The sequence below is a fragment of the Talpa occidentalis genome, unplaced genomic scaffold (genome assembly GCF_014898055.3).
Source record: "Talpa occidentalis isolate TD23 unplaced genomic scaffold, MPIMG_talOcc4v2.1 talOcc4.11, whole genome shotgun sequence".
NCBI classification, from domain to species: Eukaryota; Metazoa; Chordata; class Mammalia; order Eulipotyphla; family Talpidae; genus Talpa; species Talpa occidentalis.
Genome location: NW_023601104.1, coordinates 95,774,749 through 95,846,656, shown reverse-complemented (window position 1 = coordinate 95,846,656; position 71,908 = coordinate 95,774,749). Strand labels below are relative to the sequence as shown.

The 71,908-nt window shown below is 47.4% G+C and overlaps 2 long non-coding RNA genes across 5 annotated transcripts; one reads left to right on the top strand and one right to left on the bottom strand.

Annotated features, from left to right (window-relative positions):
* Positions 1-13,039: 13,039 nt before the first annotated feature.
* On the top strand, positions 13,040-17,117 carry LOC119238340 (uncharacterized). Of its 2 annotated transcripts, none has more exons than XR_005123550.2 (3): positions 13,040-13,118; positions 16,192-16,363; positions 16,786-17,117. It is a non-coding gene; the product is annotated as an uncharacterized LOC119238340 (long non-coding RNA). The 2 variants fall into 2 exon arrangements; XR_008550802.1 differs by having other exon boundaries at positions 13,040-13,444.
* Positions 17,118-26,847: 9,730 nt separating this feature from the next.
* LOC119239408 (uncharacterized) lies at positions 26,848-63,539 on the bottom strand. Of its 3 annotated transcripts, XR_008550803.1 has the most exons (5): positions 63,261-63,539; positions 55,187-55,351; positions 43,437-43,691; positions 30,476-30,616; positions 26,848-26,904 (listed from the first exon to the last, which is right to left on the bottom strand). It is a non-coding gene; the product is annotated as an uncharacterized LOC119239408 (long non-coding RNA). The 3 variants fall into 3 exon arrangements; XR_005123850.2 differs by lacking the exon at positions 55,187-55,351; XR_008550804.1 differs by lacking the exons at positions 26,848-26,904; positions 30,476-30,616 and adding an exon at positions 39,114-39,386 and having other exon boundaries at positions 43,278-43,691.
* Between the last annotated feature and the right edge of the window lie 8,369 nt (positions 63,540-71,908).

Here is a 71,908-nt window from a genome sequence, read left to right as displayed (position 1 = left end):
GAGCTCAGAGTCTGCGCAAAAGTCTTACTGAATGCAGCCTTTATCAGGGAGCACCCTAGTTTTAGTCACAGGGTCCACATTCTTATATATATATATATATATATATATATATATATACACATATAAAAGGATTAGCGTGCGTGTGAGATACAGTGTGCTTCTCTTTTTGAATTGTATTATTTTTTATTGAGGTCATGTTGGTTCACAACACTGCATGCGATTTAGAGGCATGGGTTCACACCTTGTCAGATGTACATCACCACACCAGGCCACCGTTGAAATGCTCGTTGTCCTCCATTATAGTCCATGGGCCCCCTTCCACCTTTCTTCTCACCCCCACTTCCCCGTGTGGTAGCAAGTGAGCCAGACAATGTTCATATGCACGCAGGGAGCCCCAAGTCTCATGAACTCACCATCCATAATGACCCAGACAGGAGAAGGAAGCCATTAACTTTAAGATCAATGTGTCAACAACCTCTAATCAGATTCTATTTTATTTTATTTTTTAGTATATGTGCTGCCAAATAAACACTATTTTATTTCTTTTTTAATTTTTAATAGATTTTGTTTATTTATGCATATAAGAATTAGGATGTAGGCCAGAGGTGAGGGGGGTGAGAGGACTGCACAGAGACAGAGTGGAGAGCAGAACAGGAAGATCCACTGAAATATACTGCTGAGGGGAGCAGCAGGGAGACAGGAGAGGTCTGCTGCACCATGTGAGTATCTCCCTGGCCGGGAATCGAACTCAAGCCATAGTAGCTGGCGATAGCTTGATAGTGCAGAGACTTTAACCTCTGAGCCACTAGGGAGGCTCCAGATTCTATTTTAAAACAGAAATATAAGTGAGTCTTTCCTTGTAATCTACCAGGGTCATATGAGATATTGTAACCTGAGGGTAATGTTTGCTTCCAAATAAGGAACTATACCCCCCACAGGCAATGGTCAGACCCCATTTTTCTTGCCAAGTTTTGTAAACTCTTGTATTAGTCAGCTTTGCTGTATAACAAATAGGCCCCGTCCCTCAGTGGGATACAACAGCAACAAAAGTTATTTTTGCTCACATTATACTATATCTACAAAGTGTCACATGTTGGCTCAGGTCTTCTCCACATGTCTTCATCATGTTAGGTTCCAGACAGAGGAGCTGCCGCTCCTGGGACATGCTGCTCGGATGGCAGGGAGAAAGGGCCAGAGGTCTGGTGAACACCCACAGCAGTTGTCACAGTTTCTGCTTGACTGTGGTAAATAATATCTGCTCCTATGCCACTGACCAAGCAAATTGCAAGGCTAAGCTCTGTGGTAATGGGGTAAGAAGTTAGTACCAGGAGGGGCAGCCAGGTGTGATTCAGGGAAGAGCAGAGAGTCATTGAGAGCTGAGAACGAATCAATTCACCATGCAAATTAAAGTTTGACAGTGTGGCTATATGCTAGGCAAGCTATTGAACTGTCAAACTACTCTGAGATGCCAAGTTTCTTTTTCTAGAAAAGCAGATTATGTCCTCTAACAGGGGCTGAACACACCGGTCAAAAGATAGTTGAACCCCAATCTATTCTTCTATTCTTTCTAGATAAGTTGCCATGTCACCAGTATTATTCATTTTCTCATTCTCATCCTCTCTCACTCTCACAATTTCTCTCTCTCTCTCCAAAACTAAGTTATACAGTGGAAAATAAGTCACATTTTATTGCCACAGAATTTGCTGAATAACTTTCTCCTTCTTTAAATTTTATACTGAATGACTTGAGTTAATTTGAATGACTAATAAACTATCTAGTGACAGATATTACTGCCACCATCAAATCTAACTCATTATCAATCATAAGAAGTGTCATTGTTTTATGTACCACTAAGAAAAAAAAAGATGCCAATTAAACTAAGATATGCCATTAATTATAAAATGCATCCCAATTTCAGAGATGTTAAAATATGAAAAAATGTGTCCTAGACTCAATGAAATATGATATCTATTTTTATATTTCTTCATATCCAATTGTGTTTCAGATAAGACCTATGAATCTTCCTGAACTAATCATAATTTAAAATCAGCTTATATACAACATAACATCAAAAATGCAAACATTGAAAAATAAGTCAGAATTAAAACACTCTGAAGTGTTCACAGTCATTGTTCTATCTGCACATTAAAACTAAGTATTGTATTATTATACTTTTCTGTTATTTTCTATTTTTAATAAGTGATTGTGAATATCATGGTAAATATTATTTGTATTTTAATTGCATACAATATTGCATATGCCACATGACTAAATTAAAAAAAAAGAAAACAAAAATTAGCAGCTAGAAAGATACCAAAGATTAAATGGTGTTTATTCCTGGAGTGGACATGACAGCTATTTTGCTTTCTTCTCTCCACTTGTTCATTTTTTGTCCTGAAATTTTAAAAAAAAGAACATTTTGGGCCTCCCCTGGTGGCACAGCGGTTGAGCGCTGGGCTGCAAGGCTGCCCACAGCCTCTGCAGTGCTGGTTCGTTTCCTGGCCTCTGGCGAGGGTCCCACAAAAAAAAGAAGGAACATTTTTTTTTTTTCTAGCAAAGCAGGCCATGTCCTCTCAAAGAGGCCTGAACATACTAGTCAAATAAACAATTAACAATTGTCTATCAAATGTCACATTTATTCTAGGTAGCAAAGTGTTGAGCTGAAGACTCATTTCTTGTCAACCTCTCCTCCTTAGAGTGTGGCTTTATTAATATTACCACAAGTGAGGTAGAAGTGAAAATGTCCAATGGGACTTCCAGTAAGTCTGAAAAGCAAGGCAGTTATCTTCTTGGCTTTCCTTTCTTCCTTCTTGGAATACATCACAATGGCTGGAGCTTCAACAGCCTTTTTGGGCCTTGGATTAACTTGTGAAAGGCAGTCAGTGCAAAGTATGCTGGGGCCAGAACTATCGGATAGCCTGGGAATCTGATAAGGATGGAGCTACCATACCATGTCCAGACTGCTTCCCTTTGGACCTCCTGTACAAGAATAAAATAATGACTCTTTAACTTATATGAGTCTTTATCATTTAAACATTATTCGTAATTCATACAAAGAGTGCAAACAAAATCACAGTTCAAAAGTTGTCCTTCCTCTGCTTTTGCATTCTATATATGATCATGAATGTGGACAAGACACAAAATACAATGTATTCCCTATTCAATTAAAATAGACAGTTCTGAGTCGTCAAATTTTAACTTCAATTCACCTGTGTTCCACATCAGTGTCTAGGATAGCAGGGAATTCTGAGGTCTTTCGGCAACACCTGGCTAGGCTCAAGACTTGGTAGTATGGGTCCAAACTCTGTGCTTGTATCTGTTTAAAGATGAAAAAAAAGGAATGACTATGAGACTATGTACACTGATTGGGTTGCAACATTGTTAATTTATGGTGTGTGGTTATATTTAACTTGGATTTTCATTTCATTTTATTTTTCCAGTTTCTTAGTGTGGAAGCTGAGGTCACTAATTTGATAGTTTCTTCTTTTCTAATATAGACATTTTAAAACCACAAATTCCCCCTCTAAGTACTGCTTTAGCTATATCTCACAAATTTTGATATGTCAGACTCTAATTTTCATTCAGTTCCAATATCCTCTAATCTCTCATATTTTGGGTTCCTTCTAATTTCTAGGTTTTTATTCCCTTTCTATTTGGAGTTCATCAACAATCATGGGTATTTTCAGTTAAAGTTTTCATTAAGCTTTTAAAAATTCAGTTGTTAGTTTTGAAATATTTTTCTGTTCTCTCCGAGTCAAAGGACTCCAATTACATGAATTTAGGTCATTGAAAGCTGACCTTAGGTCACCAATACTGCTCATTTTTTTTTCAATATATTTTCTCACTATATTTCCTTTGAATGTCTGGTAATGTTTTATTCAATGCCAGAGATTGTGAATTTCTCCTTCTTGAGTATTATATATTTTGGATTCCTACAAAAAGCATTGTCTTATTCTGGGATATAGTAAGTTACTTGGAAATAAGTCTTACTCTTTTGGATTTTACTTTTAAGCTTTATTAGGCAAGACCAGAACAATAGTTAAACTATATCAAATTTTGCCTGTGACTGAGGGAGCACAGTTCTTATAACTCTACTTCATGTCCCACGATATATTAGGATTTCCACTCCATTTTTCAGGAGTAGGCATTTTTCCTGCCCTATGTGATCTCCAGGAATTATTTCCTCTGATCCTTTCAGATGTTTCCCTCCCAGCCTTTTGTAGTGTTCTCACATGCCTGTACTGATCAGTCTTCAGGTGAAGAATTGAGGGAAACCTACTCCATATCTTTGAATTAATTTTCTATGCAGCACTCTCCTCTCTGATACCCCATCCATCTTGGCCTCCCAGAAATATTCTCTCAGCTCAGGGACACTGCATGCTCCACCAGCTCCCTTCTCCCTTTGCCATGGCCTGGAAACTTTCTAAGCCACAGACTAGAATAACTTGGGGTTCCAACTCATTTGATTCCCCTCACTGCCTTTCATTGCCGCACGTCCAAGTTTTGAAAACTGTTGCTTCGTTGAGTTTAATACTGTTTTATTTGCTTCATTTGTAAGGACACATCTGGTTTCTGTTACTTCCTCTGGTGATAAGTCAAAGTTGGATCTAATTTTCTATTGTAAAGATGACTCATATATTAGAATCTTTGAGAAGAATCTGGAGAGCAATTCTGTGCTGAAAAATAATCTTGATAGTCTTGTGAGACTGTGGTCAGTTATTTCCTTAGCCTTGGAGGCATGTCTTTTTGTAGAAAGTCCCTACCTCCTGGGCCTCCCTGGTGGCCTAAGGGATAAGTCTAGGGCTTTCACTACTACGGCCGAGTTCGATCCCCAGCCAAGGAGCTAACACACATATGGTGCAGCAGACCTCTCCTGTTTTCCTGCTGCTCCCCTCAGCAGTGTATTTAAGTCCATCTGCCTGTTGTGCTCCGCACTCTGTCTCTGGTGAATCCTCTCACCCTCTGCACCTCTAGCCTGTACCCTGGTATTTCTATACAAAAAAAGGGAAAGAAATAGCCTACCTCTCCTTCTCAGGCTAGTTTCAGACTTTTTGCCAGCTAAGTGATCTTAGACCTGAACTCCCTTACTTCAGTATTTTAATATGTAAAATGGAATACTATTTTCCACCTACTGGACTTACAATTGTTAAATTTAAAAGCATTTAAAAATGCCTTTCACATAGAAAATTCCTGGAAAGTACTCACCTCACTAAAGTAATTAAAAGCTGTACACTTTAAAATAAATGGGTTTGTTCATTGTCAATTTAGTTATATATATTTATCCATCTATCTATCAATCTATCAATCTATCGATCTATTGATCTATCGATCTATCTATCTTTGCTCCAAGGAAGGTCTGTAAAATGCTCTCCTTTGTGAAATGAACTCAAATTTTACATTTTTTTGTAAAATTTAATTAAAAAATCTAATAAAAACTATTTCCTAAAATATGCAGGAAAGAGCTTTTTTTTTGCAACTTGGTTTTTTTCAACTTGATTTTCATTTGGGAACCTGTTGAAACTTGATGGAAGACTCAGTATTAACAAAGTTGGCATTTCTTTTAACTACTTCAGGGTCCCATGGGCCACAGATACAGAGTTGCCCAAGACCCCTTGACATATTCTGAGAGAGAGAACATTATAGATACAGTCAAGTGCACTGTCCTCACATTCTACCATGGTGTTCTTCATGTGAAGAATGGGTATTTATGGGTATTTCAGCTTCCAGAAGTTTCCAGTGGCTTGCAGATGATAATATCAGTATATAGCCATATAGTCCCTTTCTCGCCATTCTAAATTCTTCAATTTTACAATAAATTACAACAGAAACCAAATTATTTCTTTTTGTCTGTGTAATGCTAGGCAAAAGAAGGAAGAACATTTTTTCTATCTATTTTCTTCAGAATGAAAATAAAATCCTTAAACTTACATGTACTAGACACACTTTGATTGAAATCAGTGTCTTCCTTAGCCACAATGGTGACTCCTGAGAATCCGTATTTGTAAATGATCCCAGTGCTTTGGGTCAGGTGTACACAGCTGGCAAATGCCTTACCAACCAAATCTGGACTAAAAAAATATCAGTTGTATTTCATACTGAGTTAACAACACCAAAGAAGCTATTTTACAAACACAGGGCTATGATTGAGATATCTTCCACCAGAGAGATAGTATAAGCAGGTAAGACTATCTGTGGACATAAGACGAGGAGTTAGATTGAACAAGTAGACAACTTTTCAGAAGGGCCATCTCCTAAGCATCACGGATGATGGTCCATGACACGTCCCAGAACTGGCCACCTTCCCAGCCTGAGGTTCATAGTGGCAGGACTGTGTCCTGAAACTACATACCCACATGTCATTTCCACTTGTGTTGGTTTGTTCTGCTTGCAAGCAAAGTGTTCTAACTAATAGCATGGCGAAGTGAAATGGAGTAAAGAGCAATTGGCCTGTGACTAAAGGCAGAGAAGCCACCTAGAAATGACTGAGCACAAACGTCAGCCAACAACTCTGGTCTGAACAGATTCCTAAAATCTGAAAATCAGCTCATGGGAGGAAGATGTAGCAGGTCCATTTTACAGATGAATAAACTGAGTTTAATTCAAGTGATTCAGTTTGTTCAAGTTATTTGTCCAAGCTCATAAAAATAGCGACAGATGTTGGAATCCAAGTTTGCAGTGAGGTCAGCTGAATTGAAAGTGTAGAATTATCACACGAGGAGCCATACAGCCTGTTTCAGAATAACGGGGGTGATATCTGAATTCCTGAATTCCTTGATCCCAAGTTGGGTTTGGCTTATCGATCATAGGAACTTACTCATCAAATTAACTTACACAGGAAGTCATTCAAAACTTGTCCTATAGTGACAGGGACCAGCAGTCCTATTATTATCCTCCAGGTATAATAAGCAATTAGGTAAGGTTCTTGTTAATTCAATCAGAGAAGCAGAGAAATATTGCAACTCTTTGGATTAAGGTCTGAAATCAAATTTTTTTTACACGGTTGACCTTTGTCAGTTTCATGTAAGAGGAACTGATGATGAGTCACTGAACTAGCAAATTAGCTTTGCAGAGCTGTTGACAGGGTCAGGAAGACATGACACCCATTTTAACAAAGATGAGGTATATGACTCAGTTTGGGAGGCTTCAGCCATAAAGATCTTCAGCGGTGCTTTGGAAGTAGACTCTTAAAATGAGTGTGTGTGTTTTTTGTTTTTTTTGTTTTTTTTTTTTTTTTAGTTTTTCCTTGAGACATTTAACCCCTTTGCTCATCTTTCAGAATCAGTTAGAAGGTGTGAAGCTTGCTCACCAAAACTTCAAGAAGGCAGAGCTTGTTTTCAACTGTTTAAAGCCTAATGGAAAAGTTGGGTGTCCAGTCTGCACCAGTGTGTGGCTGCAGTGGAGCATTTTACACACGTCAGAAACACAGAGAGCTATTTCCAATTTGCAAAAGAAAAATGCAAGCACAGGAAGGGTGTGTAAACTTCTGTACTCTCTTTCCCCCACATCTACATTGAAATTCAAGATCATGGCAGAGGATGCTGTGTGCAAGAGATAAGGCAGACTAATAGACTGCTGGTCCTGCTGTTTGTTCCCTCAGGTACCAGCATCACCTTCTGTCCAGACTGAGGTAGTTGTCATCATGTGATGGGGTTGTAGCCAACTGACTGTAAAAGGAAGCTATTGGTAGCAATTGCTTCCTGGGGCATCAAATATAACCATGGGAAACTGTCCTTGTGCTTGCTCCTTGTGATGAGTCGATAGAAGCACAGCAATTTTGGAAACTATGTTCAAGTTGGGGGATCCAGAGACGGAAGGTGTCTGCCTCTGAATCACCATTTAGAGGAAGGCCATGCCCCAATTTATTTTAGACCATTTATCTTGGACTTTATTATGCCCAAAAATCAACTGTGATGCACTCCAGTCATCAAGACATGTGGGAGTTTGACCCTACAACTAGAGTAAAGGGCAAAGAGGCATGAAAGTGATGTGAGGCTTGGAGGAAGGACTTGCAATGGTACTAAAATGTGATGGCTGATCTCATGGACCCGCCAGTGCCCAGCTGCTTGATGGAACACTAGCAGTAGATGCAGCATTAAAGCCAGTTTTCTAGATGTGATTGCCATTTGTAATTCACTGATTTTAAAGAAAGCAGAATACTCTTCATCATGTCAGTGGAGCTCATCCAGCCCATTGAGGGAATTGACCAAGGTTGAAGAACAAAGACCAAGGCTTCCCTAACAGGGAATTCTGCTTCCAGACTGTGGCGTCAAAATTCTGCCCAAGTTTCTAGTCTTTAACCTGAAAATTGCAGCATCAGCTCTTATTCAAATGCTTGTCTGCTGGCTGGTCATACATCGCTCAGGTCTGTCAGCCTCCCCAATCACATGAGCCAATTCCTCAAAATAAAGTTCTCTCCTTCCATATATCTGCACAGTCATTCGTCCTTCTGGCTCGAGAGCCCGTGGTTCAGGTGCTCCAGATTTTCCTGACCAATATGGATGGAAACAGTGGGAAGAGCTGGAAGGAGCAGGGCTGAGAGGTGGGGGGCAGGAAGATGCTGCTGCTGATTTACATCCTCTCATCACTGAAAAATTGCAGGAAGAGAGATGAGGGTGAAGCAGGCCTCTGGCCCATGACTCCAGTTAGGCCATTTAGCCTGTTCTGACCAGTGAGCAGGAAGGAAGGGGCTAATGGCATGCTAGGTGGAAGTCTTATTCATTCCAAATGATATTTATTGAGGCTGAGGAGGTTTACATCTTTGTATCTTCTCTGGGGGTCTCAGGTTGAAACTCTGCACATGTCTCTTTCACAGCCTGCCCGCAACAGTGCGCGCACTATCCTCCACCGTGTTTCACAAGTCAGCATAGGATGTGTCTCTTTTCCTTCTGCCACAAGGCCGGTGATATATAGAGGCTTCATGACCTTTCTGAGTCCCAGAAACAGGGCATCTGGAACCTTCTGTAAACACACAGAATGAGCAGAAATGAATTTCTGTATCAAAGGTCTTTTAATGTGGTGTGCTTGTTAATGTATCCCGACTCATCTCGATTTATGTTCCTCTAGATACAGACTCCCCCATGCACATCCTGGCTGCCTTCACTTCCTAGCTGTGTGTCTTTGGACAAGTTACTTAACCTCTCTGTTGTTCAATTGTCTCCATTTGACAGAAGAAAACAGAGGACTTGTGGGAAAGCGTTGTTGTGAAGTGAACTGAGTTGGCTAACACAAGTCATGCTCTTATTTGTCATAAGCCCATAAAAATTTGTTAAATATCACCCATGATTATAGTGTGCCTTTTAAGTAAAATTTTATTGACTGACCTTTGTCCTATAACATACACCTCACAACACCCATCACCAAAGTCCTGGTGTCGTTCATCCTATCAATTGACTCTTCTACCCATTCCTTCATTCCATCTCCTTTCCCCTTGGGTAACCACCATTTCTAAAAGTGAGTGTGCTTTTAACCACCTTTCACACAGTGACCAGGAAGCCATGACAATTAGGATGGACAATACAAGTCTTATAAGTGATTCGCAATCAGTACTTTAGAGTATCAGTCAATTCATCCACTGTCTCTAGAACCTAGATAGTGCATACATTAGGCTTTGCCTTCATCGACTGCCCCATAATCTCAACCTCTCTATATCTCCATCTATCTATCAACTATCTATCTATCTATCTATCTATCTATCTATCTATCTATCTATCTATCATCTATCAATCATCTGTCCACCTTATATCTATTTCTATCTGCATTTCTATCTATCATCTACCTATCTCACCTGTCTTTTCTCTGTTTTTACTTTAAATAATGAAAAATATAAATAAAGTTCTTAAATGAGGGCCCAAGGTTTTGCTACTGGGCATGCTTTGCCATCCTCTGGTCTATTCAACCATATGGCATTAATTTCTTTCGATTTTTCTTATACAAAATCATTATTTAACCTCTATTCTGCATGGAGCCAGTGACCACCCCTTATGCAGTAGCATTCTCCCCCAGGCACACTTCATGCATGCATTCACCAGTCAGACACTCTCCCTAAATCTGACCGAGTCATCAGCTGCCCTCTGAGCTGCTTTTGCTTCAAGAACAAGGAAAGAGATAATCTGATTGGCTCATCCCTCCCCAGTGCGATGGACATACCCTTTCTGGAGGCTTTGAAGTACAGCTAGTAGAATAGAAGTGATCATTAAAAGGGAAACAAATCCTTTATTTACATGAACAAATATCGATGAGCCACATTGCCGAGCAACAAAAGACTTCTGGTGCAGTGTTTAGCTTGGCGTGCTTGGTGGGAACAGCACATGGTGGGCACAAGATCTGGCTCACCTTTGGGGTGGATCTCAGTGGTCCATGGATGTTAAGAATGAGCGGTGAGGGTTGTGACCAACACTTGGATGAAACCGATGCTCAGGTTTCTCATGGAAACTTGCGTGTAAGGTGAATCTTCAAGATCGGCCCCTCTTTCTAATACCTGATGCAGGATCCCGTGCCTCCAAGCTCCACTAGTAGACAACACATGTGACAAACAGGGACATCCATTTCCAGAAGAAAGTTGCAGTGTGGCCCGTGTTGCTTCTCAACAGGTAGGCCCTATGAAGGAGCACACACTGGCTGGATCTGACTATTTTGCAATCTTTCCTCGCAATGTTGTCCAACTCAGCTATTGCCTTTTCTCGTCCTTGGCGTTGCTTTGTAATTCTGTTTGTCCATCTGTTATTTGTCCTTCTGGCAATGTTGCCTGCCCATTTTTATATTTTTCTGTTTTTTGTTTTTCCCCAGTAATTTTCCAACAGCAGTCTATGTTAGATGTTCTCTCTTGCCCCCCTTCTGAAGACATGTTGCAAGAAACTCTAGACCTGAAGGGAGGTGTGGGGCCTGATTTCTTTGAGGACTTGTGTCTTAAGCTGCATCTATGGTATATGCTGTGTGTTTCCAGTTATTTTATACGAGGAGCACAAATTCTTTTATTTTACTGAATATGGATCTGCCATAGAAAGGGTCCAACAGTTTTTGTTACTTTGCAGTAAATATATCAATATTGCTGAGTTTTTTTTTTTTTTTTTTTCTGGAGGTGGGTATCTGCTTCAAGTTCTCTCCCCTGCTTTTAAAGAAATTCAATAGAAAAACCTAAGACACATTAATTAAGCAATAGAATTGGGGAGATGTATTCCTTAACACACCCCGTGCTCTAGGCCCCATCTCCTCTAACCCTCCTCACACGTGAGGCCCAGGGACTCTTTTTTTTTTTTTAAATACATTTTGTATTTTTTAAAGATTTACTTATGTATACAAGAGCTGGGGTACAGGCCAGAGGTGCGGTAGGGTGAGAGGATTCACCAGAGAGAGAGAGCAGGGAGAAGAACAGGAAGAGGGACCAAAGACACTGCTGAAGGGAGCAGCGGGCCAGACAGGAGAGGTCTGCCGTGCCATGTGGGTATCTCCCTGGCTGGCAGGGAATCAAACCCATGCTGCAGAGGCTGCGGACAGCTCCACAGCATTGTGCTCAACCCATTGCACCATGGGGGAGGCCCATCCAGGGTCTCTTACCCTTTGCTAAGTCAAGGTTGAAAGATCTAAACTGAGGGAACCTATGATAAAGGCATCACGTTATAGTGGTTCTGCTAAGGTCACACCTTTAGAAGAGGCAACCTTACACTGAGTCTGTTCTCTCATACAGAAGGAGATATTCCTGCATGATGCTGGGACATGAGTTTGTCCATAAAATTCTATCCCTGAGGACCTCAGAATGTGACCATATTTGGATATAGGATCTCTGAAGGGGAAACTGAGTTAAATGAAGTCACAGTAGGGGAAGGAAACGTGTCCTCATAAGGGACAAGTAGGGGAGGGACTTATCCTCATAAGAAGAGAGTGTTAGGGCACAGACACACACAGGTGAAGACGATGTGAAGACACGGAGACAGACCACAGCCAATGTGTTGATCTTGGACTTTTAGCACCCAGAATTGTGAGGAAGTAAATATCTTTTGTTTAAGCAACATCTAACTCTCTCTTTCTTGATCAATCACCCATCAGTCTATCAATCATCTATCAGCTATCTATTATTTAGTTTTGATTCATCTCATCTATTAATCAACCATCATTTATCATCTGTATACTCATATACAGCAGACATAGACAAACAATGAATTCAGCATAAAATAGTGTAAAGGCAATAGGCTTAGCCAGTCACCCCTATATCCACTATCCTAAGACAACATCTGTTTTAATGTCAACACAAAGTATCCTAATCCTTTCCCTCCCAAGCCTAACTGTGTGCTCGTAGCATTTCCACTCACTCAATCATAGTGTCCACAGGTGAGAATACCCAGTAGTTCATCTGATCGTTATCACTTAACTATCTATCAAAATACATAATATTATTAACCCTGCTAAAATGCAAAATATTTCTTTGTAATTATGTGCTGAGACATTATTGTATATTTAACTATTATTTTCCTGTGTTAATAACACTGATACAGATGCGCTCTGTATGCTGAGTAGAATATAGTCTACAGTAACACCACCCCCCCGCAGAGGTGTGATGCTTCTCTGTCAGTATTTTCTTTCCACATTTGCATGGACACTCACATCGATACCTCTAAACTTTGCTGGTTATCTCTGAGGCAAATATTTTCTGAATTTGTGTGTTGCTACTTTACCTGTAGAAATTTTAATCTCTGTATATGCCAACCAATTGAATAGTGTGAGAGTCTTCCTGTCATTTCAGCGCTCTAGGATTACGTCTGTGTCCTGAGATCACACACATACTCACCTAGACATTACCTGGAATTACTAATTTTATCTAATGACTTAATCTTGCTGGGATCTATTTTGCTAGAGTATTATATGAAAATCTCTTTGAATGTTTCCCAAGTAGCAAATAAGCTGTCCTAAGAGTGTTCAAAATTTCCCTCTCCCTCCCCACTACATTTGTTTCTGTCTGTGTTACAAACACCACAAACACAGTGACTTCGGACAGTGCCCAGCTGTGAGTTCACAGACCTGCCAGACAAAGCCCCAGCACAGCAGGGCTTGGTGCCCTGCTTGGAGTCTCACCTGGCTGCCGACTTGATGGCAATACTGTGTCCTCGGGTGGTGGCTTGACTAGGGTAAGGTTTGCAACCTGCTTCCTCAAGTTGTTGGCAGAATTCATGGCCTTGCCTTTGTGACAGGGGGAACCTGATTCCTTACTCACTGTTCGGGCCAGCGGGGGCCACGCTCAGCTCCAGGAGGCTGTCCTCAGGGCCAAGTCACATGGCCCTTCACACCTGGCCTCTTTCAAGGTCTCACCTGATGAAGTCAGAGCCGTCCAGAGTAATCTCTTTTATTAACTCAGAGTCCACTGGTTAGGGTCCCTAATTGCATTTGTGAAAGTCCTTCCCCTTCGTCATAGAAGTTAACGAACTGGGGAGACGTGTGAAATTCACATTCACCGGTGAGTCCTCTCAATGGGAGGGGGTTGCGGGGGGTGTGGACATCAGGGGCTGTGACTCATGGAACCAGAAAGAAACCTGCCCAACCAAGCCGGCGTGCTTATGCCGCCTTTATCACATATTATCATCTTTCACTTTTGTGCCATATTCTATAGCCTCCTCTTGTCCTGTTCCTCTTTTCCCTGAGTCTGCGCTGCCTGACTCTGGCTGCTACAGGATTAGAAAGTATTTTTCTTGATCATCAGTCTTGGTGCCTTCCCTTTTCATCTTCCTTCCAAAATACTTGCCTGCATTCTATTTGTTATTTATTCTCACAAATGAACTCTAGCACCATTTATCAAGCTTCCAGGCCCAGTCCGGAGGCTGTCTCCTTTGAATGTTGGATTTTGAGCTAGTGAAACCTGTGCATTCTATCGAGGAGCATTTCTCCCTGGAAAAATGTAGTCTTTCCATGGAGACCATGTCTTTCTCATTGAATGAAATAAGTGTGTGTTGACTGTCTGCTCTGCACCAACATGGAAATAAACAAAAAGACTCGTGCTCCTGGAGCTCTGCTTTACAGGAGGAGATGGACAATAGATAAGTAAACACATGCACAGGGTGGTGGTGAGTAGCGCTCGGGCCTGTGGAGCACCAGAGTGAAGCAATTAAAAAATATATGCCCAGGACGTGGTGGGCAACTAGGTAAGGAAGTCGGTGATAAGTACCCAGTGAGATATTTAATCTGAGACATGAATACGCTCTCAACTATGGAAAAATTAGAGGGAAAAGCCCTTTGGTCCCAGGAAAGGCCAGGAGAGGCCACTCAACAGGTGGGTCAGGGCCAAGGGTCTCACCTGTGCCGTTCACACCTCTGAGCAGTCAGTTTCCACAGCAGCCCCTGCAGGCATCACACCTGCAGTTTAGGGACAGACTATTTCTTTTTTTAACTTCTAGAGAGAATGAATTAATTTTCCATGATACTGTCTAAATGATTGCTACTGATAGGCGAGCTAATGATTTTTAGAGTATTTCCTTCAAAGCAGTCACATCACTCAACTGTGATTAATTCTGCAAGTTCTTCAGTTTATATACTTGCATTTTGGAGGAAGATTCTCCTAACAATGATAGCAATTCTGCGGTGAAATCAATATTGCATCTACTTTTTCAAAGGTCGTGACACCTTTGATTTCTGTTGCATAACTAAACAAAGGTTTTATTTTTATAGATCTCAGTGAGATTAATTCCCCTGTTTTATAATAAGCTACAAATGGGTTAAAATGGAAGGTGTGATTCTCCTTTTTATTTTTTTTCCTGATATTTTCATGTTGGATATAGATGCTCTTCCTAATTTGGATCTGTTATAAATAAAACCAGTTTAGGGTGGTTGTTTCAGGTTTCTCCTCACACTTATTTGCTTTAAATACATTAAGCAGTACAGGGTGTATTGGTTATAAAGAATCGCTGGGTTACTAGTGAGGCCAATGGACCGGGGAGAGAGTTTCCAGCTGCTGGCTGCAGCTCTGTCCAGGAGTTCACTTTAGAATTATTACTTTGATTGGGCCTCCCCGGTGGCGCAGCGGTTGAGCGCTGGGTTGCAAAGCTGCCCGCAGCCTCTGCAGCGCCGGTTCCATCCCCGGCTGCTCCCCGGCCACCAGAGGAGGGTCCCACATGGCGAGCAGACCTCTCCTGCCGCCCGCTGCTCCCCTCAGCAGTGTACTTTGGTCCTTCTGCCTGTTCTGCTCCCCGCTCTGGCTCTGGTGAATTCTCTCACCCTCCTGCACTTCTGGCTGTACCCAGTGCTTGTATAAATAAATAAATATTAAAAAAAAAGAATTATTACTTTGATTGACTTGGGAGGAAAGTGACGCTTTGTTAGAAAAGCAGGGAAGGGAGGGAGAGAGAGTGAGGCACACTGGGGCATCTGAGAACACAGGAGTCTGTGCCACTCCCATTTTTTTAACCTCTAAAACTCATGATTTTTTTTTAATTTTAATGAATCATTTTATTTATTATTTTTTAAAACATCCATGTTTATTTTTTCACAGTACACGATGTCTCCCCTCAGGTGCAGTCACAATAGTATTCCCATCACCAAAGTGCCCACAGTCTGAGACCCTGGGGTGGGGGGCAGCAGGAATGGGGAGACGAGAGCAGTGGGGAGCAGAGCTCAGTGGAGTGGGGTGGGGGACTATGGCCACCCCCATTTTTGCAGATGGCTCCTGGCCATAAAATTTTCCTTTCCCTGCAGACACAGAGTGACCACGAGTCCAGGCACTGCCCTTGATTTGCTGTGCAGCCCTGGCCAAGCCTGTTACCTCCTCTGAGCCTCTTTTTCTTCTGAAAGACTAACCTGAAGCTTGTTATTAGGATTAAATAAGGAACCGTATTTGAAAATGCCAACCATCTTACTATGCACAGAATTGAGGCATCAGAATGTTTTTCCCTCTATTTTTCTTCCAAGGCAAAGGAAGCTTCTGGCTGCTCTGGGGTCTGCAGACATTCCTGAGGTTTTTTTTTTTTTAAGATTTATTTATTTATGCATATAAGAGCTGGGGTACAGGCCAGAGGTCGGGGGGTGGAGAGGACTCACCAGAGACAGAGTGGGGAACAGAACAGGCAGACTGAAATCCACTGCTGAGGGGAGCAGTGGGGAGACAGGAGAGGTCTGCTGTGCCATGTGGGTCAGCAACCTGGCTGGGGATTGAACTCATGCTGCAGTGCCTGCGGATAGCTCCATAGTGCTGACACTGAACCCCTGCACCACCAGGTAGGCCTCTACATTCCTGTTCGATGTAGCCGGTGGAACAGGCCCTCGGTGACTGGGAGCTTCGAGGCAGGGCCTTTGTACGGCCAGTGCTGCCGCTTCCTTCCTCGTGGTGGGCATCAGCAGCAGCATCACCCCCTCAATGGAGATGCCCTGAAGTCATTGGGGATACCTGGTGAGTAGGATTTTTTTAGTCCCCAGGCCCATCACATATCTTGCAATGTTAAAGCGAGAAGGCAGTTATTTGCGAGGGAGGCCTGACATTCCGTTCCCTGCAAACCCGGGCTGACTTACTGACAAAGCGCCCGCTCCCTGCCTGGCGCTGGGCATCCCCTGCTTCTCGGCCTCTGCCGCCTCTGCCGCGTCCCTGCTCTGACCGAACACACACTTGTGGCGGCAAAGCTGCCTGTGTTTTCACAACTGCCCCTGTGTGTCCCGAGACTAGATGGCTGGCCCCTCCTCTGCTCCCCGCTTTCACAAGCCAGGTTTCTCACGCAAAGTTTATCAATCGGTGTCCAAACTCTGCTGAAATCTGTAACCATCCATTTGGGAGTCGCTGCTCTAGAATTGATTATTTCCTCTTCCCTGTCATTTCAGAGCATGAGCTATATACGAGTGAAGTGGAAAACCAATGGAGCCAGGGAGGAAAAGCCAAGCCGGTGCCCCTGAACCTGCAGAATGTGGAGACCCCGAACCGGCGGCCCTCGGCGGCCACGGCCCTCGGCTTGTCCTCCCCACACTGGCAGCCGGGCCGGCAACCGGGCCGCTCTCCCTGGGACCGAATGCTGATCAGTGCCCGGGAGTGACAAAATCGTACTGGAGACTGAGAGATGACCAGCTTTAACGCTCCCCCCTGCGCACAGAGAGAACACCCCCAAACTCAGTTCTCACGCCTGGGAAATGTGGTCAACAGTTACAAAATAGACATATTTGAGGGTGTCACTGAAATCACTTTTTTTTCTCTAGAATGTCTTGCACTTTATAACTTTTAATAAGCTGTGACTACCACGGGCTTACTGTTACTTCTTGACCCTTCTGCCCGGGATCAGCTGAAGGTCTATGGCTCCTTTGCTCTGTGGCCTCAAGGACAAAGCCCTCACCACCACGTGCGATGCCATGTCCCTCTCAGACCTGAAATTCAGCTCTCTCTTCAGTGAGCTGACCCGGTGAGCCAAACTTCACTGCCTTGGGTCAACCAACCCATTTGGTCCCTCTCGTCGCCCGACTCTGCCGGAAGGGCACCTGCTCTCTTTAAGTCCAAGGCCACAGTGCTTGAGGAATGAGGCCTGGGCAGGCTCAGCGCAGCCTCTGCAGGTGCAGCAGGGCCTGGCGGTGCCCACCGCCCCCACCACATCCAGGCGCATCAGGGGTCGATGCAGGTCCCAGCAGCCAGGCAAGCCCAGGACAGCGGCTTAGGCTCCAGCATTGCCTCGCTCACAATCTAGAGCCTGATGCCAAGAAGCAGAACCCAAAACGGACTTGCTTGAGCAAGTGACTTATTGAGAAAGCTGAAAGAGAGGGAAGGAGACAGGAGAGGGGCAGGTGGACGAGCACATTCTGGATTTGGGGGCTGGGGCACTTCCCACAGCCAAGGGGCTGACCATGGCCGGGGTCCTCAGAGGCTCAGGATTGGAGGGGCTGGGGCAACAGAGAACCTGGGGGACAGCATTGCTAATACTCGGCGACCAATGCGAGCCCTTCCCTGAGGCTGGGGGTAGGGTCAATGACTCCGAAATCTTAGGGCTGAGAATGTGGGGTGGTTCCCCCAAACAACGCCAGTGCTATTTCCAGAGCAAGGTCAAGCGGAGGGAAGAGAGTGAGAACTGCCAAATTGGCTACTCTCACCTTCTCTGCACCACGCCCTGCCTGTGCCATCTCCAACCCCCCATTCTGTGCCCGGACCACCCCCTTGGGAGCCCCATTGTGTTGGCGCTTCTCTGCCCACACATCACACCTGACTCACCCACACACGCTTCCCCCCAGCTATTGGACTGTACATTTGGGGTAGCAGAAAACCTTGGTTATTTTTGTGCCGCCCCCAACAGTGTTGCCAAAAGGGAGGAGCGGTTTTGTTCCGGGAGGAAGCCGTGGGTGAGTGAGGTGGCCTGGCCTTCCACGGGCACCAACTGAAAGAAATGCCCATTTCCTACACCCCAGGGGAACCAGGACCCAGGCGAGATGTTATTTCCCCAGACCAAATTGATGGAGGCTCCTGTTTGGAAAATAAGCAATGCTGCATGTGGGGAAGGAACTGATTGAACCCCATGAGAAAGAATCGGGACTGCAGACATAGCCAATGAGCGGAGTTCATTATGATTTCAATACTGAGCCTGAAGGGCTTGTTCAGTCTCAAATGCTGAAGCGAATTCCAAACTGAAGACCCTGGATAACCAGAAAAAGAGGGCCGGTGGCCGGTGGCATCCTGCCAAATGGCTCACCCGCTTTCTCAGGAGACCCTGCACCCTGGGGCTGACATTCCAGAGACAGGTGTGAGTGTGTGGCTGCACAGGGGGCGGTAGGCAGAGACCTGACCGAGCCGCGCTCAGGGCTGCCTGTGGAGGGAACGCCTCCACATGGAGAAACTGATCAGGGACTGCTGAAACACAGGTCCGCATCCAGACAGAAATCAGGGTGGGGGAGCAGCCTGGCCTGTGGGCTCTGCACAGGGTGGAGGGTAGCAGGGCCTCTACAGAGCTCATGGTGGTGGCCAGTGTCTGGGCGCTCTTGCTGTCAGCCCCCTACCAACCAGCCAGCCAGAAGGGCTCGGCCTTGTCCATTTTATTTATTTACTTTCAATATTTATTTTTATTTATTTATGCATATAAGAACTGGGTATAGGTGAAAAATTGGGGGCGGCATGAGAGGATTCACCAGAGACAGAGTGGGGAACATAACAGGCAGATCTAATGAAATACACTGCTGAGGGGAGCAGCAGCAAGACAGGAGAGGTCTGCTGCGCCACGTGGGTCAGCTCCCTGGCCGGGGATCGAACTCATGCTGCAGTGACTGGTGATTACTTGATAGCACTGAGGCTTTAACCCCTGAGCCACCAAGGAGTCTCAGAGAAAATGGAGTAGTAACCCTGAGTGGTAACAGGCCTGGTGCAGACTATCTGTGCACCTCTGACTCCTTCTGTGCTTTCCACACAACTTTTCCACCCCCTCTGACGTCACATGCGAGCAGAATTCCAGGAACACGTGAGTTTTTCCAAAGAACAGTTCTGTGCAGAAGACACCACACATGGCCCGTGGCTCTGCCAGGGGTGCACATGTGTGTGCCTGCGTGTCTGTGTGCCTCTGTGCAGGTACAGACTGTGCATTTATCTGTCTGCTAAAAAATAAAACAAACCAAAAACACCCCCTGGAAGTCAAAAAAGAGAATGATTTTCCAGCAGGTTCCTGCAGAGCCCTTCTCTTTATTCCTGAGAGGTTCAATTAACGGATGCAAGCCATAAAACAGTGCATTTTCTCCCTGCTATGATGCATCGTTTTTAATCTCACTGCCTTGTATTATATCACATTCCTATAATTCTTCCGACAGGAAAAGGCTTGTTTCATAAAAATATAGTCCCCGGCATTTGAAATATAAGTTCACATACAGGCAACATATATATCACCGAGCCGGCAAACTAACTCACTTACTTAATCCACTAAACTTCAGATGCTTCCTATATTATGGGAAATGGCTTGAAACAGGCGGAGCTGCCAGCGCCCATCAGGGCTCCTCGGCTCCAGAGAGACAGCGAGAGGGGAGGCGGGGGGGCGGGAAGCCCCTCGGTGGAAGCCACAAAAACATGTCTTTCATTATCACCCGGTGTCAGGACACCGGGTAATGTTCATTGTGCATGCACAATAAATTACTATTTACCTGGCAGCGCCTTTGATAAGCTCGTCTCCTCTCGCTCTTTCTGTCCACGCAGCGCCGAGCGGCGAAGCCCCTTCGCCTATAATTCTTATTAAGGTGATACCTTTTCTGAATAAGAAAGTACACACTTGCAAAGCCGGCATCTCTGGGGTTTTTGAGGGACATTGTTTTTATTGGTTCCCTTTTATTTCTCCCACCCCGCTGTGTTTTAATGCTATAGTGACTTCTGTGTATACAACTCTCATATTGAAATGTCGGCGGCTGCAGATATATGCAATATTAAAGAGTGCTTATGAATTTTTGACATCTAATTAGTCGCTACCCAGTTAACATGTCAGGACTCAGAGGGATTAGGGAGGCAGCCCTTTCTGAATAAGTTACAGCGAGGCCCCTGTCCTTTTCATGTATTATTCTTTAATGTAGGTGGTGATTATTTGGCTGTGATTAATTGATGAAGCTCATTGGTCTGGCAAGTGGTACCGAATTCGCCATTCCTCACTTTTATTTCTCTCAGTGGGGCTCTGCCTCTTCATCGGAAGGACTCAGCTGCGCTGCACGCGGCTCTGGAGGGGGGTGGCAGGAAGGACCCACGTCTGGTCTCGGTCTTGACCTTGCAGGCTCTGCAGACTCACAGGTCCGGGGGGTCTTTGCAGCCTCTTTGAGGAAGTCCGGCTTGCGGCAGCCTGGCCCAGACGCGCCTGACACCCAGTGGGACTCCCCCGAGGGAAGCTTCCACTTGCTCCCGGTCTCCTGTCCCAGCTTCCCAGCCTCGCTCCCACCCTGAGGCCGGAACACCTGTAGTGCCCCTTGGTTCAGTTTACGCTGGGGCTCCTGCCTGCCAAGACACCAGGTGACACGCGGGGCTCTCCCGGGCCACTCCTGCCATTGTCTGCAGCTGCAGGTCCCCCAGAAACCAGAGGGGCGGTGACGCACAGCCTGATAGTGCCGCCTCTGCCCCTCGGGGTAAGGGACAGGCTCTGGGAGAGGCAGGCATGCCACAGCCGGGGTCACGGGCTCAGGTGTGAGGAGGGAATGGGGAGCAGGCGTCCAGCCCCCTTCAGAGACACTCTAGGTGCACACAGTGCTCCGGAAGCCTGGGGCCAGGTTCCCACAGGCCAAACAGCAGCCACCCTGATCTCGCTTGTCAGCTTGGGACTTGGGAAAGTTGGATCTGATTATCTTGGAGTTGAAGATGACCAAGATTTTTGACTTTTGAGATAAAGCAAGCAGGGAAATGGTTTGTAATCCAGGGCGACTCTATTTACATGGGGGATGGAGTGGAATATCAATCCACGAGTCCCCCTTAACACACCCGTGTGCACACACTGGCACATACACGCTAGGTACACACAGTCACCCATCCCCTCAGGCATGCACACACTTGCACACACAACACCCTGACCAGACACACGTGTACACACAAATATGGCCCTGTGTACACACTCATGTGCACCCAGAGATACACACACATGCATAACCAGAGGCACACCCATGCACACACCCAAGCATAGAGGCACACCCATGCACACGCAGACACACATTTTCTCCCCCTTGGCTTTCCAAACAAAGGCTCTGCCATCACGCTTTCCTGCTCAGCCTCCTGGTTTTATGGGCAAATGATTACTTTTTTGCAAAGGAGAATCACCCCCATTACGGACCCCCACTATTGAAAGCTATAATTGGGGCGATAACAGAGCTGGCCCATGCTTCTTTTTAAATGCACTTCTTCTGGACAAACCGTCCTAAAAATGTATAATTATAAATAAACCTTCACCTACATCAGCTGGCCGGGTTTTTAATTACTGCTCTTTGTGTCAATCAAGGCCAGGGCCAGGGTACACATTAGGGGCAATTTCAGAGAAATTTCCTGGACATAAGCTGTTCCCCTAATTCTATTATCTGTATTTGAAAGGGGGGGGGGGATGAAGCCTCGGCCAGGAGGGGAGAGGGAAATAGTGACTTGCAGAAAGGAAATGGGGGGAGACGGCTTCACCCCAGAGCAGTGTCCTGCCAGGGAGGGTGCCAGGCCTCCACCGCCCACCCCCCCAGGGAGACCAGCTGGGCACGGGGCGCGGGGCAGGGATCTGCTGGTGGAAGGGGGTAGAGGAGACTGGCAGCCCGAGCGGACATGCCTGGTGGGGGCTGGACGAGGCAGGTGGGGGCAGCCGGGACAGCGAGAACAGGCGCTAAAATGAAAAATCGTGGACTGAGGCGTATTCACTTTCTCCTCCACGGCAGATTCTATCCGAAGGAAACACTGAACTTTGTAGTGTTCGCAGCAGCTGAAATTTAGAATTATTGTTTCCTTCTAACAGAAGACTCATTTTCCACGGCCGCATTTGCACCATAATAAGCTTTTTGTTATTTTTTCAATTAGAGTCAATTGACCTAACAAAATGCTTGGCAATTAAGTGATTTTTGTAATGGTCTGGGGGTAATTTAGTCGAGCTTGTCAGCTGTGTTTCATGAAGCCGAGATGTCTTTTTTTTTTCCACTGCCTCTCTCTCTCCCTCTCTCACTCCCTCTCTCTCTCTCTCTGGAGCATAATGGCTCATAATTTCGAAATCTTTTCCTTCTGTTTCCCTCACAATAATTCGCAATTACAGGAAGTTGTTGGAGGTGATTTTTTTTTTCTACCTTGCCTTTTGAGTCAGTAATTTTAAATAAAATGTACATACTTATCAAAAGGCAGCTATTACTGAAATCACTTTTTGTGTAAACTCAATTATTTTATGAATAGTGACACCAGCTTAGACTGGGTCCCGCTCCTCAAGGCTGAGGTGTTATTATCTCTGGGGTAAAAGGCCTGGAGGGTGCAGAACTCGCTCCCCATCAAACCAGCCTTCCAGAAAGGACAGGGGAGCAGGCCTGGGACCTGGTCAGGGAAAACAGCAGCGGGGGCCACGCGGCCTGGGCCTCCGGACCCCCCGCTCGCCCTCGCGGGGACTGGCCAGGCTTCTCATCCACTGATTTATGAGGGAATTCCTCATTTGCCTAATTGATTCATTTTCTTAAGACAACATCTGGAGTTCCATTTCCTTTTTAAAAGGCTGCCTTTAGAGCTGATGGCTGGATCAGCTGTTCCTTCATTGTATTCCTCTCTGTTTATAACCGATATTAAAATAAAACAATATTCAGTGCGGCGCAGCAGCGTGCGTGCAGACCGAAGCAGCCAGGGGAGCCAGACTCTGCTTTTTCAGACAAATCCTCCTAAGGGGTGACGCGAGTGGCAGTGAGGACGTGCGTGACCGAGCTCCCCCTCCAGCTTCAGGGGGCGTCTGGGTGCCTCTGCGCCTCTGTTCCTGTTGGAGACCACCTCTGGCTTCTACCCCCGAGCTGGAATCTCAGTGGACTTCAGGTTGCCCCTTTGTGAATAAACAACTCAGAATGGACCCACTTTGCTCCTGGGCAGGGAGCTCGCCAGTAGGGGGCAGTAGAAGAGCAAGCCAGCCGATCCCCTTAGGGCTTCCAGCCCCGCAAAGACCACCAGGCCTGGGAAACCCATCCCCTCCTGGCTCACATGTGGACACAGTGCTGGAAAGATCCATTAGTACAGATCACTGGTTTTGAATGGGTCTCCCAGTTCTGTCTGGATAATGTCTAATCAAATGTTCCTCCTCTTTTTTAGGGTTTCTCTACTTCCAAAGAGGTGCATTGAAAGATGTGACTTGTCAGCTGGGTGCCAGGAGCCCCGGGCAGCGCGGGGGAGGGAGGAGGGAGGTTTCTGGGATCCTGGGGCTTCTGACAAGACCTAGAAGAGAAACGCCCAGCCCCTTGCACTGGTCTGATCTACCTGATACCTGGCTTGGCCCCGTTTTCTTCTCTTGAATCTCAACATCCCCAACTGTAAGCTGAGGAGATCGGGCAGTGCCATCTGCACACCAACCACACATTCATTCCTGGCACGTGCGGTCTGTCTTTTCTAGACACATGTTTATGGGCAGAAGACATATTCTGGGTGTTAACTGGGTCATCACAGTCTTGGGTTTGACTTGATCTTTTTCTAAAACACAGGATCTTGGTTCAAGTCCCCCAAGTGGTTTTCTTTCTCCATCATGATGATTTTCAGAGCTGCAATTTGTCCTCAACCTAAGCGTAAAGAGATTTTGAAGACTTCAGCTTATTTCATTGTTTGAATGAGGTTTCTGTGCTTTCCACGGTGACATTTTACTTGGATTTTGAGATATTTGGAAATCTCTGCCCATTTCCCCGGTGGGCACGCTGCCCTGGCTTGGGTGTGGGCTAGGTTCCAGGATGCTGTGGTTTGGCCTGGGCTGGGGCTGGCCCTGCCTCTCCAGCCGCTGATTAATCCGCAGCACCTCGCATTTTCTGACTGTAAAAGGAGAAGCTACAGTTCTGAATAAGCATCTTGCAGAAGAAAGACACCAAAGCAGAAAGTATTAAACTTTCATCCAACACCATAGGAGAGATGTAGTTATTAAATTTCAGCTGCTTATCAAACTGATATGAAAGTCATTTTGCATGATTGCTTTGCATCCTCAAATCTTCTGCTTTTATTTGCAATGCATCTCCGTGCCTTCTTATTAGAAAAATACTCAAAGGATAAAAAAGCTGATAATATTATTCAGTTTTGACAATTAGGTAGAAAAAACATTCAAAGAAGTGCTTTTTTATTGCAGCTGGTAATAATATCAGGGTCCTCTTGATAGCAAGCTGGGCTGACACCACCCACATTGACATGGGTTTTAGCTTCTAATTGCCAGGGACTGGTTACCCTGAGTTATTGGGTATATACTGGGTCCAGGCAGGGGAAACAATTTCCAGTTTTTGTATAAGTGTGGTTTGGGTGACATACAGACGGCGAGTGAATCTCTTGCTTCGGCTCCCTCTTGGCTTTGTTGCTTGTGTATTATGCCACAGGAGCCTAGACAGGGGCCCTTTTCATCAGCAGCCCTTTGTCGAAAATGACTGTATACTGGGAAATGCGTTGGGGCCTGGGATTGAAGATCCAGGCAGCCATCCAGCTATGACTGAGTTTCATTTCCTCTTTTATTAAATTGTCATAGTTTGCTTTTAAATCATATACATACGTAAAATTATAAATTATGCATGTATTTACACACAGGTAGAGCTCTGCTTTTTTCTTCACTTCACTGTCTCTCTGGGGTCCGTAGAAATGCCAATAGGATTCATTTTTATCTGTGAGCGGGTTCTGCATGCTTTAGCCGCTGAAGAGCGGAATGAGATGGGGACGCGTTTTCTCATTTGACAGATGTGGGGACTGAAGATCAGAGAGGTGAAGTGACTTGCTCAAGGTCACACAGCTGACACCACAGCTGTGTGATTCAGGCCAGGGCTGCCGACTGTGGCGAGCAGTATGGTGTCCCAGCCTGTTGCTGCAGCCCCTCAGCCTCCACCTCAGTCTCCATCACCTTTTCTTTCCAAGAGTTCAGCACGGCCAGCACTGCCCACAGTGAGCGCCTGGCCTTCCTGAGCAGAGAAGAGCAAGTGCAAGGTGCTCTTTCCAAGGGCAGTGAGCCCCCTCCCTTCAGACCCTCCATCTCTCTGGCTGCTGTTGTGTAGACGGAAGGGCCTGACTTGTACCTTCAGGGGCGGGTGCTGATGCTGTGAGGTCAGCAGGTGAGGCCAGTCCTGGAATGCTCCAGGGCCTTCGGCAGAGGAGGGGAGCGGGAGCATGCCCCAGAGAACCAGCTCTTACTGAAGTCAGGGCAGATCATAATGAATTCACCAGAATCGATGGAGCACCCAGGACGAGCCAGACCTGGTTCTTGGTGCTTAGAAGGATGAAGCAAGCAAACAAAGACAGAGATGCTTTATCCTGTGCTTCAGCCCAGGGTGATGGTTTACAGCAGCAGGGACACCCTGGCGGGGAGCAGAGTGTGGCACACACAGTGATGGTGGGCGGGGATCCCCCATCTTTGTGATGGCCCCTGAGCACGGACAGGGTCGGCCGGGTCTGAGTGTCAGCGCCACGTTTCTGTCCCGCCTTGTCTGACCTGTGTCCATACATCTCGAGGCAGAAGCAGTTGAGCAGGCACAGTTGTAGCTGGAGAAACTGGGGAAAGAAGACAATAAAGAATGTTTAAGGTACTGGGGCCAGGATTTCGGCAGAGCCAGTTTCATCAATAGGGCGAGCAAAATGAGCAAACAGTTAACCCAGGTGACCAGAAAGCCTGCCCTGGAGCATTTCCTCATGAAGCTTCCTGCATGGTGGCGCCTGGGGTGGGGGTAGAGGTTGCGACCCTTAGCCTGGTGGCCCTGGAACATCAGCACCACCAGCGCTTCTGCCCTTTTGCTCCAGTTGGGCATGTCCTGCTTGTGCCAACGGATTGTCTGTGAACCGCACAGAAACCTTCGCTTGCTCATCATAGCTCTTACAAAACTGAAATTGTACTACTCTAAGAAATAAAAATGAGGCAGAGGCAGAAGGTGGAGAGCCCACACCGCATGAATATTCACCTGTGAAGGCTGGAGTGACCCCTTCCCCTGGGGCTAGGGGGTGGGGGCGTTCACCCTTCCTACCACCATCCTTCTGCTCTGACCTGTGTTTATAGGATTTATTCCCACCTGCTATGCCCTCTATTTCATTTATATATATATATATATATATATATATATATATATGCATGTATGTGTGCATATATACACACACACACACATTGACTCTTCTCCCTCCACTAGGATGAAGCTCAAGAAAACCAGAACTTCAAGTTGCTACATTGCTTTGTGCCTTCACCACTACGTAGCGTGAGACCAGGAGTGAGGCCCCATCAGCTCACTCTTCAGGTGGACTGTCACCAAACTTGCCTTGTTATTCTCTACCTTCTGTTCCTCTAGCCCAGCAAGCTGGCATCAATCACCATGGTATACCTAGTTGGTAGAAAAAAAGGAACTTCAAAAGAGGAAGACAACATAATATAAGGAGACAGAAAAGACTAGTAGAAATTGGGTGTCAAGGTATTGAATTTAACCTTCTCCTCTATACGTTATAGTTGATGCCCGCAGATGCCATAGATCATATAATTTGATTTTTTAGTTTGGGAGAATCCATGTTACAGGCAGAACAGGACTTTAATGGCAAGAGGCAATTTACAGATTAGCTTGCAAAATTGCCAATTTCCGATATATTACAGGAAAATAGACAAGGCTGAAATATATTTGCAAGGAGTCAAATATAGACTTTATTTTTGAAAACATACTTTGATTAATTTCAGGTACCTAATTATCTCCTCATTTTAACAACTATTTCTGTTTAAATGACAGCTTTTTAAATATTTGACTCTAGGAAACCTCCCCTGAAAACCTGTTATGCTATTAATTTGATAATTTTTTTTTAATGGAACGCTCATTTGGTGAAGAAAATCCAGCACTTATCTTAAAAAGTCAATTCCTTACAAGAATGCGGTTCCGCATAATATTTTAATACCTCATCACCAAAGTGACCCTCCTGAGTGTCCAGCCCCCACCAGCCCCCACTCCCAGGTGAAGTCTGAGCCTGGGGATGGGATGACCACCCGGATGAAGACCGTACAAAGTCCCCAAGTCACGTGGCTCCACCAGTCACATGGCTCCTCAGCAGTTCAATTTCAACCATTCTCCACTTGTTCTTCGTGACAGTGACAGAGATGTCTGCGATATATAGCTGATCTCCCTTCCCCTCCCTCATCACTCATTCACCAGCAACAGGAGCAGCTTAAGGAAGAAGGATACTAGGCCTCCATGGCTTCCCTCTTTCTAGAGCCTGGTGTAGAACTTTGGTCTGGGAGTCACACGTCTGCAGTGCTTAGCCTCCGCCCCCAATTATGTCTACGTTTCTGCATTGAGAAGTTATGATCAGTATTAATGATCTATCGGCTTACAAAGGTCAAAAGCATGGCTTTGACTGTTGGAAATTCAAGTCAGCAAATATCCAGGGGATGTTTCATGTAGGCCAGTAGGACCATCCTCTGGGGAGTAGGATTTAATGTGTACATTCATGGATGCAAGTGTATACCCCCCACACACACACACACATGCAATGGTGGCTCCCACAGGAGGATTATAAGCTTTGGGATCCTTTCACTTGCGGAGACAGTATCATATTCAGGAATATAGAAGTGGGTCTCCTGGATTCCTTCTCAGTCCCTTTGCCTAGTGTCCCTGTGATTGTGGGTAAATTGCTTCATCTACATGACCTGCTCTATTCTCATCTTGATACAGGGCAGCAATGGGGCACTAAACTGGCCAAAGGTACTGCCCAAATAGTTTATCAGTTACTGTCTGAGTTCTTTGCCCACACGTACAATTGCAAGACTACTTTGGTTCAGAGAACAACAATAATGAGACTTATTTAACAAGCCAGGGAAAAACATAGAGTTACTAAGGGCAAAAATGGTCGTTTACCTCACCAAAAGCAGTGTCCAGTGTTTTAAAGTCCTAAACAAAAAGCATTTAAGACGGTGTCTTCCCACCACCGAGGACCTGGAGCGCATGGCAGCCAGACTATAGGCCAAGATTCAACTCATGAAGTCAGCAGAAGACACAACAGGAGATGCTCATGGAGCTGCTGAGATGCCCCAGCACAGCACCAGACAAGCGACACTCAAAACAGCAGCTGCAGCTGCCGAACCACCCGACAATGGCCACAGTCACCGCTCAGCAACATCTCTGCCTTCCCTGCCAGGCTGTAACAGCAGCAAAACCGGGGGCAGTTTCAGTCGCTCAGCTTCTTGCAAAGCCTCCAAACTTTTCCTCCCCGAGGTTGACTGCTGGAAGCCTCTTCACGTTCTTCAGGGGTCCACAACAGCTTTCTGGAAAATCAGTATGGTGGGGTGGGGGCAGAAATCACTGACCCTGGACTAGCCGAAGATCTGAAAATGCTGAGATCCCAAACGCTGACTCCTGAACACTGAATCCTTGAACGCTCCATCCTGAACACTGAATCCTGGGGGTTGCCTCTGCAGCCCCTTGTATTCTTATCAGAGCCCCCACCCCCACTCACACTTTGTTCGCATTTTCCCTGGGGCTAGTCACCCTCCTCAGCACCCGCTCCAGGGGGCACCAGCTGTGATATCTTTGGTTTCAGCCACTGGCTACAATCTGAAGGATGTCCCTACAGATAAATGCACCATGGGGTAGTTAGAGGGGAAGGTAGTCTATGATAATAATTTCAGAACGGGGCCCAGCACACAGTAGGTGCTTGGTGAAGATAAGGACAAGGATGACAACAGGGATAGAAGGTTCCAGTTGTATCATCTCATAAATAGGTTTCCTGGGACAATACAAAATTTCAGCTTCGAAGCTGAAAGTCAGGGACCTGAGGGGATGAGTCACCACTTAGCTTCGTGCCTGTCAGTTCATTTTTGAGCATCCACAGAAATAGAAATGTTCTATCAGACCAACTTGGATTGCCATCTGGCCCACACATTTTCCTGGCACGGCCCGAAGGCCAGTATTGCTATTCTCCCCTCCAAGCAAAACCCCAAGTTTAGCAGAGCGAAATCTGGTGCTAAAACGCATCGAGCACAGCATCCGTTCATTACCATGGCGAGCAGATTAGTAGTCGTTATAAGACAATTAATAGGCATGATAATTAAGTCCTGGTTACAGTAGTTATCAGAAGTACTAGTTATAGTAATAAAAACACAAGGACTCTATTTAGTAAAAGCAGCCACGGTCTTCAGATTCTCTTCAAATGCCCTTCACACCCCTCGGCTCATGGAGCCCCCTCCTTGGCTACCATGTTATCCTGAGTTTCCTTTTGGGGAAACAGAGGTCTGGAAGAGTTGAGCTTTCCCCAGGTCATGAGCTAATCTGCAGAAAATCTGAAATTAGAATGTCTCGCCATGGGTGTGCCAGCCCTGCAGAGTGGGTAGTGAGAAAAGAGAAATTCACCAAATAAAACCTTTTCTGGCTCCACTGTGAGTATGACACGCCAGGCCGGACACACCTTGCCATGTGTCAGATGCTATCAGTGCTTTCCTTATACAAATGGGGAAACTGAGGCCCTGAGAGGTTAAATTATTTATCTCCAAGGAGGAGAGCCATGATGCAGAGCCCACATTTAATTTTACTTCACACTTGCTTTCTGAGGTCCCAATCGCAAGCCCTGAAAGAGATCTCCAAATTTTCTGTGAGCTGAAAACCAAATAATGAAGTTTGTTAAAGGTGACTTTCGCTCAGCACCTTGGTTGCCTCTTCCCCAGGGCTGCCTGTGCCAGCGTGGCCTATTCAGCTCTGACTCAGTCATAGTATCATAGCTGCTATGGAAAATGGGGCTCCTTGGTCAATTACATTGGAAATATTCTGGGTTAACATGTCATTTCAAGAGTTTTATTTTAAAGGTTATTGCTGACCTTTTTGTTTTTTTTTTTTTTAACTTAAGAAGGCAAATACTATGCTGTGCCCCATCCCATCTTTGACCTTGAAGTCCTTTGCTCTCAGAAAGGCATTTGAAACTCACATTTAAAGGTCACAGTTTGGGGAACCAAGGGCAGCGGTGTTGCCTACAGGGTTTCCCTGGCTGTGGAGCAGGTATTCCTGGGAGATGACAGCCTGCTGGGTTTACCTCTGTGGCTGGTTGATAGAGGGTGGAATGAAGACCCTGAGAAAGGAAGCGGCAGATATGAGGAAGGCTTGACAACTTGAACTGCAATGATTTTTAGAAGCTACTAAATCCACACAACATGAGACAATTGCAGACCTCCTTCTCAGCCCCAAACTCCCCATCAGGGACATGCACTAATCGCTGTTTACTAAGTGCCGGTGAAGTGCCAATTTTCACACAATCCCTTGCTATTTTAGGTTCCTACTTCTGGATCCCAACTTCCTGTGAGGAGGCACCTGGGAAGAAAGCCGGCCCAGAGGGGTGAGTATTTATAGGGGCTGTGGAATTAGGCGATTGTACGGGAGCAAATATTGTTGATGATATTCACAATCCCTGAGTGTGATCACATAGTCAGGGATGGAAGCAACCGTTTCTTTTCCATGTCCTGGTTATTCCAGCTCCAGGGAGTGGGGGGATCAAAACAATGAGAGACTTCTATAAATAAATATTCTTAATGAGGAAAATTAAGAATAACCAGGAAGAAATGATAAAAGTTAAGGAGATTTGGTCAAAAGCATGATGACATGAGCTGCTCTCGGAGGCAGTTGGCTTTACCATTAACCCTAGAAATACAGAAGTTTCAAGAAGGCAGAGTGAGTTCCTACTGATTTAAAGCTTGGCCTCAATTGTGTCCTGGAAATCTGAAGACTTGTTTGTATTTTCATAATTTTTTTAGGGAAAATATGTTAACTTTGAAAATTGCATGAGAATCAGCAGATACAGGATAGCTTGGGGTGTGATCCTTTTGATTTGAATTCAAAACAATTCCTTCTGCATTTTCAATCCAGCCTAGAAGTTCATTGTTGCTCTGCTTGGGTGGGGGAGAGAGATAACCAAAGTATTGAGGTTGAAAAGTGTCCAGTGAACTGTAACTTTCAAAGACCTACACATGGATTTTTTAGTTTGCTCTTAAGACCACACTTACAAAGGCTTCCTCTCCTAGCCTCCTCTTTGAATATGTAAAACTCTGCATGCATCTAATCATTCCTTCAATTGTCCACTTGCACCTTCAAATTATGGGACAAGTGGCCAATTGGGCCTGCAATTGGCTAATTGTCAGTGCAATTAGCCAATTGTCGGTATAATTAGCCATGCGTAGAATTAAGCATATGCACAGAGTGGACGGCCACTCTTTGGAAACGTCGACCTAAATGTGTTCTAGATGCACATCTGTCCCCGGACGCAAGGGGACACAGGCGAGGATCCTGGGCGAATCACGCTTAAGAGACTCATCAAAGCAAAAGTGGCGCTGGGTTAAAAAGCCCACAAGATTAAATCCTCAATATCTACTGCATTTGCCCTCTCTACCCGCAGTTCCTTGTGGACAAGGCTAAGAAGATCTCGGCATTGAAAAGGAATTCTTCAACCTGAAGTCCTCAGCAATTGCCTCTTGGCTCTTGATAGCTTCCAAATTTATTTATTTATTTTTTAAAGATTTATTTATTTATGTATTCAAAATTTTTATGTATTCAAAATGGGGTACAGGCCAGAGGTGCAGGCAGTGAGAGGATTCACCAGAGACAGAGTAGGGAAAAGAACAGGCAGACTGACTGAAGTGCACTGCTGAGGGGAGCAGTGGGCAAGGCAGGAGAGGTCTGCTGCGCCATGTGGGTAGCTCCCTGACTGGGGATCGAACTCATGTTGCAGTGGCTGTGGACATCTTCATAGGTTGCGTCTTAACCCCCTGTGCCACCAGGGAGAGTAGCCTCCAAATTTATATTTTCAGTCAACTCTTTGGATTTGTGGCGTAGCCTGTGAGACACATCAGGCCGATTCTGCCGCGAGCGTCCTCATTGAGGCATGTGCTCCGGTGTGGACTGGCATATATTTTGCCCCAGGAAGGAGGTGGCCATCTTGTTCATTTCTAACACCCTTGTTTCTAAGTGGGGGTGTGCTCCTTCTGGGGGTCTGGGAAGGGGAGAGGGCAAACCCATGACAAACATAGTGCATGTCTCCAAAGCAGTTTTATTTTACTATAAGCAATGTGGCATCTATTTAAATTTTAGAGTAAGCAACAGACTATTGTGAAGTTGTTTTGAATTATAGTTCAAGTTGTAGTCTAAAATCCCTCTATGGGTTCATTTAGCTAATTCCCTACAACCTGATTTTACCATCTAACAGGATAAACTAATGTGAACTGATGATAATACAGAGGTCATTTATAATTATGTAATGAAATATCATTGAGAACATGGAGCGAAAGATAGGAAGAGAGATGATAGATTCATAGATGATAGATAGATATAGATGATAGATAGATAGATAGATGGATATAGATAGATAGAACAAGATCACCACATTAAAAGCTCTGAATAATTTTTGTTTATCTCAGTTTTTTACCAAACAAAAATGACCACAGACCGGCCTTTTCCTATCATGTCTATCAGTTGCTGCTGGTAACATTACTCTACATCAAAAGCAGTCATGGATGTTCATGGACTCCAGGCGGATATCAAGGGATTTCTTTTTTAATTTGAAATTTATCATTTTTTTTTAAAGTCAAAAGATATTTTGCTATTGGGGCCTCCCCGGTGGTGCAGCGGTTAAGTGCTGGGCTGCGAAGCTGCCCACAGCCTCTGCAGTGCCAGTTCGATCCCCGGCCACAGGCGAGGGTCCCACATGGCGAGCAGACCTCTCTGACATGCCCGCTGCTCCCCTCAGCAATGTACTTCATCAGTCTGCCTGTTCTGCTCCCTGCTCTGGCTCTGGTGAATTCTCTCACCCTCCCGTGCTTCTGACTATACCCAGTGCTTGTATAAATAAATAAATAAATCTTTAAAAAAAGATTTTGCTATTTATTCTTAAACAAAACTTTTAAGATTGTACAATTTCAAGAATAACAAAACATAAAGAATTACATATTATAGAACAGACACACTGAACAAGTAAATGAAATATTGCATTTTTACAGATTCATTAATTTAAAATATCCTAACCTCAAATTCACATTGCAAATCAAGGTATTTTGCTGGCTTCCATCTGTTAACAAAGTGTCCAAACTTCTCTGCTTGAATCTTCCACTTATGGAAGAACCTTTAGAAATCCACCATTACTGCAGGTAGCTCTCTCCACTAAATTTGTCCCTTTGCTATCCATCTATGTTTAAAATGACCATTTTGATTTGGGAAAAAAAGGGACCATGTGGAATGAATGGAGACATAGCCAAAGACTGAGGTGTTGAAGGAGAGAGCCGAACTCCAAAGAATCACTTCCTAAAATAGAGACACACTTTTTTGTTAAGTAGTTGTAGATATTTTTTCTTCCTAAATTCTGAAGTTTGAATTTTTTTACTGTAAATGCATATAGTACATATATGCATTTGTACAATAGACACATATATGCATTGTAAATATTGTAAATAAATAAATATTGTAAATAAAAAGCATATGAATATGCATATGAACTACCCATGTGGCATGCATATTTATAGAAAGAAGGAAGAAGGGAGGGTGAGAAATGCTTTCTTTTATGTCAACAACTTTCACAGTTGTTATCTCATTTGATCTCCAAAATGATAACACCAAATGTGAATAATAATTGACACATTTGGGGGATGAGACTATTGAAGCTCAGAGAAGTTAAGGTCCCAAGGTTATGCAGCGGCAAGCAATCAAGAGCCAGGGTTTAAGTTATCTTCCTTATAACTCAAGTTTTGAATGAACTCTATAAACAAACTAGTGTAGACACAGGAGGAAATATGATCACTGTATCTAATGCTCAAATGTATATCAACAGTCCATCCAAGAGCTCTGCCTGAATGCAAAAGTCTTTGTGGTTTTCTAAATAATTATTAACTTGTATTCAGAAAGTCTATAAAGTATAATGCAGATGCTGAGAGAGGTAAGCTTCTCTCTTTTCTTCCAATCTAATTGAGCCTAAACTATGGATTTACAGGTCAATGTCTTAAATTCCTGAAGGAACTCTAAGCAAGGTCCCCAGTCTCTCTGTCATTGCAGAGACTGATCTCAGTGACAATGGTGGAAACTCTGTTCCGTGGTCCAAGTTGACCGGTGCCTTATTTACTGGCAACATTCTTGACATGCCACCAAATATATTGTCAACATTTAAACCAACTTACCCTTCATGCCACAACCCTTGACCCACACTTCAAATGTTACCTCTCTAAGAAATTTCCCTTGAACCATCAGGAGGGCTATAAAGACATTTTAGTGCTCTCATAGTTCCTTGTAAAATGTGTCTATGTTGTTTTTCTTTGTATGTGTCAGCTATTTCTATAAGGATGTTGCGTAACAAATAACTCCCTGCTATTAATCATCCCACATCACATCAGCCAAGAGTAGTTGAAGCTTCGCAGCTCTGTGTCCTGAGGCTCTGCCCCAGGCTCCTGGTGAGAGTGGATCTTCTCCCTGGGTCTTCTCATTCTGGAGCCTACATTAAAGGAACGGCCATTGCCTGTTTCCTGTGGGAGGAAGTCATGCCAGAGAGATGGGGATGCAAGCTCTAGTTTCAGGATGATAAAAGTGGAGAGAAAATGAGTATCTATGAATAGAGAACTAAATTTACTATTATTTACTTATTACTCCCTTCCACATTGATCAGTTGGGGGCCCAAATACAACACACATTTGTCTTCCTACCTCTTTTCTAGCAAAGCATAGGTATCCAGAGAAGGCTTATTTCACTTAAGTACATCATCAGTTTCATTCATTGCAAAAATGTAATGATACTTTCTGCAATGGTCAAACCACATCAAGACCTACTTTTTCTAACTTCCCTCTTTCACACACACACTCACATTCACACACATGTTACTTTAATAGTATCATTTTAGAGGAGAGGAAGCCAAGACTTAAAGATAGAAGACTTCATCCAATATCTTAAAGCTGACAAGTAACAAGACGATGAACCTACACAGGTTTATCTGACCAAGGGTTTATGAGCTTAACCCTTGAGCTACACTGACCTCATCTTCTTGTCCTTTGCAATACTTGGTGAAGGAAAGGCACACATGTGTACATCTTGATTCTGTGGAGAACACTCAGATGATGTGCCCCCATATTAGAATCAGGAATAGCTATTTCATAGGATTATTCTCTTGCTGGAAGAGGCAAATATGACAATGTAGCATGGAAAGGCATCCTTACTACAGAGGAAAGTGTGTCTAGAAAAACTTGCCAAATTTTTTTATACCATGGCCCTATAGGAAATGATTTTATTTGAGTGACATAGTATGAAAAGCAGTAGGAAATCAGTAGAAAGTTCTAGCTGGAGGTCTCTAGCTCCCACAGACCCCCCTGAGCCACTTGAAGGCACTGGGATGCTCAGCTAAGGACAAATCTATGGGAAGCTCTTCAGAAGCACACATGCTTACTCTAGTCAGAATTATGTGACCAGAGCTAGAAGAGCAGACTCACCCCAATCACAGGCCATGGGATGAAATGCCTCACAGGAACTATTTCTCAAGGGTTGACCAAGCACTTGTAAATATTGGTACATTCAGTTTTCCAACTCCACTGAAAGACATCAGTATTGGCATAAATTTTCATATAATAATCTGGTTTGTGCATCAACCGATATTACAATACAGAGGACCTTGACCATCATTATCCTAATTCCTCACTGCAGAGCCTGAATACCCACATCTGTGTCACTTGTCAGAGTCTGTCACATTCCACAGCACAGTCAAGACACTGAAAGGGCTTATCAGGAGCCAAGGCCTTGCTTCATGTGGGACAGCTTAGCCCTACACCATGCTCTCAATTCAGGATCAATAAATCCAATAGTAATCATTCGGCTTTAAGCTCTCTTAAAAGGATAGATAGCATAAGTAGCTCCCCAAAGAATTCTTACTCAGAAACTGAGCTGTTCACAGATAAATGAGGAAGTGAAAGACAACAAAGCATTGACTTTAAAAATCAGGAAAGAAGAGAAAAAGGAATTGCAGGGGCCTTGGCTATCAGGGCCAATGTCCTTACACTGTCGCAATGTCTCAAGGCCATGGTGATTTCCATAAGTGGCATGTGCCTTATATAAAGTGAGTGTTGAAGAATAAGCAGGTTGTTCTGAACTTATATTACAAAGATTTCTCTTCCTATTTCAAATAAAAGAAACAAAAAAAAATCAACGCAAGACAATCAGAACAAATTTTCCTTCAGAGGTTGAAGGAGAAGGAAGTCACCCTCCTGAAATCCACCAGATGGCTGAGACGTGCTGCGTGCTATTGTTCTAATCACCATAGCAGCCTTGCAGGTCTGTTTCATCGAGGGGGAGACTGAGGTTTAAGGAAGACGGTCTTGCTTACAGTCACATGGGTGAGTTGCAAACCCAGGGGTGCTCTTTTGCAAAACCCTCTGGTGAGATGCTGGACAGTCCTTTCTGCTGAAGCAAGGCAAGTCGGGGGCCAGAACTTTGTAGGTGTTGTGCACACCACCACGACCATCCAGGGTGCTTCCCCACACCTAGCCACTCTGAGCCACCTCCTCTAAAGGGAAACTGGACAGGAAGCAGAGGCTGGGATTCACGCTCCAGCCCATGAGAGTGAGTGGTAGCAGGCAGGCTTGGTACATGAGCTAAATACTGCTTTGTTTTTGTATTGTAAATAAAAACAGCACCTTGCCACAGTTTAGCACTATCTCTTTTAATGGTATCCAGCCCTGAAAGATTTAGTTATTCTGAAACAGTCACTTCTGGGGCTGCCAGAGGGCCTGCTCACCTCTGCAAGCCCCAAATGCAGATGGGGAGCTGGCCTCCCCTCGGGAAATCTTGTTCCACTGTGTATTTGCAGAAAGAGCCCCCATGCCTTTCAAGGTACATTTGCTGGTTTTGCACTGGACTCTTTACTCCAATGTTCTCATGAACTCAGTATGAAAGCCCAGGGAGGCAGTACAGTATCTTTATTCCCATTTCATGGGCAAGAAAGCTCAGTGCCAGAGGGAAACAACTTTGCAAGGCCACCCCATTTGCTGAGATCTGAACACAGGCTTAGTGTCAGACCTTGGCCAGGGGTGCAACATTCATAGTTAATTGTCAAGACCCTAGTGACAGATGTCACTGAAGCTGTCCATAGGAGCTTCAGATTTCTTTGCATCCTCTGAATAATCTGGCAGTTTGAGCTAGCCCCAATATCAGAGAGAAAGAGAGAGAGACCCCAGAGAGACCCACTCGAGATCGCACAGCAGTGGGCAGAACAGGGACACATTTTGAGGGGGTCTAACTCCCATGTAATCACTGAAGTCAGTGTGTGAAGCATTTGCCAGAACAGAATCAAAATTGAATTAGCCGATTGTCAGTGTGAATGCTAGTCGAAGCCACAGTAGTTCCCCCATTTGACAAAAGGGTTTAACCCCTGGTTTGCAAAGCCTTTGTGCTGTTCGAGATGAGACAGTTGGTAACACACGCTTAGAATACAGGTTGTGGGGTATGGTGCCATCTTGCTTAATGCATACATGGTCTAAGCTCCCAGCTCCCAGGAGTAGCCTGGCAAAGACTCGGCTGTTCTTGTACATAGGAGTGAGGTAGCCTCGTGACTCTAAACCTGGACACTATTCTTGAGCTACTGACTGGTCCTCAGCTCCTATCAGAGATAAGTTACACAGCACAAAAGAATATTCATTGCTGGATTATCACAACCAAAGAACCTAAATACCCTATAGATTGTGGTTAGTTAGGTAGATTATGGTACATTCATTCAACTGCATTCCATGAAGTCCCCAAATATGAAATACACTTGCACACACTCACACACACATTCACACAGGCACACACACGCTCACATCCATGGACAAAGAATAGACGGATATCTGTGAGCAACTTAGCAATAGATTCCTATGGAGGATGAGAAGGATTACACACATGTTATGGTGTGTGTGTTGTGTGTGTGCATGTGTGTGTGTGTGTGTGTATGTGTTTACCAAGCTCTTCTCTATTTGTCAAGTTTTCTCGGTTGAGTATGACTGCCTTAGCCGCTGGCAAACCAAGAATGGTGCCTGACCCCCCTGTGGCCCTGTCTGGTCCTGCCCCTGACCATAAGCATTGTTGTAGCACAAGCAAGCACCTGGTCCACCTGTTCTTATGCCCAGCCCAGTGACCTTCAGTCTCTGGTGGTGGTGGATCACAGGTAAGTGGCACCCACTCTTCCTGAAACTAAGACTCAGTCTCATGACAAGACCCAAAGGACACTTGTCCCAAATGTTGGCAAGACGATGGAGAGAAAGCCCCACCATTTCCACTTGGGCTGGGAAGAAGGTGGGGGCCATGTCACTTGCTAGAAAGTGGGCTTTTCCCAAGGACACTGAGGGTGTAGGGGATGTGCCTTTGTTCATTGACACTCTCGATCTTTTGGTTTTCTGCCAGTTCTTTCTAAAACAGAGTTAATTTACTATGTGTAGAATAGGCTCAACCATCCCAAGCAGGAGAGTTTCTGTGTAACATTAACAACAAAATAAAAATCTTTAGCATCCAATTGTAGTGTTCCTGAAATTAACAAAGGCATGCTATGAATGAAGGACTTGAGACATTTGCTTTGTAACCTTTCAAAATGATTTGTCCGGGCCTCCCCTGGTGGCACAGGCAGTTGAGCACCGCACTGTGAAGCTGTCTGCAGCCTCTGCAGTGTCGGTTCGATCCCGGCTGGCCAGAGAGGGTCCCACATGGGCGTGGCAGACCTTTCCTGTCGTGCCTGCTGCTCCCCTCAGCAGTGTAGTTCATCAGTCTGCCTGTTCTGTTCCCTGTTCTGTCTCTGGTGAATCCTCTCACCCTCCTGCGCATCTGGCCTGTACCCGGGTTCTTGTATAAGTAAATACATAAATCTAAAAAAAAATAAAAATGATTTGTTTTATTTTAATATAAATTGTTATATTGTAGTTTTATCTATATAATTGAATATATTTAATTAGTATTTATGGAATATCATGTATAAAAATAGGGATTATACTTAATCAAATTTGTTCTATTTTAAGTTATGCATGCATATATATATATCCATGTACACATGCAAACATTTAATGTGCGTCTATATAAACTAACTGTTCTTCACATGGACATTGGAAGTCAAGTGTCTAGCAACCCCTAACACAGCAGCATTGTGCTCAGGAAATACTGTTCTTGTCAATCCTCACAGCAAAGTCAGGGGGGTAACTGCAGCCACCCCTTGCAAGTGGCTACTGGACTAGAGCGTATTCACCTGGAAGGGTCACCCAGGGGGCCCAAGCTTGACCTGAGCCTATGGTCCTCCAGTTGAATCGAGCTGGATCAAGCTCCCTATGTCTGTCTATTGCTGCAAAGAACCTAGAACCTTCAACTATGCCTGTGGCATCTTGGGACCTCCCAGTGGGAAGTCCTGTAAAGAGTTCCCAGCCTACGTTGCTAGGGAAGGTCTCTCTGGACTTGCTGAGAACGAGTCATGGGTGCCACCTTGCTGGCCATGTGGCACTGGCCTGGCTGCTCATGACAACAGTGTCTGAGGACATTCCCCAACCCCTTCCCCGGGACACAGGCCCTTCCATGTCTGGTTTCATTTCCTTCTCTGTGAATGACTGAGCAAAATCCCTGCTGGTGGTGACACCAAGCTCTGGCCCCTGAGGGTCCTGAGACTTAGAGGTGGTGAGGTCACCCCTGGGGCTGTGGAAGGGGCACCAAGGTCCTCCATGTGCCACACAAGGACCCCCTTTCAGGCTGGGCCTGTTCGTTCAGTTCGGTGTTATTTTGTTTGCTTTTTGAAGAGAGGAGCAGGGCATGTTTTGTTTTGCTTTTTCCCAGATTCAGCTAATGTTGTAAGAATTAGGGCTCATGCTTGGGGTTTCCCTTGCCCTCGGTGGGCAGACGACCCCCTCCACTGCCTGGCCCCGCCACTGCCCTGATCCCGTCCGGGCCTCAGGGAGAAGGGCCACAGGGTGGGGTGAGCCTGGCCGCCAAGTCCTGGGGGGGCCGTTCCTGCCGCCATTCTACGGGGGAATGTATGTCGATCGATGCATTCATTTAGCTCTCCCAGCCTCTCCCTCGGTTAACACCCCAGCACACACAATACCAACGAAGGTGATTATCTCTGCTAGCATAATTCCTCCCTAACATCTGCTTTCGCCCATAACACTCCACTAATTTTTCCCTCATTTCATTACACATAATTTTCTTTCAACACAATCTACATGTATTAAGTGGTAATGACTTTCCAGTTAAGAGCAAATCGACACCAAGGGACCCCCGTCCCCCCCACGGTTGCCTGCAGAGTCTGACTCTGGCTATTAGAGATAAATTCGGTACCTCAGGAAGCTGCAGCGAGGTAATCAATCAATTAAGCGGTTAGGACATACATTATCAAACTTCCCCAGTGCGGGGGGCAGGGGGCCATGCTGATCTCCTGGCCATGATTTTTAGGAATTCAAAAAAAAAAAAATGAATAAATAAGATGGAGAGCTATTATACAGCCAGGCTATAATTTGCCACTCAAAGTCAGGGCTGGTTTTGTCAGATGCAGAGCTGCCAGCGAGCGGGGAGAGGCTCAGGCATGGGCATGCTGTCTGCAACCCTCCAGCTTTGCTGTCTCTCGATGTGTCCTGGGGCACAGGGGTGGGGGGGAGGCTAGGATTCCGAGTCCTGACCTTCAAAAGGGAGAAAGATGCCTGACATTAGAACTCTCACTACTGAGGTCTGCGGTACAATGAAGGGGGATAATGTACTTGGAAATTCTGGGCCCATCACAGGCACTCGCTCCTCTCTGTATACTGTGGACCTAGGAAATGACGCTGGCATCAAATGTAGAGTTAGATACCATCATCACCACCACCACCATTATTATCATCACCATCACCACCATCATCACCCTCACCACCACCATCACCATCATCACTATCATCTGCACTGTCACCGCTGGGTTTAAATTCAGAATATTGGTCACTGCTCTGTGTGTTCCCTTTGTGCCCAAACTTCAGCCACACATCTATCAAATGGGTGTATTAAAGCCTCATTCACTAAAACAAGGTTATTGGAGATGCAAAAGAAACATATTAAGTCATTTTAAAATTGTAAATCATAAGCAAAAGGAGATTTTATTTAATAATTAGCCTACCAGCATTTTTCCAAAGCTTAATCCAGCCTATAAATATTCTATGTGTCTGAAAAATATAATAAATGATACCGACATGGTCCATAAGACAGATTAGCTGCAAACTAGAAGACCAAAAAAGGAACTCTGGGTAAAGATGATAATATAAAAATACAATATGTATAAAACAAATAGAATATTTTCAACATATGGACCAGACAATAGTATGTAAATATGCTTATATGATACATAATATTAAGTTCTTACAAACCAATAAAAAGCAGAAGGGAAAAATAAAGTATGCGTTATAGTAATAATGGTGAACGCTGCTTACTATTTGCCAAGTAGTCCTAGAGGTTTTACACATTTTAATTTATTTAACAAGAAAGGGGGAAAAATCATTTCAATAAAAATGAACCAATATAGAAATAAACATTGAAATAACGTATACACATATTAAATCTCCTTATTGTCAGAGAAATGTAGCATGACATCAAGGAGATCTGGCTTTTCATCTTTCAAATTAACAAGGTTTAAGAAACTGGCTTCTCTGGTGCTGAGACGGCCCGGAAAGAGATGCTTGCGCACTGCTCTTGGGATGGAAATGGAAATAAAATAATAGGCACAGGCTACTTTTCTGGGGCGGCAAATTGCCAAAGTATCAAGAGTCTTACTTACCATATCCCTTCTCATTGCCCCATTGGTTCTAATTCTCTGGGCTTTATCCTTAAAAAAAAATCCGAGACTCTAAGGTGTCATCCGGAGCGAGGATGTTCATCACGCTGTTGTTTATAAGAGCAAAGCACTGGGTGCTGGAGCTGCCCCGGGAGACTGGCCATTGCGCCACAGCTTTTACCCAGGCAGCACCCACCAGGCACGGCTCCGAGTCCAGGACCCCTGTGGTGGGTGGACGACAGGACCCCAGTCCAGGGGCCTCCCAGGACAGCAGGAGCTCTGAACCGCAGGGACTGTGATGTGAACGCAGGACCAGGGTCACACATGCTGATCTGGGAGGCTGCATTGAGGTCTGTTGCACCTCTGAGCTTTGCAGCTTCTTGCAAGAGAACCCAGGGCCGTGTCCACTGAGCTTACACTCTCATGGCTGGGGGGGGAGTTGGGGGGGTGGGGGTGGGAAAAGCAGAACTAAACAGTCTGCTGTAGAAATGCATTTCATGATGTGGGGGAAAAGTCACAAGAAATGAAATGTTCTATGCCCGAACACATTGTGAAGGCGTTTGTGTCAATAAGCAAAGAAATCCATGTTTCTAAAATACTAGGATGTACACTAATGTCTAGGCAGTAATGTCTGCAGAGAGGCTGCTCTCTAATTTCTCTGCATTTGTTATTTTTTAAATGCAACAGAGTTGTCTTTATTGTTATTATTATTTTTTAATTTGAACAAAGACCACTGATGTACATCCTAGTCCTTGCTTATTTACTTCATTTTTCAAAACTCAGTTGATTTCTAGATCATGGCATCATTAAGATTTGGTTTAATATCTAAGATAATACTGGGAAATACCAAACAACATTTCCAAATGTTGTTTATCCCAAGTGAGAGTGCAATCCGAAGTAGATAGGAGCAAAGACCTTGGGCATGACCTCCGGCCTGGTGCTCTTCACAAATGGAGCAAATCCAAGGCCCCAGGTAGCAGCTTACCTGAGAGCAGGAGGGTGAACCCCTTTAGTTCACACTGACTTCCCTGCATGGTGTTTTCATGGACCATCTAACCAGCTCCCCCGCTGGACCCCCAATTCCATTCACGCCCATATTGATCAAAAGGTGATTCTGGAAAGTGGTCGATAAGTCTCCAGTTACCTGAAAAGCGGTGAGTTAGAAGATACCGTCATCCACATCAATGATACTAGCATAATGATACAGGGAACTAGTAAGATGGAGCCAGAGAAACCTGACAGTTTGGAGACGCCATCCCAGGCCCGCCTCTGGGACCACATGGTGTGGGCCTCACGCTCGCTTGCTGGTCAGTGCGTGGACAGTCCTGGCTCACCTCAGTCACATCTTAGAATGGAGCAAAACCAGAACCAGCTCTGATAGCCAGTCCATTGTTCTCTCCTGCAGGAAGACATGGGTAAAGGTTTCTTACAGTAGGTTTTGGACTCAAAAACATTTTATCAGACATTTGGAGAGGTGGCACAAAATCAAATCAAGGGGTTATTAGGTTGCTTTGTTTTTCTTTTTAACAAACCCAATTAAATCCATTGGAAAATCCACAAAATCCATCCATCTGCCTTGTCTGTCTTCGAACCCTTCACCTTGTTTGGTGTTTGGAGCAAAACCTCCTTACTCAGCCAGGTTCTCTTGCCAAGCAGGATTTTAAATTTTAAAGAAGCAAATTTGAACAGGACAATGTGGGAGCTCCCGAGAACAGTAGTCTGAGAAAAAACAAAGCATTTGTTTATTTAGCCATTTGTATGAAGACAAAAGTGGAAACACTGAGCAGAACAAATCAGGAGAGGCTTGGGCTGCTTCCTCTGAGACTGTCGGAGCGGGCAGGACAGAACGTGAACTGAACTTGCCAGATGCCTCTGATGCAGCCACGATTTTCACCGGGCGCTGGTTCGGTTCTGGTTCTCTCTCTCTCCCTTCCACCTCCCTCCCTCCGTCCTTCCTGCTTTCATAGAAGCTAAAAACCCCAACACTCTCTGCAGCTGGAAAATACATTCCTATGCAGAGTGATTAAAAACAGTTCTGACACAAACACCCCCCGCCCCACAGGGCTCGCGGGTCTTCACGTCTTGTCTGGACTTTCTCCTCAACGGGGCTCAGTGTCACGGACATATCAGAGGGGTGTTTGGTCTGGATGGCCAGAACCAGGCGTTCCTTTCCTCCCGTCCTGTCCTTCCACTTTAACTACTCTTTTTCTTGCCCCCTCCCCGCCCCTCCGCGCCACAAGATGTCTGGCACCCAAAGTCTGGCATGAAATCTTACGGATCTACATTTTCCGCAGGGCTGTCACAGCAGGTTTCGACTTGACTTGCCGTCCCAGGGAACGTGAAGTTTCATTTGTTTGTTTCCGAGGACAAGGACGGTTGTAGCTCCTGCTGCTGAAAAGGGACATCTTTCTATTTGATTGGATTTTTTCTAAAGAGAGGATGAATTCATCTGTCAAGGATTATTTAAGAAGAATATTTTTTGTTTTGTGATGCATTGGAAAGCACTTCCCCCCTATGCTAGTCATCCGTGGTTTTGTTGTTTTAAAGTCACTGTTAGCCTTGAGAAAATCCATTGTAAGGAACCTGTTCTCTGCATCCTAAACTGCCAGCAAGAGAAGGATGTGGAGAATGGCCTTGTGGGAAAACGCCGGTGCGCTCCTTGTTTACACCGTGGTTCTGTTTTGTTGCAGCTGGGGAAACTGAGGCCAGAAAAGAAAAAGGATTTGCTCAAGGTCAGAGCTCACTCCCGACAAGCTGGGAACCTCTGAACTTGAGTCAGGGTATCTGGAGACCTCGGATCATTGGCATCACTGACGTGATCTTAACGATGCTGTGACACAGCGATTTAGCTGTCGCTTTCCTCGTTCTTTTATATCACGGCGATAGAGACTTCAGAAAGCGTAGACTCTCTTTGTGGACTGAAACATGCTACTACTGTTGGAGTCTCTCGTAAACGTCTATAAAATGTCTCCCCTCGCTCTTCCTATTTTAAGTGGTATCATATGCTTTTGTTGATGTTTGAGTTAGAGGAGGCTACTGTTTTTAGTCACGTATGAGTTCTATACGCAGCACTGCTCGTAAGAAGAAGGCAACATGGATGGATGAACGGATGAACGGGTGAATGGGTAGCTAAATGGCTAGAGAACATTCATGAGGAAATAAACACATACATAGTCACATGTACAATTTGTTTTATAATAAGTCACAATGTTTTTGCAGAGATCAAATGCAGAGGTGCCACGCACGGGCGTCTGGTTACCCTCCTCAGGACAGAGCTGACCGCGCCTTTCCAACGGCGGGACCCCATTCCGGAGAAGATGCAGCTGAGAACATCTGTAGAACAAATACCTGCGCCGCCCTGAAGGGGCTCAGCGGCACAGACACACGCTCCCAGGGTCCACAGAACTTTCTCTGCTCATTGAACCAACAGTCCTGGCCTGCCTTGAGTCCGGGTCTCCCCACTCCTCTCCTGTCTCAGCGCTGGGGAACCCCAGCTTAAGCCGTGGTCCGGGGCCTGGGAATCGCACCCCCTTCTCTGAAAGGTTTACCAGGATCTTCCTCCAGGTCCGCCGCCCTCCCCATTTCCTTTCTTCCTTTCTGTGTCTCTCTTCCCTGCCCCTCTCTCTGGTGTGTTTCCTGCAGCTGCCAGGAAGCCCACCTCATCCCTGCTCTCTCCTCGGTTCATCTGCACCTCTCTACTCCAATAAACCGTTTGCATTCCATCTGGCGAGCACTTGCTCCGAAGACATTTCCCTGTCAATCTCTCCCGCCACATTAAAAATCTGTCATTACGATTGCATCGCCGCCTGGCTCCTGAGATTTCTGACTGCTTTATTGCTCTCCTCATTTTTTTCTTTTCCGTGCTACAGCCGAGAAGCAGAAATAAAGGTTTGTTGTTGAAACATGGCCGGGAGGAAAGTAGGAGGCACACATCTGTCAAGGTATTACCTTTCTTCAACCAGGGATTAAGGTGTTTTACGGCGCTCGCTACCGAGCATCACACTGAATAAATTTTCTCAGTAGAACATAAAAATGAACTCATACATTTTGAACCAAGTTTCCTTCTTTCCAGTCGACCCAGATCATTATGCAGCAGCTCCAGCCTGGGGGAGGGGGGTGGCAAGTCAGGAAGAGCCCACCCCACTTCCCACCCTTCCCACCTCCCCCCAAAGCTGCATTATTTAAATTCCAATTGAGGCAAGGGAAGCATCTGGATTAGGGCAGATACTGGTTGTGACTGCTCAGCCTTCCTTGCCTTGAGGGAGAGGGTGGAAAGTTCTAGAAGGGACCACGATCCTTTTGCTCAGGCCTGGCAGAGCCTTGCTTTTCCCTGAAGCGTCCAGTGGAAGCACTTTCCTTGGGGAGGGCCCCTTGCTTTCTCCTGCTGCCTCCCCACTCCGGGGCTGGTCTGGGGCTGCTAGTGCAGGGGCGCATGTCCCCCAGTGCCTGTGCACACCCCATTGGACAGCACCCACATGACACCGTGGTAGTTTCTCCCGCTCGCGCTGTGCATTCTAAGCTGTGTGCCCGCGTGAGGCCACCACCTTCCCAGGGATCCCTCTTTCACTGTGGACTGTTCATGTTCTCACTGTACAGAGGAGCCAGTGGGCAGAAGGAGGGCTGAGCGCCTTGTCAAGGGTCAGATGGATGCAGCCACGGGTCTGGGTCCCAGCCTACTGCAGTCAGGTTGGTTCTTTGGAGGGTGGGAGGGCACAGGAGGAGCAGAGCAGAGCAAGCTTGGAAACAACTGTTGGCTCAGGACCCTAGGGATGAGCAGTGGTGTAGACTGTCAGGCCCTGGTGCTTGACACATCTCTGCAAGGCCATAGTCTCATCGGAGTTGCAGTGGCTCCTGCATCTGCAAACCCCAGGATTGGTACCCAGACTTTGGTCCCAACCATACCCCCCACCACACACACACACATTTTTTGTTTCCCCTACAAACCTCTGCCTACTTGGAAGTTCCAGCTACTTGGAATGCTCTTATTCTCTCTCTGTCTGTTAATTCCTATTCTCCCTTCAAAATGTTTACCTCTCCATGCAATCTGCATCGACCTCTCAAGAAGCATTAGAAACCCCCAACACTTCTCCAAAATGGCGCTCAGTGAGCTTTTATTATACACCTCCTGTTTGCATGCCAGCCCCCAAAAACTGTCAGCCACTCCACCTTTCCTGAGCTCTTACTGCACATACTGAGTCCTCAGTCATTCTTGCAACCACCCTAAATGACATTTATGCCCTTACTCCCCAAATGAAGGGGAGGAAGACCTTCTGTGTGCCTCCATGCACCTTGTCGTTGGTTCTAAACAGACCCCATTATTCTCCAGAAGACCTAACTAGGTTGGCTGTGCAGAGAAGGCCCCTGGTGAGTGGGGCAGCGTGGAGGGGGCATGCTGATCCCAGCTGCCCTGACCTGGCTGCAGCCCACCCTTCCCAGAGGCTATTCCCTTTGCTGTTCCTGGTTTGATAAAACTAAATGCAGGACTTAATATTTTCAGGGGAGAATACTTGCAATATAGTCAAAAGGGTGATCTTGCTGGGTATCAAGAATCCTTAGTGAAAAAGTCCTCTTTTAGAGAAATCAACAGGGGAGATGGATAGCAGTTGACCGGGTGGGAGGTGCATGTCACTTGTGACATGAAGACTTTGATTCTTAACACAGTGAGGGCAGTTCAGATTAAAATAGCACTGAGGTCAACTCACTTAGAATGGAGAATGCCATCGAGTTTGAAAAGTGTTGGAAGGGGAAGACATCTTGCCATAGGAGAGTTTAAATTTGCCCAACCTTTCCGAAGGGTGCTATATTAATACGATTAAAAGTGTGCAGACTTTTGGTCTTCATTCTACTTATATTTTCACACCCATCTATACTCAAAATATCTAGAAAGATGTTTAGTGAAGCTTCTATTACAATGGGGACAGTCTGCAACAAGCTGAATGCTCAGCTAAACAGAAGCCGCTAACTGTGCGAAAATCCTTTCATGCAAAAGAACTGTGCAGTCAGGAAAATATGGGGGTGCTCTCAATGCTCTGATCCAGAATGGTCACCAAATCATCCTTAATTAAATGGAAAAACAAGAGGCAGGACAGCATATCACACCAAGAAGAGACAAACACACCATCCTCACAATGGATCAGCTATTTCTGGAAAGATAAATATAAATAATCAATGATGGTCTCCTTGAGGCAAAAGAAGACTCTTCCTTATACGTCTTTTTTATATAATTTGAAGTTTTAGAAATGCACATATATCATTCACAATGAATCATGATTTATTTCAATCTCTAGTGCCCTAGTAAATCCTAGGGGCCGTTCTAAAGGAATAGTGAGGTGTAGAGCCCCTGGCCTTGGCCTAGGGGTGGGCATGGGCACCATGGACACACCATAGGCTGGGAGAGGTGGAGCTGCAGCCCCAGTCAGGTAGTCTGGGGCTGGAACTCAGGACTCCCCCTTCCTGGCTGTGCCAGCCCTAGACTAAGGGACATGGGTCATGTCTTCCGAATGATACAGACACCCAGCAGATGCCCAATCCCTTTTTGTTGTCCAGACTTATGGACCTCTTGGCAGACCCAATGTGACTGAGCTTGGCTGACCCATGATCGGATGACCTTCTACCAAGGTCATCTACTGTCCGGGTCAGTCACCATGCAAAGATCCCATCACCCAACTGGGGGCCAACCACAGAATAATTACCCCGTGCACCAGAGCATTCCCTGACAGCCCTGGAGTCCGTCTCTATACCTGCTTGCTGACAGCAAACTCCGAGTGAAATCTGATTCAGCTGACGCTCTACATGAGGGAGAAGAGGAAAACGAAGTAGCTGGCAAAACTCGAGGGGCTGGGCTCCTAGGCACAAGTCACTGAGGTAGATGGGTACTATCAGCAGCCAAAATTAAATGCTGCCCCAAGCACAGCTCTGGGGTGTCATCCCATCCTACAGGTGCAGATGCTGGGGCCCATGGAGGTGGTGGAAGGAAGGACATGGGTTTCCATTACTTCTGCTGCCCAACTTGGGCATCTAGGGGGCTGAGGAAGGGCTATGGGGTACACATGTCACATATTCACTACTGGGAAGCCAGATAACCTGGGTGATTATATCACTTTTATCTGATTTAATTGCCTCATCTGAAATGTGGGATTTACCTCATTGGGCTATTGTGAGGTTAAATGAGATTCTCCTAAAAAGCCCCCAGGATGGGGCCTCCCTGGTGGTGCAGGGGTTAAAGTCTCAGCACTATCAAGCAATCGACAGCCACTGTGGCCTGAGTTTGATCCCCGGCCAGGGAGCAACCCACAGGGCGCAGCAGACGTCTCCTGTCTCCTTGCTGCCCCCCTCAGCAGTGGATTTCAGTGGATCTGCCTGTTCTGCTCCCCACTCTCTCTCTGATGAATCCTCTCACTCCCTGCACCTCTGACCTACACCCGTTCTTACCTGCAATCATAAATAAAAATAAATCTTAAAAAAAAAGCCCCCAGCATGGCACCTGGCATATAGTAACAACTCAGTAAACCCTAGCGAGTATCATCATCCACCTCACCCAATGTCTTCCTTCAGTTTTGCTTCCTGGCGGGGCCACACGTGCAGGAACAGGGGTGCTCCATTTAGCTCTGTTCTCCTTATTTCTCTCCCTCCCCTGGATTTTATATTAGTTTTGTTTGTGACCATTTAAAGAAACTGGTTTCATAGTCCAGAATGCTGTCAACTTGAGAACATTAATCTGAAATCCCCATAAGAATGTGTCATGTGATTTATAGATGCATTTTCTTTAGCTTAACAATATCACGTTCCCATTTCGGCCTCTGCAGTCCTCGTCACACTGCCAAACTCTGGAGTTTTACTGTAGCATCAAATAAACTGTGGTTATAAATCATCCCCAGATGCCAGCCTAATTACTTGGAATCAGTGGGGACCTGCAGGATGGGGCACTTTGGACACACACTCCCTGGGTATCCCTAAAGGCCAGTGTCCCCCGTCCCTGCCCTGAGCGCTCCTGGAGCTGGCTCCCCCGCCCCATTCTCCTGCTTCTAGAGAGTCCCCACTCACCCTGGCTTCTGGGAGGTGGGATTTCCAAGCAAGTACTTTTTTAATTATCAAATTTGATTGCCATTTGTTTACACACTGTATAATTTTGGAAACGCGGCCTCACACCTCGACATGTGCTCACTAGCCCTCCACCCAAACTCTAGTGCCTACACCTGTCCCCTCACCTCTGACTCCTCGCCGCTCCCCCTTCCTTGGTAGCCGTTCTATTTTTCACAAAGTCTAGGAGCTATTTTTGTTGTGTCTGCCGGTTTGTTTTCTTTGGTTGTTTACTTTCCCAAAGGAGTAAAACCGTCGGTCGTTATCTTCCTCTTCTGTCCCACTGAGTGTCGTCACCTCGTTTCCATCCATCCCATTTGGAAAGGTTTTATTTCATTTGTTTTCAACATCTGAATGGCATTCCACTGAGCAGATATACCACAATTTCTTCACCCACTCATCCATCGATGGGCGTTTAGGTTGAAAACACTAGTATGTAGGGCCTCCCTGGTGGCACAAGGGGTGAAGACACAACCTATGAAGCTGTCCTCAGCCACTGCAGCACAAGTTCGATCCCCAGCCAGGGAGATACCCACAGGGTGCAGCAGACCTCTCCTGCCTCCCTGCTACTCCCATCAACAGTGTATTTCAGTCAGTCTGCCTGTTCTGCACCCCGCTCTGTCTCTGGTGAATCCTCTCACCCCCCGCACCTCTGGCGTGTACCCCAGCTCTTGTATGCATAGATAAATAAATCTTAAAAAAAAAAAGAAAACACTAGTATTAAAAGACTTACTAATCCCTATGCTCATAGCAGCAAATAGTCAAGCCCTGGATTCAACCTAAAGGCATGAACAATTCCTGGACTCTGTTCTGCAAAAAGCAATTTGCATTCCCTTGATTTTCCACAGCAAACATTTTCCAGCAAATTGGGCCTCCCTGGTAGTGCAAGGGGTTAAGAAACAACCTATGAAGCTGTCTGCAGCTACTACAGCATGTGTTCGATCCCCGGCCAGGGAGCTACCCACAGAGCACAACAGATCTCTCCTATCTTCCTGCTGCTCCCCTCAGCAGTGTATTTCAGTCAGTCTGTGTGTTCTGCTCCCCACTCTGTTTCAACAAAGCTGGTAGGTGTCGGGGCTACTCACTGACCTGTGAGAGAAGACAATGGAGAGAGTGCAAGGAGTGAAAGTTTCCAGAGTGGGAGACTTTGGTCATCACTTAGCAAATCTGTACAGGAGGACAGATGTGGGTATTAACTGTTTTGCATCTTAAGTACAGATGGAATTGTCCAGAAAGTCCAGCCAAAGAAGGAGTATTTATTGGCCATGGCTCCAGACTTACCCCACAAAAATAGCCTCTGCTGATGGTCCTCTCTCCTCCATGCTGAGTCCCTGCTCTGCAGGAAGGCAGAACAAGCTCTACCTGCCTCTCCCCTCATGTGGGCCGGGAGGAGGAGACATTTGCCCTGTGAACACGGGGAGGTCAGGGACCAGGCAGATGATTTCCCAGGGCAAGTATAGTTCAAATTCAAAGTGTCCCCTGCTAAGGACACTGCTTGTCCCTGGTGGGAACCTGCAGGTGGGTTCCTATCATGGCATTTCTTGATAAACTTGATATTTTAAAATACACCTTCTGTACCGAGGCCTCTTTTAAGGAGCTACTTTGAAGGTGATTCATGTTTAGATATTCAAACTCAGCGTGATGCCACAGAGGTCTGTTCCTGTGTCCTTCTGGCTCTGCGGTCACTGAGGGAACACTGCACAGGAGATAGGCTGCAGCAGGCCCAACAGCTGGCACAGGCCTTGGATCCTTCTGTCCCCAGTCCTCAGCATCCTTCCTGCTGACATCCAACCCTCTGACCTTCTGCCCCAACCACACACAGCCGTGCAGGTGGTTGCCCCTGAGCTGCCTCCTGCCACTTGCGTTAGCAGTTAACTGGTTGACATTATGGCTTGTGGTTTGCTCTCTTGAAGCCTTTTCCAAAGTGGAGTGCTGAATGGTGAGCCACACACCCGACCAGAACATACATCCAGAGTTCCATGGCCAAAGGGTGGGCCCGACAGAGACCATTTCTTCGGATGGTCTAAAAGAGAGGAGGTCTCTAGGATGAGGGTAGTTATTGACATATTTTCTTAGACTTTGTGACAGGTTTTGTTAGCATATATTCCATTTTCTGCATTAAAAGAAATCAAATTCAAATAGACAAGTAAATAACAGTGACGAAGTGGAAGAGTGACAGTTGTTTAGGGGAACAAACATTTTTAAAGGAGGAAAAGTAAAAACCCAGGGTCTCTGAAACTGTTTGCTGGCTTTTCTGCTGGTGGTGTAACTGCTGCCTCGTTGCCTGATGGGGAGACTCAGATGTGGGGACAAGTGTGAGCGTTACTCACTGTAGGGGGGTGGGAAAATGTGAGGGCAGCTCTTAGGTGTTATCGAAACACCCAGAATGTGGAAGGGAGACCTGGAGGGGAGATAACGGAGGTCCTACAAGGGTCGCCAGGAACCATCCCAGGACTCACGCTATTAGTCCGCACAAGATAGGGGTGAGACACTAAAGATGTCCAGGTCCAGAGGCCCTCAAAGTTCAGTCAGAGACACCCAGAGTTCAGTCAGAGACACATGGAGTTCAGTCAGTCAGACACTCCGAGTTCAGAAACACATGGAGTTCAGTCAGTCACAGACACCCTGAGTTCAGTGAAGGACACCCAGTGTTCAGTCAGAGACACACCGAGTTCAGAGGCACAGCGAATTCAGTCAAACACCCCACTCAGAGTTTAGGGTGGGAAGAGTAGTTAAGAGTAATGCAAAGGAGAGGGGTAGGATAGGAGAAAGGTTGAAAAACCTAATAAATAGAAATGTATTTAGTATCTAAATTCTTTTTTTTTTTTCCAAAATTTCCATTATTTTGTTTTGAAAAAATAATAGCTTTAGGTGAATCCCAGTATTATAAAATCCAATTTATGACAAGCTATTTATGTACAAAAAACACCCATACACATACAAATGAATACATTGTTTTAATTCTATACTTCTACCTAAGCACCCAGCTAACAAGGGAGTTTACTGGCCAAATACAAATCTCATGGATTCAGTTTCCATCAAGGGACAGAAGGAATAACAAGTGTGAGGATCTTAGAACAAGAGAGGCTCCCTCAGACATGTGGAGTGAGCTAGTAACGAGGACGTACGGGAAGGTCTTCCAGGAAGGTGTTGAGCCATTGTCTGCCATTGTCACCAGATTCTGTTAAGTGCTTGGGGGGGCAACAGAGCTAATCCAAAGCTGGCCCCCCGCCATGTGGCATCACTCTGGGATTACTCCTGTTTCCTCCAGATCTTGCTGGAATCTGGGCTGGGACTGAGGCGGGACCTGGAAAGCTCTTCCTGACCACCTCTGTGGGCCTCCTGAAGTGAGAAGGTCCGGAGGCGGCAGCAGAGCCCAGCACATGTCCTCAGAGCCAGCCTGAGGCAGGAATGGGAGCTGCAGGGTAAGGCAGTCGCTGTCCACACCTCAGGCCTGGCCCTGCGAGTTTGGACTCTGTCCTGTTGTAGTACACACAGGGTGTGCCCATCAGCCACATGGCAGGTGTTTCCTCAGCAACACTTGTCCTAACCACTGATCTGCACACGGCCCTGGGCACCCAAGTGGGGGTGCCCTATGCCAGGTCTCCCCGTGTCCCTGCTTGTGCCAAATAGCCCAGTATCCCCTTCATAAGACCCAGGACCCACCTTACAGATAACACACCCTTCGTTCTAGATGATTTAGCCAGCAACCCACTCCCAAGTCCTAGCTTCAGCCATGACTCCTAGCCAGCCGCTGTGGGATGAAGCATGCAGCTGTGGAGGCGGAGGAGACCCCTCGCACCCGGCTGGTCACTGAGCCAGGTCTGAAGTGGAGGTGGGACTTTCAGGACGGGTGTCAGCTGTTGCAAGGGGACAGGACAAGCAGAAGGTAAGCTCTGCTAGGCCAGTGGCAGCTAGGCCAGGGCCTGTGTGTGACCTCAGGGCTGTGGATCTTTGTGGCTGGTTAATTCTTCAAGGTGAGGCCACTCCACACAGGGCAGGCTTTTTTGAGTCATCTGGCCTCTACCCGCTAGACGCCAGCAGCATCCTTCCCCAGCTGTGACAACGGAAAATGTCTCCAGGTGTGGTCAAATGTCCCCCAGGGGCAAAATCGCCCAGGATGAGAGCAGCACACTGGGCACCAGGCTGGAAGCATGGAGGGACAGTGGGTGACAATTAGAAGGACCTGAGCAGGCCAGGAGTCTGGAGGAGTCACATGGCCCATCTGGCACACAGTAGGGCCTCAGCCAAAATATGCAGCCTCTGCCTTGAGAAAGGAGGGCAGTTGAGGATGCTCAGAGGCACCAGGTGTCAAAAGCACTCGGCAGGGCTGGGCCTGGTCAGGCCACCGTCCCCGGGGCTGGGAGGCCGTGGTGGGCACCTCCTCAGGGGCCAGGTCCTGCTGGGTGGCTGTTTATCTGTGTGCCCGGGGCAGCCTGCTGGGCCCATTAGAGGCCATGAAATAATGATGAGGCCTAGGAGGGGTAATTAAAAGTCACGGTGACATTGATCTGCTGAGATTTCTGAGGGAGCCCAGAGCACACGGGGCGACTCTCCCTCTTACCTCATGCAGTCCTGGCCTGATTGGCCCCCTGGGCATTGCTGGGGCCGTGGCACCTCACCTGTGGCCGGGAGACTCCCAGGGCAGCCGCCAACCTGGCTTCAGAGGTTGTGCAAAACAGGTCGCCTGGGCCTGGGGGCAGCCCAGCTGCAGACGGCCTGGAAAGGCCAGGGCAGGAGACCATTAAAGACACAGGGTCCTGTTCTTGGGATCTCAAAGGTTAACCTTCTCCCTGCCCAGCTCTCGAGACCTACCAGATAGGGAAACTGGTTTGTGCAGGGGCCACGCTGCCTGCCTTGGGGAGTCCTTGTCCGGCTCTGTCTTTGGGGTCCAGGGCTTACTGGAGAGGTTGTCATCTGGGTGCAAATTAAACTGATACTTTTTTGAAGACGGTCCCCCATGCCTGGGAAGGGTGCATCCTGGCAAAAATAGGAATAGCCAATATTTACTTAGAATAGTGTTTGCAAAGCTGGACACTTGGATCAGCAGAATAATTACTGTCTTGCTGGCTGGTTTCACACATATATGCACTAAAAAGAAACAGAACAAAGAAAGAAACAAAACAAAGGAACAGACAAAACTAAACCAAAACAAACCTTAGAAAACTGCAGAACTGAGGCTACAGTGGGGGGATGGGGACTATAGTGGGGGGCCTCTGGATTCAGGCAGAGGATTGTGGGTGCCTGGAGGTGGGTGTGGTGTGGTCACATACATCTGAAGAGGTGTGAACTTGCACCCTTGAATCATAATGTTGTAAGCCAACGATACCTCGATAAAAAATAAGACAATTTTAAGAAAGGAATAATTATCGTCTGGCTGTTATTGGGTTTATGGGTTACCTGCTTATCTGTTGTTCCACTGAGTTGAAAACTGAGCTAATGAGTGCAATGAACAGAGGTGTGGAGTCAGGCGGCCCGAGTCCCAGCCTCAGTGGGCTCCCCCCACAACTTTAGGCAAATCTCGGGAGCATCTCCCTGCTGGTGCTTGGGTATAGAAATAATCCATCCCCACCACAGGTGGGACAGGGGTGAAGGAGAGGGTGTTTACCAAATCCCAAATGTGCCAGGGGTGTCAGTTCCCGTGCCTCTGGCATGAACTTCAGACCCTCAAGTCCCAAGGACCCTGAACAAGGCCAAGCCGGACAGATAAAGAAACTGAGGCAGCAGAGCCTTCTGAGCTGAAGTTCCCCGAGGAGGCTCCACACTCACCCCAACTCAGGGATGGGTTCCTGCTCTGCAGGAAGTTGGCTCCAGCTGCTTGGGTCAGCCCAGCAGAAACCTGGGAAGGCCTGCTCCCCACCTCCTAGCCCTGGAACTTGAGTGCCCCCCACCCCCAAGCCCTCCCCTCCGGTTTCTGGATGTCATCTCTCCTGTGTTCTTTTACGAAAACCCAGCCTTTTTTTTTTATTCGCTCTTGGCCTTCCCCACGTGGCAGGGTGGGGGATGGGAGGGCCCTCAACCCTTTGCATTGTAAAGGAAGTAGCAACCCTATCAGATGGGAGGAAGGAGATGCTTTCCCAAGGCCTTGACAGAATAGCCTGGCTCCCACGCGCGGCATGCGGCCTGCGGTGGGGCGCTGAGCTGAGCCTGGAGGCTGCTTCGTGCTTGCAGGCTGCCTGGATGGGGTGAAAGAACATTCCAGATTTTGGAGAGGAGGCTCGGAATTAAAGTCTAAGAGGAAGTCCACCTCCTCGTGACTTTCACCGCTTCCACCCTCTGTATGGTCAAGGGTGGCACCTGAACTGTGATGGGGGATGGCCCCACAGTGGCTGTGGACCCCTGAAGACATCAGACACAGACTAGACAAAGGCCGTGGGGAAAGAGTTGAGTCCACTGCGCCCACACCCTCTCGTCCTTAGCCATGGAGGTGGCCGTGCTCACTAAGGTTCTTCCAGGCCATGAAAATCTGGGGGCTTCTAAAAGTCAGATGCCACACTGAGCATTGGTCCCACCCAGATGCTTCCCCGGGGGAGTCAAGACCAAGCCACGCACATAGGCTGTGCCACCAGGGCCAGGCTGACCATCTGCCCCCACGCTCCGTCTGGGACTCCACCGTGTATGTCCTGCTAGCAAGCAACGTTGAGATCATGAACTATAGCGTCATGGAGGGGAGGGGGACCCGATTGTGTCTGTCACGTGGAAAAAGAGGCCAGAGGCCAGATGCTCTCTGGCTTCATGCGTGTCCGGAGTCCCATAGCCACAGACATTCCAGAAAGGCTGCATAGACCAGATATCAACTTCATCATTCACTCATTCACCTGGTGGCAAAGCCTGACCTGAACTGGCAGAGCTACTAGGAGGCTGTTTATAGTCTATTTTTGACAAGAGTGTGAATATCCACACACAATATTGCTGCAGAATCATCACGGCATGCACCGCTCCTGTGTCCCAGATGCCTCTGGGGGTCTTACAAGGCAGAAAATTAGGAGACACAGAAACTTTCTAAAATGGGGCTTCCCTGGTGGCACAAGGGGTTAAGATGCAACCTAAGAAGCTATCCATAGACACTGCAGCACGAGTTCGATCCCTGGCCAGGGAGCTACCCACATGGCGCAGCAGACTTCTCCTGACTCTCCCGCTGCTCCCCTCAGCAGTGTATTTCAGACAATCTGTCTGATCTGCTCCCCACTCTGTCTCTGGTGAATCCTCTCACCCCCCACACCTCTGGCCTGTACCCCAATTCTTATATGCATAAATAAATAAATCTTTTTTAAAAAAAGAAACTTTCTAAAATGTGCCAACTTCTGGTTTCTGAAAAACATCTGGTCCCATGGGTTTCAGAAAGGGCTGGTGGTTTGTGAATCAAAGCCAGTGTACCACTTCGGAGCTGGTGCCTGGCCGCGTGGTTGTCACAGATCAGATCAACCTCCACCGGGTTCTGGCTCATGCAGCTGAGGCCTGTGGCATCCTCGCCAAGGTGAAACTCAGGGGAGGCTCAGTTGCCCCAGGCTCAAGAGTGGAGCCAGAGCAGGCAGATCCCCCTCAGTGGCCATCAGGGCCTGGCCGCCGGGGTTAGCCCCGTCTGCATCTGCTCTGAGGATTTCATGTCTGATGCAAAGATGTGAAACTTTCACGTCTTCGGAGCTCTCGGCCCTCTGCTTGGAGCTGGCTGTGGCCCCTGGGGCCGGGGCTGGAGGGAGGTGCTGGCACACCAGGACCTGCAGGGCCACAGCAATTAGCGGGAGCTACCAAGACCTTTTCGATATTAATTAGCTGTCCCCGACCTGTGCTGCCAGGACTCCTGGCCTCCAGGGCACACTCCCGGAGGCTGCACACACAGAGGAGCTAGGCCCTGACCACGAGGGCTGGGTAACTAGGACGGAGCTTGGCTCCCCAAGTGCCAAGGGTGATGATGCAAGGCTCCCCCATGCTCACGTGCCAGGCAGGTTCTAGATGGCCAGCCAGCCTGGGGCCGAGGGGAGGAGGCGCCCACCTGCACCCAGCCTCCTGCTGTCACCTCCCTAAGTCCCCCACTGCTTGGCCTCTGCTCTCATCTCTGTTTATCTCCTGCTTTGGGTCTCTCAGCTCTTCCTCCCTGTGTGACTCTGACTGTGACCTGGAGCTGGGGTCCCTCTTGGCTGCTGTCTAGGTGACCCTCCTGTCTGCATCCCTGTTCTGGGACTTTCCACAAGCACATTTAAGGGCACTGAGTGGCCCCAGTCCAGCACACAGCTTAGTGGACATGGTAGCTGGTAGCCCCAATTTCTTCCAGCCCGACATTGTCTCCAAAGTGAGGATGTGTCATAGAAGGCAGGACAGCTTGCACTTTCTGGGTGAATTTCCCACTTTATTTCAGACAGAAGTATTTACTCCACAGATATTTATTGAGCGCCTACTGCCAGGCACTTTTTGCCATCTCAGGGATACAGCAGGGAACAAGAAAAAAAGTCCTTGCTCCAATGGTAGCCTGGGGAGGGACTAAAAGAAAAATAAAGGGGTAAAATTGGGTCTAAGTGTTTGGCAGAAATTGAAGTGGCCGGTAGGGTAGAAAATGGTGAATATAGGAAAGAAAAATCAGGGACGAAGTCTCTGAAAGAGGGACACTGAGTCATTTGAGTGAAGTGACAAAGAAAATTGTGTCTTAGAGGGGAGGGGTGTGCAGAGAACATCCCGGAGAGTGAACATGATGTGCAAAGGCCCTGGGGCAGAGGACTGCTTGGCTAGTGGAGGCAGCAAGGGGGGCAGGGTAATGATAGCGGAGAAGTCAAAGCTTTTCTCATATGATCTTTGCATCTTCCCTCTAGACAGAGGTTACTCTCATTTTGCAAACAAGGAAACTGTGGGTCAGAAACTCGAAGTGTTTGCCCAATATCACAGAAGCTTTAAGTTACAGAACAGGATTCTGTCTCAGGCCTACAACACACAAACCGCTTTTGCAACATCTTACTAGAACTAGAGAATTAGGAGGAGGATATGCACTCGGCCAGTAGCTCACCTAGGAGAACGCTGAGGGCCCCAGCAGCTGTGCCAACAATCAGAGTCACAATGGCCGTGACGAGTGACAACCGTGAGAATCCAGCCACTCATGTGAGTGGGAAGCAGGACGCAGCAAGAGGATGGGTTGAAATCTGAGGCCAAAACATCTGGTCATTGACAACTAGGGAAACTGAGGCTAAGGAGGGTGAAGCCGCAAAGTATGTATGCGGCCAGGTCTGGACTCAAAGCCTCTCCGTCTGCCATGTTGCCCAAAGGTAAGATGAGAGAGGAACAGACAGACAAAAGAAGATCAGAAAAACAATATCATTGTCATCCTGGTACTTGAAACATTTCTCTTATTGAATTGATTGGATTTCTGAGAAATCAGACATAGCCTTTAACTGCTAAAGACCATTTTTCCACTAAGAAAAAAGTTATTATTATTTGAACCTCCCACTAGAATTTTTTAAAGAGTGAAACGTGATTTTGAAAGAGTACTATGTGTATTTCTATCACTTGAGTGGGAAGTGGGACCCGCCAATGAATCATCTTTCTACAGCCCTGGAATCCATCCAGACACACACGTGGCATCACAAGGTTGGTGTCCATTGGCGGGTCCCTTGTCCTGATTGGTTGTCACTTGGCGGAGGTTGGGATAAGGGAGCGAAGAGCCCTCCACCTGCCTCTTCATCCTCATTCACAATGAGCTCATCCCAAACTCAGCTGCGGAAACCGTCCATTCTCTCATTTATTCTTTTATCCTTTCTCACTTCCTCTCTTCCTCAATGCACAAACATTCACGGGTTCCTGCTGGATCTCAAGTCCCATGTTAGCGTGAGAATCCTGAGATTAACAAGACAAGACCCCCAATTATTCTCAAATCAAGTTTATTCATGAGAAACAAGCCTGCTCCTTCCCCTTGCACTTCCAACATTCTAGAATACACCTCTAGCTTATGATGCCGTGGTCAGCCTGGGATGAGTGCCCAGCCAAAGCAGGGGCCCGGGCTCATGTGCCTTGATGATGGGGCGGAGAGCTCTTGATGGTCCCCAGGCCCCTCGTCCCGAGGAGGAAGGGCGGCCTCTGTCCAAGACTTGGGCAGGGAGAGCAGGACAGAAGGACAGCGCCGTCGGGGATACTAGAAAGGACACACACGGCGCCTTCTGACATGGAAATATTTGATTATTTGAGGCTCTGAAACCCAGACTGAGTCACATCCTCTGGTAGGAAACCCCCCACCCCAGGCCCTCCCTGGGGTTCAGTCAAATCACTGGAAACAAACGAGGGGCCCCAAAGCAGTCATCACACTGGCAGGATTTGTGTTCTGACCAGGTACACCCCCAAAGGGGCCTGAAAATCAAATTCTGACTCTCTGGGCCTTGAAAACTAAACTTACCCAGAGGTGAGGCTCAGGGATGGCTGGGAGAGTGCCTACTGAGATGCCGGCAGAGCAGGCGAGGGCAGCACCTGGTGCCCAGTTACAGGCCAGGCTGGGGACTCGGGATAGCCTTTTTAAACCTGTGTCATCACCTCTGAACAAAGGGCTCTCACCTCTCCCTTTAAGTGTCATGAAAACTGAGCCAATGTCACTTACACACTGTAATCTGTCATCTATACAGTAAATAGAAGAAAGCAGCCTTTCTTGTGCAGAGTACAATCAAGGACGCGGTCCATATACACAGCAGCATGTATGCCAATATACGCGGTTTGATTTGATTTAAAACGGGTCTTGAAGTGACATTTTAACTCTTGTAGCTTTCTGATGGCCCTAGAATCAAATTAGGCAGCGGCTACAATGGCTGTGGGGAAAGATCATTCCAGGAACGATAAGGATTGCAGTATCACTTAGCACCGGCTTGTTAATGAAACTTCAAAGTCGAAACCAAAGTGGGAGCCCTTAGGTGGCTCCAGAGAAAAAGTCCTCGACCCGCTCGTCTCCGCTCTGTCTTTAATGAAAGCTTAACCTCCCTGCACTGGAACTCGAGCAGGATGGCCAGTAGTCAATTTCCCCTTTCGTCCTTTTTTTTTTTCCTTTTAATCCTGAAAATCTGTAGCCATGTCATCAGCTCCTTCTTAATTATACCATATTCTTTACATCTGTCCTGCTAAATAACTCTAATTGAAATGGCACCGGCGTGAATTTTTGTAATGTTCCCCCCAAGACATCCCGAAAGTCACTCACGAGAAAACAGACTGAAGTCACAGCTGGAAGCACGTCAAGGATCATTTCCATTTTTACATGATTAATTTGAATTTAATATCTTAAATCAAAACCTGATTAATTTAAATAAAATTTTGATGGTGCCCTGCTTCTAATATACATTGCAGTAATTAGATTCGGCTTAATGTGATTTTTTTTTACATAATTAAAAAAAAGGAGGAAGTCAAGTGTAACAACGCAGTGTCGACACAAATCTGCCTACATACGTATGGGGGCGACGCTGTGGTCAGTGCTCAGGTGAGGGGAGAAGGGAGGACAGAGGGGCTAGTGGTCCGTGCTCGGCTCATCTCAGAGCTGTGGTGAAACAGGCACGCCAAGATTAAAAGCCAGGAAAGTTTTTGTTCCCTGTAAATGAAAACCATGCTGGGCCTCCGAGAAATCAATCATGGCGGCGTCATCACATGTCTCAGATGCGGGCCCTGGGGCACCTCCTGAATTGAAGGGTGGGGGAATCCCATAGCATGGACACCGCCCCCCCCACACACACACAGAGAGCCGAGGACATCCGAGTGCTTGCTGTAGTCCCCATCTTTGAAACCATGGCTCCAGCCATCCTCCGGAACTTGCTTGGGTTGACAAGCACCATCCCCCCTTGGAACGAGGCTGGGAGCTGAGGTGGGTAGCGTTTTTCTCTAAACCCCGACTTCCCTTTCCACAGGTCGGGGATGATGAACGATGAGGTCCCCTGGACAGACACACACACCCTTGCCCAGACACATTTGTCTATAAAGAATGATCTTGTTCCAGAAAGATCTAGTCACCCCAAGCTGCCAGCAGCACTGTCAAGAGAATCCTACACCTGGTTCTGGAAGGTGCGATTTCTGATCTGAGTCTTGCCCCATAAGCCCACTGACTGACCCCAGGCCTGCACGTTTCCTCTCAGACAGGAGAGCCCTGGCTAATGGAAAATGATGGGGAATGAGGAGGGGCTTCCAGCTGGCTCCTCCAGACCCTGAGCAGAGGCCCCACATGCCCCACAAGCCAGGGCTGGGCTGTCTGCACCGGCCCTCACCAGAGCCTGGGAACCACACGCTGGCAGCACCGTGCTGGTGATAGCGGCCAGTGTGTTCTGATGAGCTGGGGTCTCTTCCTCCCTCTGGTGTCCGTGGGTGCCTGTGATACTGGGAACCATGGGTGGCCGAGATGGCATGTGCCTGAGGGCGGAGCAGCAGGGGTGAAGAGTCCAGAGACCCTTAACTCTACCTGTCACATATGAAATTTTAATTAGGGAACCTTTGGAATATGCCTGAGAAGAAAAGATTAGATAACACTGCCTAAGCCTTGTGCAGGATAAAGGCTGCTTGTCATGATAAAAATGACTATTGTTATCCACACCGAAATTCACCTTCCATGTAGAGAGTGTGAGAAGCTGGCTCTGCCACCCAGAGAAGGCAGGAGGGTGTGCCAGGCGTGGGGGCATGTTCTGAAGACCCACCACCCCTCCCCCATCTCCCCCTCCCTCACCTTCCTCCCCTCCCCCCCCACCTCCCCTCCCCATCTCCGATCCTTATCCTTCCAACAACTCCACTCCATACAAAATCCACGCTAAACCTTTGTCCCGATGCCCTGTTCTCTGCAGGGCTTCAGAGGCCAGACTGATGACAGGCCAGCCCGGTGCCGGGCGACTGACATGGCCTCTGAGAGGCACGCGCAGATCTCCGCCTGGGGTGAGCGCCTGAGGCTTCCACTTACCTTAACTTCAGCGCCGCCATGGTTCCTCAAAGGGTGTGATTTCAGCCCTTCGTGGTGCGTTTCAGCAACGGCCATGCGGCAGGAGGCTCTTTAGGACACACTCGCTCACGTCATGGGGGCGGGAGCTGACGTCAGACGCCGTGTCCACCTGCCGCGAGGGTGTCAAGCCCAGGCCATTCAGTCATTAGATGTGATCCCAACCGCACACACACGTTTGGAGGCGGCTCTCAGTCGCACCCTGGGCTCCACTGCGGGTCCTGCTGGCCCAGCTGCGTGGCTGCCCGGGCTGCCCCGGTGATGACGCGCTCGCCGCCACGGGTGATGACGCGCTTGCCGGCAGAGCTTTCTGCCACGGGTGATGACGTGCTCGCCGTCACCACTTCCTGCCACGGGTGATGACGCGCTCCCTGCCACGGGTGATGACGCGCTCGCCATCACAGCTTTCTGCCACGGGTGATGACGCACTTGCCGTCGCCGCTTCCTGCCACGGGTGATGACGTGCTCGCCGTCACTGCTTCCGCGTCCGGGACACCCGCGCGTGCCCCGCGCCGAGCTCCTGGCCTCTGCCCACTGCGTCTCCCTATCCCTTGACCGTCTTGTCCAGCGCGTGCTCTTCTAACCATTTTACACACCTGCGGGCCGCGGGCCGCAGCGGGGAGAAACCCGTGGGAAGTCGGCGCCCAGGTGGGCCTCGCCGTGCCCCTGGCAGCCGCGGGCCATCGCGTTCCCGGGCCATGGGCAGGTCCCTCCCGGGGCCAGGCCTTCCACACTCCCTTGCAGGCCAGGGGCGGCGCCTCCGGAGAGACCCTGCGTCCATCAGCGAGCTTGTGTCTGACTCACCCACACATCTGATGCTTCCCGAGGACAAGAACTCAAATAAGAATTTCAAGGAAATCGCTGATTTATTATTCATCACAAAGCATCTAACACGATGACTTTCTAATCTGACAGCCAGGACTTTTGATGACAATCAACAATTTAATTTCTTTCTAAATTTAGATTTTTCCCTCTTCTGCATCAAACACCAAAGCCAGCTAAAAATAGCTGAGCAGTGAATGTTAGAGGAAGAATTTTACCGATTACAGCTTTTTTTTAATGTCAAAGTTAAAGTCAAAATAAAATTAATCAGGAGGGGTTATCTATAATGAATCACCATCCAGCTCAGAAGCAGGGGGGGGAGCTATCTCTGCCAGCAGCTGAAGGAATGCTCTTTCAAAGAGTTGCATTAGACTATAGGCTCCAGAGAAAGACCCGGGTCGCCCGTACTCAGCAGCATGAATCAAAACTCCTGGGCTCTGGTCTAACTTTCTTTTTTTATTATAAAGCAGCAGGGGTTGGGGTTTGTGTGGGTTGTGATTTAAATGGTTAATTGAAAGGAAGTCATGGTGAGCAGTTTCTGGCTATGATATTACTGGGACAATCTTATCTGAGTTTACAGAGTCATTTCCAATTTGTGAATGCTGTATGCATTTCTACCAGATAAAGCACTTAAAAAATCCCAGATCTCAGTCAAGCGACCTTGCTCTTCTAGAGCCTTCCACACCTGCCTCTGCTCTCTCTAGTCCCTACCCCTCCTCCACTTTCCTGTCTCTGCTAGGAGAGCATGTCACCGCCCAAAGTCTCAACCTTACACAAATAAACTGAGTCATAGAGTCGTGGGATAAAGTCAACACATGTCCCTCAGCCCCACGGACAGAGCAGAAAACAGAGGGTCAATGGGGACCAGTGTTTTATCAGGTGTCACCATGAGAGGCAGTTCCTTGACTGTCCCTTGTTGCCATCAGCACCCAGGCTGTGTCTCTCCCACGCCCAGTATTCTTGGGATGGCGTGTGAGTCACCCAAGAGGAAGCTCCCTGTGGAGCCACATTGAGCTGTGGAATGAGATGGCCTGTGTGACAACCAAAGCCTGCTGACCCACACAGTCTGTTGGCTACAGCCTATTAACATGGTCCTAGAAGGAACATAAATCCCTTATTTATGTAGGCTAGGAACTTTCTGGAAATCCCTATAAAAGAACATTAAACACTTCCGTTTTTTGATAGAGCATATCCAACAACAGTTCCTCCCTGGGACTCTTCAAAACCCCCCCTTTGCTATGTCCACCCATCCTAAAATGTTCTCTTGGGACCTTTCCCTCGTGCTCCCCTAATCGAGTGACCACATTGCCAGACCCCCCTGAGGCAGGGCTCCAGAACCCCAGAGCTATCTCGATGTCTCCAGCTCCCTCCACAGCAGCCTCGTCCCCAGGAGACTATCCAGGATGGCTCAGTAGGAAGGACCTGGGCTGGTGTGTGCCAGCCGTGTGTGCAGTCAGGGGTATTAGCTGGGGGAGGATGAGCACTGCCCAGGCCACTGAGGGCAGCCTACGCTCTGAGGCCTCAGGTGGGGTGGAAATGGGAGAAGACACAGCCCGCGGGCCCTATGTGCCCCATGTGCCCCTAGAGGGGCCTACTTCCTGCTGCAGTGGCCAAGGCGCTGGGCATCTGGGGGCCGGTTCTGGCTGTGCAAACTTGACCTTCACCTTGTGCGCCAATGTCTTCATCTGTGAAACAGTCACACTAGTCACAAGGCCCCATGGTGGGTGCAGAGCCTCACACGAGGTCAGCCTCCAGGAGAGGTGAGGTACCATAGCCTCCTACCCTCTGCTTCCTCGGTGGTCCACTGGGGCCTTGGAGCAAGTTTGACCCAACCATAAAATACATTGTTGCAGGAATTTGCTGTGATCCTTCTGAGCTTCTGACTCAGGAACAAAATCTGAAGGCCAGTGTCTCTGAGGAACTCGAGCGTGCATTTCAGAGGCACTTTCTGTTCCCGCCAGGTAGAAAGGGGCTGTTTCTCCTGGTTCTGGACTTGTGCCCCTGTCTACAGGGGTCAGGGAACACGCCAGGCCTTCCAGAGGTCCCGTGGACGCCACACTGCCCCTCAGCCCTCGCCTCCACAGCCCGCTCCCCACCTCGCCTCCAGAAGCATCACCTTTGCAAACTCTTCCTTCTCCTGAGATACAAGGACTATCTTCAGCTTTGTTTCTCTATTATAATAGATGTAAATTAATGTTTTGCCTTTGTTTGCCGTGGTAATCATAGAGGCAAGTATATATTCCTAACAGCTATCTTATTTTCAATTTGCAAAGCATACTGTGTTTAATCCCATGAGGCAGCCCGTGGCTCTAGATATGAATTTTAAGAGATAATTAGCCCGGTCCAGGAGGTGTTCTCCGAGACCAGGCGCCTCACTCTGTAGCGGGTCAGAGGGGTCCTCTGGGGGACCTAGTTGGGTCACCGTCGCCCCCCCATGGCTTATTACATTTTTTCATCACTGCTGCCTTCGTGCAAACCAGTTGATTTGTTCATGAAAATTTAAATCATGTCCGTACTAGAAGATGGAATTTCTTTTCGGGGTTGTTATTTGAGGATTTCTACTCCCGACCCCCACCAACATTTCTTTTTATGACATTCATGGCAGGTGACAATTTATTTTCTTTATTCTCTTTTTTCTTTTTTTACTCTTACTGACTCTCCAGGTTGTGCTGGTTCTGGGGAGCTTGGACGTCCGTGGTCAATGAAGAGGACATCTCCTAGCCAGAGCCTCAGAAGGATCCAGATCAAAGGGACATATACTCTGCCCAGCTGCGGCCATAGGCCATAGTCATGGTCACAAAGAGCTGCTGAGGGGGCTTTTGACCCCAGCAGGAAATCAGCTATGATAAGGAGGGCTCAGTCAGACAAGCTGAAGAATCATGTTGGTTTACCCACATCTCGGAGGTTTTAACCAATGGGGCATCACACCCAGGCAGGGTATTGCCTTTGCTGAGTTTGATACATAAGAGTAGAGTGTCCATGAGTCTGGCACTGGACAGCAGAGGGGAATAGGTACCACCTGTGCTCCCAGGGCACCCTGCCAAGCCTGCTTCCCAGACTCAGAGAAGGTAGGAGGCTTGAGAGCACACCAGAGGCTCTTCCATACTGTGGGTGAAGGAGGACAAGATAGAGACCTTCTCCTTGAGAAGTCTAGGAGGACTGCCTGAAGGAGGTGGCACTTGTGCTGGTTTTGACCAGATAACTTACACTTTCATCAAATAACATACTTTGGTCAGAGCACATATAGTTTTATCAGGTAACTTATTTTTTTTTAGATTTTATTTTTTATTTATTAATACAAAAACTGGGATGTAGGCCAGAGGTGCAAGAGGTGAGAGGATTCATCAGAGACAGAGTAGGGAGCAGAGCAGGTGAATCTACTGAAATACACTGCTGTGGGGAGCAGCGGGGAGACAGGAGAGAGACAGGAGAGGTCTGCTGCTCCCTGTGGATCAGCTCCCTAGCTGGGGATCGAACTCGTACTGCAGTGGCTGCTGATAGCTTCATAGTGCTGAGACTTGACCCCTCGTGCCACCAGCGAGGCCCTAACTTACCTTTTGTCACAGTTCTCCCCGGCAATGAATACAGGGGCTGTGTGTTGGAGGAGGCGGGGGGACATTTGTGGGAGTTCAGTTATGAGCCTGGGTTTCTGTAATCATTACAATTCTCTCATTTCACCCACTTCATCCCCATCATCTAGGAACTGGCTCTTACTTACAAATGAGGACATTGAGGCACAGTGCTCTCAGGGGGTGAGAAACACACCTGAGGACTCTCGCCAGAGGTTCGAGCTCAATGTTGCTGCAGAGACCCTGCCCCACTAGCCCTGGGAGGGCCCCCCATCTCCACAGCAGTGGCGAGGTGCAGGTGAAGGGTGTTCGGGGGCCCGAGGCACCACGCCACATGCACGGCTGAGCCCAAATGCAGGCTTCACAGCAGCCTGCACTCAGTTTGGTCCCGCCTGATACAAAGAGCCAAGAAAAGGTCTGATTATTTGCTTTAATTCAAATCAGGTTAGTAAAAAATGAAATCTTCCTGTAGTTGAAGGGCATTCTTCCCCTTTATCACGTAACCTGGGGAGTCCCCATTCTCATGAGTGAAATGTCACTTCATCTTTTATTCTTAGAATTCACAGAACCTCGTGCTGCTGAACGTGTGTGTGTGCACAGAGACGCACACGGAGACACGGGTACACACACAGATGCATACGGAGACACACAGAGACACAGAAACAGCTAAACACAGTGACACGCAGACAGAGATACAATACACACACACACAAACCCACAGGCACACACAAATAGGGACACACATGTGCACACACGCACAAAGACACAGACATGCACATGCTATTTTATCCCCATAGAGTACTGTGAGCTCTAAGAATTAAACATGAAGTTTGTGAGTATGAGTGAGTGTTGTGTGTGTGTTTGCGTGCATGTGTGTGTGCGTGTGTGTGTGTGCGTGTGTGTGTGTATGTAGCAGAGAGTCAAACTACTGAGATTTCAGTCCAACTTCAGAAAGATGGAGCAAATCTTGAAATTAGTACTGACCCGTCGCTGGCATTCACCCTAGTGTCACGTGTGTGCGGATTTCCTCCTGGGCATTTCTGAGTTTCTATCTCAGGCCATTGCAGGGGAGCCCTGTATCCCCACGCGGGTCAACATCTTTAATACAAGCTAGTTACTAAACTGTCTAGAAGGGCGAGGAGGGCCCTGTTCTCGAGGGCCCTGGAGGGCTTCTTCCCTCCACCTGGGTCCAGGAAGGCCAGCGCCCTGACGGGGCACATTTCCCCCAGTCACCAGGACTGGACTTGGCACCGTCACATCTAAGACTTGAACTATGAATAAGGGTTTTGTTCAGAACCCTGGGCTCTTCTATTTAAGTTGACTTCGTTGTTTCAGGGAGAGAGAAGCTACGAGAGCTTACACACCCGCCGGAGCAACGCCAGGTCACCAAGGAAGAGCTGGCTCCTCCCGGGGAAATTCACCCTGCAGTGACCGTGACCGTGTTTATAGAGTGTGCTGGGCTCCCGAGGTGCCCTCGGTGCAGGACGGGGCCGCAGAGCCCACCCCAGCGCGCCGGTGACCCAGAGTCCAGGCCCCACACGGGCCAGCGCTTCTCAAACAAGTTGGCTTCCTTGTCAGTCACGGTGTTAAAAGGGGAGCGAGCCACTGACCCAGCTGGCAGCTCTTGGAACAGGAGCTCTGGTGTGATTCATGGGTGGGAGAGGGTGGCTGGAGGGTGAGGAGCTCAGCTCCAGCCGCCTCTCCTCAAGAGACACCCGGCTGGGAGCGCTGGAGGGTCCAGGAGGCCGCCTTTCAGCCTCTCCACGGGAGCGTTCCCGGGGTCTGTCCCGCCGTGCACACACTGGCATCAGTGAGCCGGGCAGGCTCCCACCTGTGCCGGGAAGGACACGACCTGGCTCCTGGGCCCACTTCTTGGGGATCATTTCCTGCACACCCACAGGCACACAAGAGTGGGCTCTGCACGACTGTGCCCCCCCTCCTTGTCATAGGAAGGTGAAGGAGGGTTCAAGCCCTGTGGTCACAGACCAGCCCCATTTCCTGCACCCGCTCTGCTCTCCCCTCCCCCACCTGGATGGATTTCCGCACAACCCAGATGACGATCACAGCAGGACCTACAGCTCTCACGGGGAGCGCCCTCAGGGCCTCCAAACCGCCCTGCAGCGGAGGCTCCAGGATTCTCTGTGGACAGACCGGGCCCGAGTCAGATGCGAGGAAACCTACCAGCGTCCTGGGAGGATCCGACGTGTTTCTGAAGAGTTGTGAGCACAGCTCGAACCTGCCAGAGGTCTCGCTGTTACTATTGTTTGAGTGGATCAAAGATCGACTCGTTGGCCGTCTCCCGGCCTCAGCACACACCCTTCTGTATCATCTCCCTTACCATCAGCAGTGTTCCCTTCCTTCAAAAATAACTTTTTTTAACATGCTTGAGGTTGAATCATAGCAAACCCAGGCAGTGTTATTAGCAGTCACAAAAACACAAGCCGACAGATCACGCCCCTCCCTCCCTCCCGGAATCCAGTCCCTGAATTTCTTTCTCACCTACACCCATTGTGCACCCCAGGTGGGTGGGGGAAGGCTCTCAAAACCAAACCTGGGTCTGAAGCCTTCTACTTTGGCTTCCCAACCAATAGAGAAAGAACGTACTGGAATACTCAGGGCTCTTCTTAGGATAGAAACAGTGTCACGCCCCCAGATACACATGTCCTGCCCTGAGGATGCCAGCCCCCCCCACACTGGCTCCTGAGTCTTCCGCCCCCCCTCCAAGGCCTTTGCACCCTTGTCCAAGCCCCATAAGAACAGGGTGACTGTCTTCAGCATTGATGTGGCCCACCCTGGCAGGGAAGAGTCTCAACTGTGGATAGAAAGATCCTCTTAGTCTGGTGGCTTAGAGGCTAGCAAGAGTGAGATGCAGCCCCCGGGGGAGTTTGAATTTTTAGCCGTGTTTCCCAAGGGCGGGTCACAGTTGGCCCTTCTTGGAAATCCTCGCCACCCTTTGGAGTCACATGCTGTGGGCGTTTTCAGGAGACTCGATTTGCTAATGCAAGGATTGACCTTTTCCTGACAGCATAACCTTCTGATTAATATTTGGTGGGTTCCAATAGCTGGATGTTTCACTCTCATAGAATTAAATTCTCCTTTGTCCTTCTTACTCATATTGTAATCCTGGAACATGGTGCTGGGGCTTAATATTTTTGTTGACAGGTAAAGGGAGGAAGGGGAAAAGAATCTTAAATTTGAACAATTGGAGTGAGTGAGGCAGATATTTCATGCGAGAAGAGGACAAGGAACACTGGTTAGAATACTTGAAGACAGGGATTTGAGTCCATAATTCGGAAAATTCCCGACTCCTATTGAGAGGCTGCCCCCTCGGTCCCCATGCAGAGTGAGAGAGAAACAGCACAAGTCACCACCTTGACCTTGGGGACCCAGGATTCAGGATGCAGCTTCCATAACAGCCCCCCACAGTCCCTGTTGCCGTGAAGCCTCCTGGGTAAGGCTAGGGTGCTGATATTGTGACCAGGAGACAGATGGGCCCCCCGACTGGCCTGAGGCAAGATGCTTAAACCCTGAACCATGTGTCAAGGCGTGAGAGCACTATGACCTGAACAGATTACAGGTTTTACATTGACATTTTCACCTGCTCCAGAGATCTCCCTGGAAAGGCAAGAGAAGCCTTTTCTGGATCGGGTCTCCAGGCTGTGGTCACCTCCTTGTGGGACAGTCCCTTTGAGTGGTGGACAGCTGCGGGCAGCTGTTCCTAGAGCAGTTCCTAGAGCAACACCTCACACTCTGGGCCCTCACCCCCAGCCTCAAAGCTGCCCTGGGGACATGGAGGTGCACCCTCAGAACCTCCATCTCATTTTTTGTAAAAGAGGGGCCTGTGTCTAGAAGAATCAGGGGCATATCCCAGGGACACCGCTCAAATGGAGACCAGACCTGTAGCCTCCTCGTTTTTCTTGGGAAAACGTCCTTCCTGCTTTTGGACCCGCTGGTCACCTCCTGCTTCTCTGAAGTTGCTGCTTCCCTGAGGTCGCTGCCTGCCAGGGTAGGTGGGCACCTTCTGAGTCTCTTCTGTCCTGCTGGACCCTGACTTGGCGCCCCACTTTGTTCTGGCCACGGTCTGGCCAGACTCAGCATCTGAGGGGCCTGAGGCTTGGTCCTGCTAGCTCTGCCCACAGCTGTGTGTCCGGGTATTGGAGCAGATGCCCCGAGGCCCCAGCCTCTGTCTTCCTCAGGAGGGTCTGATCTCCCTAGCAGGTG